Source organism: Myotis nattereri (genome assembly GCF_964212035.1).
Source record: "Myotis nattereri genome assembly, chromosome: 10".
Lineage (NCBI taxonomy): Eukaryota > Metazoa > Chordata > Mammalia > Chiroptera > Vespertilionidae > Myotis > Myotis nattereri.
In genome coordinates this window covers 46,414,216-46,486,151 of record NC_138085.1, presented here as the reverse complement: position 1 = coordinate 46,486,151, position 71,936 = coordinate 46,414,216, and the positions used below count along the sequence as shown (strand labels likewise).

The window sequence follows — 71,936 nt, the reverse complement described above, 5'->3', positions numbered from 1 at the left end:
CCTGTGAGTAAAACCCACGGGCGCTGCCCGCAGGTGTGCGGCTGAGAAACGGCTATAAGGAGCATTCCCCACTGAGCGAGTGGCTGGAAGGACAGAGTGCGGCCTCCTTGTGTGGCCTCTGTAGACCCAAGGGACTCATTCTCTGGCTCTCTTATCCGCGGCGTGAGCTTATCTTACCGCACAGGAAAATCAAAATCTGAGGCTGTAACAAGATACAGCAGTGATCGCGGTGCCTAACACACAGCAAATGCTCTTTAAATGGCAGTTTTGTGATGATGGGATTTGATGAGGTTTAAGGTCCCTGCCCACCCCAAGCCCAGTGGGGACTGCGGGGCTGTGAGCGGCGCTTCCTCCCGCGGCCACAGGGTGGCGCTGTGGCGCTGGCGGCCGCCCTGCGCGAAGCCAGCGTCTGCCCTGGGACCTACAGTCTGTTCACATCACTAAGCCCGACCCGGCAGCAGCCCGAACGCCGATCCAGGCATTCATCTGACGGACAATGGGAAAACAGGCCCCGGCCCGGTGCCCAGTCGGGATGAAAAAGTAAGGTCCGCACCAAGCGTTAATGAGGCCTGTGTGAAAGTCGTAGGAGCAGGGGGCTCCCCGGGAAGGCTGGGGTGCAGCAAGACAGTGTTTGTAAGTCCGCTTCGGGGTGACTGGGCCCCTCACCACACAGAGTCACACTGGGGCTCTTTTTTAAAAATACATTTTGGGGGAGAGGTCAATGGGGGAAAAAAGGAGACTCATGCAATACTTTAAATAATAAAGAATTTTTTAAAAAGAAATAAAAAATATTTTTTTCATTGATTTCAGAAGGGAGAGAGAGACAGACACATCAACGATGAGAGAGAATCATTGATTGGCTGCCTCCTGCCGCCAACCCAGCCACGTGCCCCTGACCAGGAATCAAACCGTGACCCCCCAGGTTCATAGGTTGACGATCGACCACTGAGCCACACTGGTTGGGCCAAACTGTGGCTCTTTGCCAGTCAAGAGAGAGAGAGAGAGAGAGAGAGAGAGAGAGAGAGAGAATGCAGTTAGATGAGCAGGGGTGGGACGGTACATAGATTAAATCTGTTAAAACACCCAGCAGTGCTGGGCTCCACCCCCAGAGTTCCCAGTAGGGAGTGGGGAGGTGGAGCGGGGGCTGATAATATGCTTTGCTAACAGTTCCCCCAGAGATGGGAGGCTCTGGCCCAGGACTGCCCTCTGAGCACCACCGCTTTGCTGTTGTTGTTAATCCTCACCCGAGGATATTTTCCCATTGAGTTTTAGAGCAAGTGGAAGCGAGGGAGAGTCAGAGAGAAATATCAAGGTGAGAGAAACACAGTGATTGGTTGCCTCCTGCATGCGCCCCAACTAGGGCCCGGGCTGGAACCTGCAACCAAGGTATGTGCCCTTGACCAAAATCGAACTCGGGACCTTTCGGTCCGCAGGCCAACACTCTACCCACTGAGCCAAACCAGCCAGGGCCACTGCTTTAAACTTCTGAAAAGTTCACCCAGAATCCCTCTCTTGGGGGTTCCCTGAGTGACTACTAACCCGGTTTTACCCACAGCCTCCCGCTCTGGCCAAGGCAGCTGGGGCCCCTCTCAACGCTTCCCACTTTGGCAGCAACGAACAGCTGAAACCCGCCGTGGCATCTTGGCAGCTGCACCTGTACTGATCCTGTTCTTGAAGCCTTTCAAGTGGCCACTCCCCCTGTGATCTCCCTGCATTGCCCAGGTACAGAACCTGGCGGCTTCCCAGGTACAGAACCTGGCGGCTTCCCTGACCGGCTACCCGAGACTCGTGTCCTGGAAAGAAACCCAGCCCCCTGGCCACTAGAGTCAGCCTTGTGTTTATCTTGAAAACCCAAGGCCTCAGAGGTCAGCACCTTTCATCTGGTTATTTAACAGCCACACAGATAACGGCTGAGTGGCGTGATCAGGGACTTGTGTCTCATCTCGCCCTTCCTTCCCACCATCCGTGGACAAATATTGATCAGGGCCCGCTATGTGCAGTGAGGAACAAAACCACACAGTGTTCTCGGGACATTCTACAGTCCAGCGCTGCTTGTCGGCTGGGTCAAGGGTACAGAAAGGAGGATAACCTTAGCGGAGCCCAGCACCATTCTTGCCAACATTTGTAAACCAGGCCAAGTCTTCTGGCCTAGTGCACCGTTTAACTCCTCTGGTAGCTGACCTGTTTGCTAGTCCTGGTGACTCAGTGAGGGCCCGGGAGGGTGACTGGGGTCAGCCTTGTGTTTATCTCAGAACCCCAAAGTCCCAGAGCTCAGAAGTAAACATGCTGAGGCAAAGGAGGTGGCCCAGCTGGGAGCCCGCAGCTGGGGTCCTGTCCCTACTCACCACTCCAGCTGCGTGGCCTGCGGACAAGTCACTTGCCTCTCTATGCTGTTTTCACTGTGACTTCATAACTTTGGTGGAAATAAGACCATAGTCACAGAATGGTTTGAAACTTAACTTCTGCAGTTTACTAAAAATTCTGCATGCAGAAGTGAGGGGAGGAGCCACCAACCCAAAGTGGTAACTACTTTGTTCTCAGTTTGTTATTTTTTTTAAATCCTCATCTGAGGCTATGTCTTTAATGATTTTTGGAGAAAGAAGAGGTGAGAGAGAGAGAAACATCGATTGGTTTCTCCCGTACATGCCCCCCACCGGCGATCGAACCTGCAACCTAGATCTGTGCTCTGAGTGGGAATCGAACTCGTCACCTTTCGGTGGTGTATGGGATGGTGCTCCAACCAACTGAGCCACCTGGCCAGGGCACTTTTTCTCACTTTTTAAGTTAGCATTTTATGGGTTCTTATTTACATGAGAAGTACCTCCAAGATCCCCCACATACACACCTCACACCAGCTCTCCTAGAGATGGTGTTAGGATTCACAGAGAAGGGCAATCTTGTACTTAGTAGAAAACAAACTCTTATTATATGTCTGAAAAACAATCCAAGTAGATATTTTTAAAGCAGGTCGAGTAATAATAAACAAGGTGAAATATACTCTTGAAAAGAGATTCTATATAAAACAAGGAGAATCTCAATGAACAAGGTAAAGTGAACATCTGAAAGAGGTCAGAGATGCATTATACATTTAATATTAAAAGGGGCCAGAACCATTAGGGAATTGCAAATTAAAACAACAAAGAGATACCACTACACATGTATCAGAATGGCTAAAAGCCACAACACTGACAAGTGCTAGCGAGGATGTGGAACAACAGAAACTCTCATTCATTGCTGGTGGGAGTGCAAAATGGTACGGCCACTGTGGAGGTAGGTTCGGTAATTTCTTACAAAACTAATAGCACTCTTACCATATAATCTAGCAATTACGCTCCCTTGATATCAAATGAGTTGGAAGTTATGTCCACACAGACACTGCACACAGATGTTTATAACAGCTGTATTCATAACTGCCAACACTTCAGTAGGTGAATGGATAAAGGCTGGTACGCCTAGACAATGGAATATTATTTAGCTCTCAAAAGAATTGAGCAATCAAACCATGAAAAGACATGGAGGAATGTTAAATGCACATTTCTAGGTGAAAGAAGCCAATCTGAAAACGATACATACTAACTGCTTCCAAATACATAACCATCTGGAAAAGGCAAAACTATGGAGACAGTAAAAAGATCAGTGGTTGCCAGGGGCCGGGGAGAGGTAGGGGTGAACAGGTGGAACACAGGATTTAAGGGCAGCGAGGCTGCTCTGTTGGATCCTACAATAATGGTGGAATCGTGTCATTACACATTTGTCCAAACCCATAGGATGTGAGCCCTACTGTACACTATGGACTTTGGATGGTGACGATGTGTCAATGCAGGTTCATGGACTGTGACACACGTACTACTTGGTGGGGGGTGTAGATAGTGGGGGAGGTTGGGGGGTACAAGGGCATATAGGAACTCTGTACCTTCTGCTCAACTTTGCTGCAAACCAAAACTGCTCTAAAAATAAAATCTATTTTAAGAGGGGAGATCATGGTATTTGTTCAGAGTTGTTAAAATTTTGAATATCTGGCATAAAGTTCTTTAAATTATGGGGGAGGGGCTTACTGATTTCCGTCATTATCCTGTCTTGAACTACTCTTATTAAAATACTATTGTAGCCCTAGTTGGTTTGGCTCAGTGGATAGAGCGTCGGCCTGTGGACTGAAGGGTCGGTCAAGGGCACATGTCCATGCTGGCCGCTGCAGGAGGCAGCTGATCAATGATTCTCCCTCACCATTAATATTTCTATCTCTCTCTCCCTCTCCCTTCCTCTCTGAAATCAATAAAAATATATATATTTTTTAAAAAATAAAATACTATTTTAATGCCTTATACAATGCTAGTGTATAAATGCATCATGATTTATTTATTTTCTGAATTTGGGGTCCTTGGTTTATTTCCTGAGTGTGTGGGGGTTTGTTGCTGTTATGAATAATACTGCATCTGTAGCTAATACTTACGGAGGGCTCACTCTCTGCCAGGCACTGCTGCAAGCACTTTGCAAGTGTTAACAAATATTCAATCTGGACAACAGCCCTACGACGTTTTACGATGCCCACGGGTATCGATGGGGAAATTGAGGCCCAGAGAAGTTGGCCGGCAGAGCCAGGCTTTGAACCATCCAGTTTGGTTCCAGCACCCGTGCTCAAATCCGGCGTGCGAGGCTCACATGGTGGCTCCTTCTATTCTGAAGAGGAATTCCCAGGAGAAAGGGACATGAGCATCCCTCTCGCAGCACTTACTGCACGTGTGCAAGCTGCTCTCCAGCGAGTGGCACGGTTCTCCGCCCTCTGCTGTGGGCACCCCAGCATGGCCCACACTGAGTACTGTGTTTGTCCCCATTTTCCAATCTGATGGGCTGAAACATGAGATTTCATTATGGTTTGAATGCTCATTTCTTTGATTTCTAGTGCACTGAAGCATTTTTCGCAGGTTTACTAGTATTCCCCGCCCCCCCCCCCATTAAGATTTTTAATGTTTTTCTTATAGAGTTGAATAATTCCTTATACATTAAGACTAGCAAGACTCTGCCTGTTATATTTATTGCAACTGTTTTTCTCAGTTTATGGACAGTTTTGTTTTATTCAAGGCAACGTTTCATGTTCAGTCACTTTTCGTTTTTGCAGAGTAAACTCTGTTTCCTCCTGCCACGCTTTCTTTCATTTCTCCCCAGAAAGCTTTGGGCCAAAAGGACCCGTTTTGCCCTGGAGTCAGGCTTGTAGAGCAGGTCCCATCCCTTCTTCCTTCTCCGAACCCACAGGTTTCCAAAACTCCACACGGAGCTAACAGGGAACCTCCCCAGGTTTCCGTGGCGACCCGAGCTCTGGCTGTGATGGTGAGCTCCAGGCCCCCTGGAAGCCAGGTGTTTGTGAGCTGGGAACCACCTATGTTCCAGAAGGGTTTGAACACAGAGAAGTTGAAGCAAAAAGCCATTTCCACCCTTTGAGGACCTGAGGCACGCAGGCCAACCACGGCCCACACTGCAAGAGGAGCTGGCAGAGGGCCTGTGGTCTTCGCGTTTCATCAAGGGACCTTTGCCTCCCACTCGTGCTGGAAGGCTTTCCCAAACCCAGGAAGGGAGTTCAGAGGCCGGGCAGCCAAAAGTTCCACAAACGTGGCTTAGAGTGGAAGGCAGCCAGTCGGTCTCAGGCTGTGCTCCCCTGCAGGGTGGGAAGGTGTTCCAGGGGCAACGGGGCCCCAGCCAGAGTCACGGGGCCCCAGGAGGCAGCAGTGGGGGCTCTCGGGAGAGGCTTTATCCCAGGGGTCCCTAATCACGGACAACTTTGGCCATGTCTGAGGACATCCCGGGTGGTCACAACTCGGGGTGGGGGTGCTACTGGCATCTGGTGGGTAGAGGCCAGGGATGCTGTTAACCACCCTGCCATGCATAGGAGAGCCTCACACCTCACCCCTCACCCCACACCTCTCACCCCTCGCCCCTCACCCCTCACCCCTCACCCCACACCTCTCACCTCTCACCCCTCGCCCCTCACCCCTCACCCCTCACCCCACACCCCACACCTCTCACCTCTCGCCCCTCGCCCCTCGCCCCTCACCCCTCACCCCCTCACCCCTCGCTCCTCACCCCTCACCCCTCACCCCTCACCCCTCACCCCTCACCCCCCAGTAAAGAATTATCTGAACCAAATGTCAACAGAGCAGAGGTTGTGAAACCTGCTCTATGCAGGGCCTTACAGGTCACGTCTGCGCACCGGGCATGTCTGCTCATGGAGGACAACAGCCTGGGCCCTGGGCCAGCGTCAGGGCCAGACTCGTCTCTTGCAGCCAGGACAGGAGAAAGGAGCAGGGTTTGGAAAGGGCGAAGTAGGACCCCATCCCAAGCAGCGAGAGCTCCTGGGCAGGTGATGACGATGAGACAGGGACAAGAGTGGGTGAGGATGTGCAAACTTGACTAAATGCTGACACAGGGAGATGCCAGCAATGGGGCGGATGGCCTAAGAGGCTGGGGTCGGCCAGGGCCAGAGGTGGTGGCCTTGACTTCCGCTCTGGGGAGGAGAGAGACGAGATGTTAAGACTCAGGGGGACTGCCAATCCCAATCAGACCTTGCAACCAACCACAACTCAGTCCTGAGTGTGGTCTCAGTTAGACTGGAATTTCCTTAACCATGCCACGGTGGGGGGCGGGGGACCAGGGAGCCACTTGAGGGCTCCAGGGGCAGGAGTTTGTGAAATCAGAAAACAAGACAGGTATTTATGTGTTTTCATCACACAAAAGGCAGAAATTGAAGCTCAGCCTAATCATCTTGGTTGGTGGAATATTGTTTAAAAAATTATGGCGAGCCCAACAGAGATGTAATACTCCCAGTTCTCCCTGGCTCCTGATAGGCGCCCAGATGGCGCTGATTTTCACGGCATACCTGACGTTTGTAAAATGCTTTTTCAAGAAACACATCAGGGCTCTTAGCATTTTTTAGCATCTCAGCAACCCTGGGAGGTAGGTGCTAGCATTCCCATTTCACAGGCAAGGAAACGGAGGCCTGGAAAGGCCAGGAGGCTCGCCCACAGCCTCGGGGCTGGGTAGTGACTGCCGTGGGCCACAGGGCCTCCTCCTCTCCTTCTATAGGGAACATGAGGTCAGTTCCAGGGGCTTTGAGAAGAGTCAGGCGCTGAGGCCTGGCACCTCCCCGTTGTTGGTTTACTCTGTGGTGACCACACTCTCCTCCCCCTGCCGCCCTCTCGTGCTCAGGTCTGACACCCTTTCCCCCTTGGGGAAAAGCAGTCTCTTAGTAGCCAACTACTTACCATTTGCCTCACGTAGTCAGGAGCTGCTGCCCTTTGTGAAAGACGGAAATAAACCAAGGAGGGTGGGGAGGGCGGGTAAGAGATCAACCGAAGGACTTGTATGCATGCATATAAGCATAACCAGTGGACACAAGACACTGGGGGGTAGGGGAGGCCGGGGGAATGTTAAGGGGGCGGGGGAAGGAGTCATATGTAATACTCTTTGTAATACTTTAAGCAATAAAACAAAATTTTAAAAAAACAAACAAACAAAACCCCAAGGAGGACTTTGCCTTAGACAAAGATTCAAGTGTGGAATCCGCTTCCATTTGAGGATTTGTAGACTATCCTAAAATTCATGTTACTAAATTGATGCTAATTGCTACTGGGAACATTTGTTTGTTTAACTTTTTTCTTTCTGAGAGATATATATTTTAATCCTCGGTTTATTATTACACTAATGTATAATTGTTGGGAATTACTAATAATCCATTCAGGACTGTCCAAGGGGCAATTATTTTAGCATTGGAAAACATTTATGTATGTCTTAAGGGTTTATTATTCTGGCATCACTATAAAATACCAAGAAATAGTTTCCAAACTGTAATTGTACATTTATTCATATTCATATTGATTTTGGAGTCAGATCCCATTGCGCTATTCCACTAGTTTGGGGAGTTCAACCAATAAGGTGACTTATTTCACCTTCAAGGCAGCTGATTTCCCTTTTTTGCAACCAGTGTTCCTAAAAGTTGAGAGTCTTAACCTGCAAAAGTAGTTTTTTAACAGCTTTGTTGAGACATAATTGACATGCAATAAACTGCATACAAAGGGTATAATTTGATCAGTTTCAACAAAGGTATACACCCATGAAACCACCACCACAATCAAGATAACATATGCATCAACCCCCCCGCCCCCCCCCCCCGCCCCCCGAGAGCTTTCTCACTCCTGTCCCTCTCCCCTCCCTCCTCATCTCCCAGACAACCACTCATTTGCCTTTTAGTTTGCCTTTTCCAGAATTTCACGTAACTGGAATCGTATAGTATGTACTCTTGGTCTGGCTTCTTTCATTCAGCATAATAATCCTGTGAATTATCCATGTTGCTGTGTTGTATTCATAGTTCATTCTTTTTTATCGCTGAGAATTCTATTCCGTGGCCTGGATCCACTTTGTCTCTCCGTCTATGTCCCTCTGTGTCCAGTTTGGGACCATTATAGCTAAAGCTGCTATTATAACTAAAGCTGTGTACACGTATGTCTTCTTTTTTCTTTTGGCTAAATACCCAGGAGTGGAATGTCTGGATCATATGGTAGGTATGTATTTAACATTTTAAGAACTTGCCATAAAATAAAAGAGAAACCACAGAACTATTTTTCCAAATATTTTACATTCCCACCAGCAGTGTATGAGCGTTCTAGCCCCTCCACATCCTTGCCAAATCTTTGTGAGCTGTTTTTAAAACTTTAGACATTCTACTGTGTGTGCAGCGTCTATCATTGTAGTTTAAATTCGCACTTTTCTAATGGCTAATGATGTTGAACAGATATCTTCTCATGAGCTTACTTATGTGTATCTTTCTTGATAAAATGTCTGTGTAAAGCTTTGCAAAAGTACACTTTTGGCCCTCACCGGTTTGGCTCAGTGGATAGAGCGTCAGTCAGCCTGCGGACTCAAGGGTCCCAGGTTCGATTCCGGTCAAGGGCATGTACCTTGGTTGTGGGCACATACCCAGTGGGGGGTGTGCAGGAGGCAGCTGATCGATGTTTCTCTCTCATCGATGTTTCTAACTCTCTATCCCTCTCCCTTCCTCTCTTTAAAAAATCAATAAAATATATATTTTTTAAAAAGTGCACTTTTGCACAGAGTTTTGGCACCCCATGCGATTGATTTATCAACAACCACAGTGCCGTGACCTTACTGCTCGGTACGCTGATTCAGCCCCTCTAAGTGTACAGTCCAAACTCAGTGTCAGTCAAAGCTAACACTTGTGGGTGCTGAAGACATGCCAAGCCCGTGCTAAGTGTTTTGTGCATATTCATTCCTGTGACCCTCACAGCCCACCCAAGGTCATACAGCCATTTCAGTGACAGGGCCAGGGCTTGAAGAGTTCTGTGGGGACGTGGTAGAGAGGAGGGTGAGGAAGCACCAGTGGGCAGCATTGCAAGTTCTTCTAAGGTTTCACTACAACCTTTACGTAGAGGGGGATAGATGTGGAGCCGGCCCAGAGTCCAAAGTGTCTCCTGGTGCGAAGGGCCTAAAGGCATGGTATTGACTGAGTTGGTTGAAGTGATGGATTGAGTGGTCTTCTCTGGATGGAGAAGCGGGTGAAGACAGAAGGGAGAGGAGCAATGAAGGTATTGGGGGTGGGGGACTCGGAAAGAGCCAGAGAGCGCTGAAAATATGGATGGTGTGGGGTAAAACGGGATGTAGGTACGTCAGAGGTGGTGATTTGCCTAATGCTGTGGGGTCCAGGGCACAAGGAGGCCGGATGGTAGGAATTAGGAAGTGAAGGGAGGCATTGCTGGATGGCTTGAGTCTCAAAAGAGATATTTATTTATTTATTGTCTTCTAGAGAAAAACACTGAAATTTAGATGTATTTAGACTGTGTTCTCTCTTTTTAAAAAATATGTATTTTTATTGATTTCAAAGACGAAGGGAGAGGGAGAGAGAGGTAGAAACATTAATGATGAGGGAGAATCATTGATCGGCTGCCTCCTGCACACCCCACACTGGGGATCAAGCAGCAACCCGGGCATGCGTCCTGACCGGGAATCGAACCGCGGCCTCCTGGTTCATAGGTCACACTCAACCGCTGAGCCACGCCGGTCAGGCTATGTTCTGTTTTTTTATTTATATGTTATTTTTACTCCATAAAATCCCACCCAGTTCTCTTTTCATTCTCATCTCTCTCCTCTCCTACGGAATTCATTCTGGAACACAGCTCAGAATGCTGTACTGCCGGTAATCTTCAGCACAAAAGAACGAACCTCGCAGGCCGGCAGGAACAAACATCTTCAATCCTAATTTCCGTTACTCCCTTCAGGTGCCCAACGTTCTGGCCAATCGACTGAAACAGAATTCCCTAAACACTCCCCACCCCAGGCTTTCCTATCTCAGGCATCTGTTCAAGATCTTTCCTTCCCTGAATTACCTCTCCCTCCCCAGCCTGCCCTCATCCCCTTCTCCCTTTCAGGTCCTTCCTCCTGCTCCAGAACGACTTCTGTGATCAGAAGTTTTCTGAGCTCCTCTAGTAACTAGAACAAGACAGCACTGACGGAATATCTGACACCAGCTGGCTCAAACAAACAAACAAGCAAAACGTAGTCCTGCGTAGATCCACGTTTAGACATGGTTGGATTCTAAGGACTGAACCAGGCCATCTAGATTCTGTATCTCTTCCTCCATCTCTCACCTCCAGTGGCCTCTCTCCTCAGGCAGGCTCTCCCCTCATGGCTAAAGATCAGCAGCTTTTTTGAGCTTCATTATTCCAGTGAGTGGGAAGAGAATGGGCGTCATTGTCCCAACATCCCTAGAAGTCCTGAGACGCCCTCTGATCGGACCACTTTATTCCATCACTGGCCAGAAGGATGTGCAGGGCCTGTGGCCGCACAGATGGTGGTAGCTGCATTCACATGGACCAGCTCTCGGACTATGGGAGTCCCCTCACGTTTCTGGGTGTCAGTGTATTCATGAGTCAGGTAAAAAGGTCAGGTTCCTGAGGTCCCTTTGGGTCTTACAGATCTGCCATGCCATTGTTCTGTGACTCTCTCAGTTGAAATAACCTTTCATTGGCTTGGCTATGTTTCCGTGAAGGGCTCATGCAAAGCCTCTTAAGCTCTTTTTGGTCTATGGTCGTCCTCTTCCAGAAAAACAAGTGGGTGCGAAGTCTTCTTTAAATAAAGCAGTAGAGAAGCCCAAGCAAATTAAGATGCGAAACTAGTACATTCTGAAAATTCTCAGTTCCATGCGGCCACGGGTTGTATTCTATTTGGGGCAACAAGCTACAATGTGGCCACAGTGTGCTGAGTGTTTGTTATGTGCTTGGTGCTCCGTGTTCTGGGTTTATTATCTGATCTGATTTCCCCTAACGGCCCCATGGAATAGATCATGCTGTACTTGTTGCTTCTTCCCATTTTATCAATGAAGACAAAATGAAGTCTGGAAAGATGATGGAAGTTCCCAAGGCCACACATGTATTGAATGGCAGGTCTGGATTCAAACCTGTTTGCTGGGGCCCAGATTTTTGCTCTGAATCAATATTCTGCAGCACCCATTAGTCACTGCTGGAGCCCGTTTGTTCTCAGCCAGAGCTCCCAATCCCAGGGAGGAATACTTTCATGTGTGCAAGAACATGGACGGTTTAGCAGTGGTTCTCAACCTCCTGGCCCTTTAAATACAGTTCCTCATGTTGTGACCCAACCATTTTCATTGCTACTTCATAACTGTAATGTTGCTACTGTTATGAATCGTCATGCAAATATCTGATATGCAGGATGGTCTTAGGCGACCCCTGTGAAAGGGTCGTTCGACCGCTAAAGGGGTCGCGACCCACAGGTTGAGAACCGCTGCTTTAGAGAACGATTCAAGTTCATAACAGTTTTATAACAAAAATATAGAAAATAAAATTCAATAAAATATTCTTGGCAAATGGGAATACTCAGATAAGAGGTGCTTCTTGATGAATCAGAATCTTGGGTGGGGAGTGATCTTCAGATTTTTATGGTTATCCAAAGAAGACATGAGGCTATTTTTGTTTTGTTTTGTGGTTTTTTGTTTGTTTTTGTTATTCCTCACCTGAGGATATTTTTTCCATTGCTTTTTGGAGAGAATGGAAGGGAAGAAGGAAGGGGGGGGGGGGTGGAGAGAGAGAGAGAGAGAGAGAGAGAGAGAGAGAGAGAGAGAGAGAAACATCGATGAAAGAGAGACACATCAACTGGTTGCTTCTCTGGTTGGGGGTGGGGAGGGATCCTGCAACAGAGGTAAGTGCCCTTGACCGGGAATCTAACCAGTGACCCTTGGGTCTGTGGATCGACACTCTAACCATTGAGCAACACCAGCCAGGGAGTTTTTTGGTGTTTTTTTTTAAAGATAAGAAGCACAGATCTATACAACTAGAGGCCTGGTGCACAGGTAGGGTCCCTAGGCCTGGCCAGTGATCAGTGCCGATCAGGGCCTTCCTTCCCCTGCTGCCAGCTGCCGACTGGGGCCTTCCTTCATTCTGTGCCGCCCCCTGGTGGTCAGCGCACATCATAGCGAGCGGTTGAACTCTAGGTCGGTTGAACTCCCGAGGGGACCATTTGCATATTAGCCTTTTATTATATAGGGTTATTGCCAGGGTTTGTTTCAATCACTGTGTGTGCTTTCCTTCAGTCTCTATTTCACTGCCCCTGGCTGTATGTACTCTACCATCCTTTCACAGGGAGATCTGGTTGACCAGAGGGGTCGGCTGGAGATTTTGGGGGAGCCTGGCCTCTGAGGCAGCAGTGGGTGAACTGTGATTCAGGCAGCTTTTCATCCAGCCTCACTTCCAGGTTCTGTGTTCAACCCTGAGGTGACAGGAAGCACACAGAGCAACTGTGATCAAAGAGCCCTTCCTTTGGGACAGGAACTTTTCATATGAGAGCATCGCATTAAGGAAGGAACACCATGCACGTCAATGGATGACTATTCCTGTGGCAAAGAGGAGCCAAAGGAGCCCACGGCCGGGGCGTGTGGCCGACCTCTTGGTGGTGATAGAGGCATGGCTTATATGCCTGTATTCTGTCTGGTCAGTGGGTGGCTCGCTGACCTTTTTATTCGCAGGTCTAGATTTTTCTTTTATTTTAATTAATCTATTTATTTTTCTGTAATTTTCTCCTGAGGATATGCTTTTTTTAAAATTTGACTTTTGTAGAGAGAGAAAGGGGGGCAGGGAGAGAAACACCGGTTTACTGCCTCCTGTATGTTCTCCGACTGGAGATCAAACCTGCAACTCAGGTATGTGCCCTGACTAGGAATGAACCTACAACTTTTTTGGTGCACACGATGACACTCCAACCAACTGAGCCACCCCCAGGGCTGCAGATCTACATTTTACTTTTTCTTTTCTTTTTTTAATATATTTTATTGATTTTTTTAAAGAGAGGAAGGAAGAGGGATAGAGAGTTAAAAACATCGATGAGAGAGAAACATCGATCAGCTGCTTCCTGCACACCCCCCACTGGGGATGTGCCCGCAACCAAGGTACATGCCCTTGACCAGAATCGAACCTGGAACCCTTCAGTCCACAGGCCGACACTCTATCCAAACCGGTCAGGGCAGATCTACATTTTTCTGTGTACAGATGGAGACTTTATTCTGGCCTTGGCTTGAACTGGTGCTTGCTACTGGTAAATCCCACCTGATTCTGCCTGTGAATTTGGTGGGACTCATTAGAGTGGTTCTCCAAAGGCCTTGTTTGGAACTAAGCCTCACACCTGACACTTCAACGTCTTTCCCAGTAGTTGAGTGTCATGGGTAAGTGCACTGGCTTCAGAGTCAAGACGAACTGGGTCCAACTCCCAAACCTATTCAGTAGAACCTTATGTAGATGATACAACTAGACTGAACCCTGGTTTCCTTGTCTCTAAAGTGGTAATAAAAAGGTCTACCTCATAGAATTGCTGTAGGATTGGTTACTATTGTATCTCTGGCACTTAGCAAGGAGCCTGGCACATGGGAATGATTTAACCAGGTCAGTGCTGAACACACCGGAGGTGCTGAAATGCTGCTGACTGGCCGGCCCCCTTGTTAGCAAGCTCTTCTAACTTGGGCTCAGGATCCATAGCAACTTAGAAGTCTTCCCTGTCAGTTGACAAGTCCTCAAGTATTTGGAGACAGTTCTCATGAACACCCTTAGTCATGTTCTTTGAACATAGCATCAATCAAGGCCACAGTGAGCTACCATATCACACCTACTAGGATGGCCATAATAAAAAAAAAAGTCAGAAATAGCAAGCGTTGGCAAGTATGTGCAGAAACTGGAACCCTCTCATACAGTGCTATGGGGATGTAAAATAGTGCAGTCGTTTTGGCAAACACCCAGGTGGATCCTCAATAAGGTATTATATGACCCAACGATTCAACTCCTAGGTGTACTCATGGCAGAATTATTTATAACAGCCAAGAAACAGGAACAATTTAAATAACATCATCATCCTCAAAGCACGGGTGTGCATGGAAGGCTTTTCCAGCTGTAGAATATGTAGATATTCGTGTAGCATGTATGGTCAGCTTATAACAAAAGGCAGCAATGACTTCTGCAGACATGGGTGACGGGGTGAGCAGCACTCTTCTGGGAGAAGCTGGCTGCCAGAAAGGGCAGTTCGGAGCCTCCCAGGAAGGGTCTGCAGAGAGCAGCCAGGTCCTGAGCTCTCCAGGCACCAGGAGGTGGATTCAGCGGCCCCTCAATGGGAAATCTGTGTGAGCACATTCAGAAGGTTCTGAAGCCAGGTTCTTGTATGGGCTAACGAGGAAGGCAGGTGAGCTGTTAGATGTGGGATGATGGCAGGAAGGGCACAGGCAACCGAGACACGTTAGCCACACTGAGGTTGGCTCTGAAAGTCAGTGGCAGCCACTCGATGAATAGGCCAGTCAGTGGCCAGTGAACTCCCCCCTCCGTGTATTGCAGAGCAATCAGGCAATGCTGGCTGCTGGCAGCTCTCAAAGTATGCTCCTTCCTCACCAGCATCAACTGGGAAAATGGGGGTGGGGACAAATCTGAGATCTAACAAGCCCTCCAGGTGATTCTGAGGCACACTAAAGCTTGAAAAACACTGTTCTCATGTCTTTCTCACTAAGGACCCTGGTTTTGTTTGCAGTGACAGGTGCATGGATTGTCTTGCAGCTGGAGTTACCACCTCACATAGTTCTGCCAACTGAAATGCAAATTAAGGTCATTGAGCGAGGTTTCTGAGAAAGGTCTGCTGGCCTGTGGCTTTTCTCCATTGTTCCTCTTCCTCTTCCTTCCTGGTCTGTGGACAAGATGCTGGAGGGTGTGCAGGCATCTTGGGAGCGTGAGCACGAGGACCACAGCTCAGGGTGGGGAGCAGAAAGATGGAAGGAGCCAGGGCTGCCTTGAACATGAGGGGCCGCTGCCCTTACCTGCATATCTCTTATGCAGACATGTGATGCCGGAAAACTGTAACCCCTCATGTTTGTGAGCCACTATTTTTCAGGTTCCTATACTTTGCAACTGAACCCGATCTCAACTTGGTGTACCTGGGGACAGGGAGTTCTGAAAACACCCTTGTTGGAGAAGACGTGTGAAACCTCTCTTGCTGAAACCAAGCATGTGGGCCATTGTATGGGTGAGGTGCCAAGGCGAAGAGCTAGATTTCTGGTTTTATTTCCCCAATACCTGCAGTTGGCGAGCTGAAGGCCCAGGAGGGCTGACGGTGTAGTTCCCACCCAAATCTGAAGGCTTGACAACCAGGAGGGTGGTGGTGTAAGTTCCAGTCTGAAAGCCAACAGCCTTGAGGCCCAGGAAGAGCTGATGTTTTTGTTGGAGTCCAAAGGCAAGAGAAGACCCATGTCCTAGCGCCACCAGTCACTCAGAGGGAGTTCCCGCTTACTTGTGGGAGGGTCACACAACTTCCATACAGGCCTTCATCTGATCGGATGAGGCCACCATATTAGGGAGAACAACTGTAACCGACAAACAATGGGTCCGGGCTGCCTGTCACTACTCGAGCCAATGAAGCAGAGACAGGGTTGAATCATATATGAGGGTTTATTCCAATATGCTGGCAGTATGGGAGAGCAGCAGGTCAGCCACAGAAATCTGCTCTGCACCCCACCATAAGCCAGCTGCTTATATAGTAAAGGTACAAAGAAAAAGTAGGCAGAAGGGCAGTTTATAGATATGCAAGAGAAGTAAGGATCTTCAAAGGGCTTAGTGATATGCAAGGACTGGGGTTACACGGGGAGACAGCCAAAGGAGTGCCAGATGGACAGTTGACAGGTGAGCAGGCTGGAGGTCTGCAAAGGCCTGCAGGTGTGCAAAAAAGGCTGGGTTTCTTCAAAGGGCTGGCGATTCTGGTTTCTGCAGGACAGTTGTTCATCTTTCCATGATAACAGGCAGCGCCAAATGGGGAGGAAGGACTGCATCTGCAGGTCAGCTCCAGCCAGGGTAGAATGTGCCTTCTTTAATCAGAATAAGACAATCATGGTTAACACGGCATGATTAATAGTTCTTACAATGCTAGCTGGATCCCCAAATTCTATGGCTGTCCCTTTCACAACCTGCTTTACTCAGTCAACCGATTCACATGTCAGCCTCATACAAAAAGACCCTCACAGACACACCCGGAATACCTTTTGACCACACATCTGAGTACCCCATGGCCCAGGCAAGTTGACATATAAAATTAATCATCACAGTGCCTCATGGGTTAGCAGTGATCCATGAATGGTTCTGCCCTTCCCCTACCAAAAACCTGGCCCTCATTCAGACCTTTCTGTCAGCAATAAAAGTATATTTTCAAAAGTGTCTGGCTCTGGCCGGGTGGCTCAGTTAGCTGCAGCGTTGTCCCATACACCAAAAGGTTACAGGTTGCTTGCCTGGTCGGGCTGATACAGGAAGCAACCGATTAGTGTTTCTCCCTCTCTCCCTCTTTCTCTAAAATCAATAAAAACGTCCTTAAACAAGGATTTTAAAAAGGAGTTCAGCTTTGAACCCAGCCAGGCCAGCGCTTAGCACTTGCAGCCGATGGCCCCTCCCATTTCTAACTTGAGGCCGTGCAGGGAAAGTGCTCCAGGCCCTCAGCTTCGAGGCAGGGAGCATGCAGCTTCCTCTGATTTCCAAGGCGCGGTTCTAAGCAGAGGCCCCTAGAATACAGGCTAGGTGGGACCTTCAGGAGATCCACCCCATCCCTGGCGCACAGGAGACTGAGCTGGAGGGCTGGGGTGATGTCAGCACCAACTTATGGTTTGCTCTTTCCCGTTCCCTAGCCCAAGCTTAAATGTGACAGTGAGGATCGCAAAAGCCATTTGAGCAGAGGCCTGGCACCACCCGACTGAGAACATGTTGCTATGAAGACAGTAATGGAAAGAAAGGATGCGGTTCATGGCCCAGCCCTGCCCATGCCCGGCTGGAGCCCTGCCTTGGTGATGTCAGTACCCTGGTCACACTGGCGAGCCTGGCAGCACTTGCTTGCTTTCTGGCTTAAGCCCCGCCATTCTGCCTGCTGCCATGCCGACTGGCTCCTGTGTGCCCACCACTCCCTGCCACCTGGGCAGTTTCTCTAGTGCTCCTGGCCGTACCAGACACTAGTCTGTGGTACCAAAGACCCAGAGGGGAGGCAGCGGGAGAAGCTGCATCCAGCCACTGTTTTTCAGAAGTGGAAACTGAGTCTCAGAGAGATGCTGTGACTTGCCCAAGATCTCAAGGCCCCCATCTGTGGTTTCTTCCTCCTTGTCTGACTATTGCCTTCTATCCAGCTCCCTTCTCTCCCTAGACATGGAGATACCCCCCACCGCCGTGCCCAAGGCCCCACACTCGTCCTGCCCACCATCCCTCCTGCTCAAGGCAGCAGCGACCTCCCCAATGCCCCTCAGCCTCCTCTCTGCCCCCTCTACTCCATTCTCCACCCTGAAGTCGGGTGAGCTACTGCCCTGTTACAAACTCCCGCTCACCCTGTGGGTGGGTCCCTAGCATGGCATCTGGTCCTCTGCAGCCCCGTCCCAACTACCGCAGCAGGTCCATTCCCGGAGCATCCCTTGCGCACACCTGATATTCCAGTCACACAGCTCACCTAACTTCAAGCTGCCGTGAAAATTAAATGCTGTCCTACTGTGCACAGCACCTGAGGCCTAGTAAGAGCCCAGGAAACATAAGCTGCCTTGGTAGCCAGGCACTGCCTCACCAGTATGGCTTCTAGAGCCCACAGCACGGGCTGAGGGGCTCTGCTCTGCTCTCCAAGCCAGGAAGCATGCCCTTCCCTGTGACCCTGGCCAGGCCCTCGACTCCCAGATCCAGGTCATACCCTCCAAGACAGAGGCAAATGAAGAACACCTGCTCTGTCCAGTATTTCTCAGGGATTTGGGGGCGGGGGGGGGGGGAGGTGGTAGAAAAAGTTAAGGCAATGCATATGGATGGTCACACAGTTCATTGTTTCTCATGCCCTGAGAGCAGGAGAGACACGTCTCCGTGGGCCCTCGAGCCACAGCTGCGTGTCTCAACTCAGGACCGGGGAAGGACGCCAGGAATGTTCACCCCGAGGCCCCAGGGGGGATCGGCAGTAGGTGCTCTTTGTGTTCTAACTACTTTACCACATGTAGGTACTTGTAGCTTCACAGGAGAAAGCTCAGGGGCCTAGCTTCATGAATGCATTGCACTGTATTACATCCAGAGGTGAGCAGTGAGCAGCCCATAGCCACGGGGGTGGCCTCTGTGAGCCTTCCTGATGCGGGCAGATTCCAGCCTGCACCAAGAACCCGGCAGCCATGGCTCATTAGGTTGTTCATCCATCCATTCAACCATCCATCCATCCATCCATCCATCCATCAGACATTTGGCTCTATCCCTGGTATGTTGCCAAATAAATTATAAACCGAATGTTTGTGTCCCCACAAATCCATATGTTGAAGTCCTAATCCCCAGAGTCACGGTATCTGGAGGTGGGACCTTTGCAAAGTGATTAGGTTAAGATAGGCCATGAGGGCGGAGCCCCCATGGTGGGATTCCTGCCCTGATAAGAAGAGGACGCAGTAGGATGGTGACCATCTGCAAACCCAGAGGAGGGACCCTCGCCAAACAGGGACTCTCTGGCACCTTGATATTGGACTTAACTACATGTTGTTTAAGCCACCCAGAATAAGGAAAATCAGAAAAGCAAACCAGCTCTCCCAAACTCGTTTTGATCCTTCCTTCCTTCCTTTCTCTTTCTTTCCCTCCTTTTTTATACCTGGAGGATGTATAGGGACTTGCTATAAGATGATAAATTAGAAATAAGGTAAACATTTACCTTTATTGCAGTTAATGAGTTTATGAAATACTTAAAACATATGGAAAATTATGAAGAATAACATAACAGTCGCCCAAATAACATCACTCTCTCTCCAATGGACATTAACCTTTTGCCATATTTACTTTGAGGTTTTTTGTTTGATTTTCTTTTTCCTCTGAAACAAGATGTTACAAACCCCGTTGAAGTTCCCCCCTGGACTCGGCGGCGCCTCCCTTCTCTAACAGCTCTCCCCACTAGTGTGTAGTGTTCGGGCAGGTCTGGGGCTTTTACGACCTCACTGTAGCCCCATAAACAATACATAGTTTTATTTTTTAATAGTTTGGGATTGTATATACATGATATCATACCACATACATCCTTCTGCAACTTGCTTTTTAATTTTATTAGATTTTTAAAAATTGTGTGTTTAATAGATACTGGTTGCAACAAGTCAAGCAACGCAGACGGGGCTAACGAAAAAGTGAATCATCCAACAGACGCTGCCCCGCTGGTGCCCTGGAGTGAGAGGAAGGGCGTCCGAGGCTGCAGAGGGACGTGTGCAACTTTCCTGGCTGTTAAGCCACAGCTGCAGGTTTCGTCACCCCCACCCCCTGCCCCCCTCTCACCACAGACCCTGTGGCCTGACAGGCCTCTGGGTCACTTGATAAGCAATGTCCCTTCCATTCAGTGTCCTTGGGCACCTGGGCTGTGGGAAGGGTCTGCCACTGTCCGAAGGGCAAGCCCTGTAATCTCTGTGATGAAGGGACCACAGGACCTTGGGGCAATCGTCCCCCAGGTTGCTCTGGCCGAGAGCTGAGGTGCGTGCGTCTGATCATGGAGAAGCTTTTGGGAGGCCGAGTGGCTTGAGCTGTGGCTGAGGGGGTGCACAGATGATTTGCTTGCTGACCGCTCCGTGAACCTGGAATGAGGACACAGAGTGCCAAGAAAGTTTCCAAGTTGGTTTTTTCTTAAACTTTTAAAAAGTGAATAGGACCAGACATGTTACGCTCAGAGTTGGACTGGAATTTTTTTTCTCTTGCCAAAACAAAGAGTCAATAATTAGAGCTTAAGTTTCTTTGAAAAAAGAAGTTTCGGGCCACTGCAAAGCAGTAAGAGAATGGGAAGCCTGATGGAGCTCCACTGGGAGGCTCAGCTTCTCCGCCCTCGGGGCTGCCATGGCCTGGAGAGAAGTGCAAACGCTGTTGGGGCTTGGAAATCAAGATTTGAGATGGAACCTAAGGATCCCTCCCGATATTAAACTCTATAGTTCTATGCTTCTCCCGCATTTACTCATTCAACATTTTTTTTTGTGTGTAAATACCTACGATACTTAACTACAGTAAAGGTAAAAGTTTACCTTATTTGTCATTTATCATCCTGTAGCAACTCCCTATTCATCCTCCAGGTTTAAAAAAGGAGGGACGCAAAGAGCTGGGACTGTCAGGACAAAACCAGGCAAAGCTGTGCCCTCATGGAGCTCAGGTTCCTTACAAGCAATCGCAAAACACAAAGACTCCCACTCTGTGCCAATACCCCCCTCCCCCAAGCCCCTCATGCTGCCGGACAGGACAGGCATTCCTAGCCCCGTTTTCCACACGGGCGGACCAGGGCCTCATAAATATGCGAGAGGAACGTCAGCGTGAACGTTGTGGCCTTTAAGGGAACACAAGCCGCACGTCCTGGAACCTCTCTCCAGCTCCTCGCAGTCTGGGGAGAAACTTGAATGTTCACATAGTCTGGGTTAATGCCAGGAAAAACCTTGTTTCCAGACCTGACTCAAGAATCAGGTGGTAAATTCTGAAAAGTGATACGGGGGTAAGAGAAGCACGGATTCCTGGCTCCTCTGGCAAACAACCGCTCCCTGCTCTGCTCCATTTTCCCAACGTGTTTGAATCCTCCTTTGGCATCCTAAAAGCTGGAAACGACTCTTCGTTCTTTCCTGCCTCTCATTTCCCCTGGCCTGGTGGTGGCCCCAATGAGGCCGGCCTACGGCCCCCATCGAAGCTGGGAACGGACACCTCCGCAGGCCCCACGGAGGCCCGGTGGCCATTCGGTCCCTTCCATGGATGCCGTCCAACAGCCAGCCAGGGTCTCCCTGAACTGCCAGCGGGCTTTCGCAGGGTGCTTAGTAACTTAGCCAGGGTTCTGGTTCCCAGCTCCGGGCTCCCGGCCAAGTTCTGCAAATCGTTTTCATGGGCCATGAAAGGGCTTTCAGTCTTGCAGCAGGAAGCAGGGGCTTCTCTCTGTGTTCCTTGCGGGGCCTTTCAGGCTGCTGCTCTGGCCCGTCCTGAATGTGGGTCTGCAGGGGCAGAAGGTGGCTCCCAACAGACTCCCCCGGCGGCCTCAAGTTGGCAGTACCGCCAGAATGGGTTACCCGAATCTAATCTGTTCCTAAAAATATGCTGGAGATTTAGGATAGCGGGTGTCTAGTTCATTAGTTAAAATGGGGAAATGATAATGCATTTCCAACCTAACCCCAAACCCCAACCGATATCCTCCCAATCACTAAAACACGCAAACACATAAGCAGTCCACCAGGGAGCTCTAAGTCATACACATCAGTGGTTCCCAGCGTGTGGTCCTGGCCCAGCAAACACCAGCATCTCGTGGGAACTGAAAATGCCAATTGTCAGACCCCGTCCTAAACCTGCTGAATCCGAAACTCTAGAGTGGGCTCCAGCAATCCGAGTTTTAGCAAAACCTCCAGGGGATTCTGATGCATGCTGAGGTCTAGGATCCACGGACATAAAGCACTTACCTAATTATTTAACATTTAATGAACCCCTTGGTGAGTATGTACCTTTGTATGTTAGACATAACACTGGATTGAATTTGTGGATACGAATTGCATTTTTCTTCTCTACGACAACAATATACGGTAATATAAAGAAATAATGAAGTTACATGTAAAGATACAAAATTAATGCATAGAATGCACAGGAATGAGTTGCACATGTGGTCGACGGGAGGTGCCTTCAGGTCTCTGATGTTTTCACCTCTCACAATAGATTGTATCACTTCTCAACTTTTCTTCTTCTAAGTGTCAGGCTTCTTGGGATCACCTACTTAATTCACAAGCTTTTCAACTTTCTTACACGACATCTTTACAATACGTATGAACTGTGAGCATGAGAGCTGAGATATGTCTATAGCTCACCCTCCATCCAGGATTCCAGAAACCTTTTTTTTTTTTTTTAATATTTGTATTGATTTCAAAGAGAGGAAGGAAGAGGGAGAGAGGGATAGACACATCAATGATGAGAGAGAATCATGCTCCCTACTGGGGATCAAGCAGGCAACCCAGGCATGTGCCCTGCCCGGGAATCGAACCATGACCTGGTTCATGGGTCGACACTCAACCACTGAGCCACACCGGCTGGGCCAGAAATCTCATTCTTGTTGAGCAACAACAATTCTGTAATGGAATGATTTTTGATTCACACGGTGACTCTGAGTAAAACTGTTGACAAGTCTTTATAGCAAAATCTAGAGAGTGAGAGTTCAGATGGTGAGGGACATCGAGCCATGGAGAAAAACAATGGGTCTCTCTTTGAGGAAACCTTCTCGAACCATTGAATGGATAGATGCTGGCCTCGATCCTGGGCCTGGCCGTGTCCAGCGGGCTCATTTCAGTAGCTAATGCCCACTCCCCGGAAGGATGAAAGAACTTATTTGTTCACAAAATTCTTCAGGCAGCTGTGCCTCCCTGGTCTCGTTTCAGATGCAAACATCACAAGGCTTCCTCCACAGGCCCACCACGAAATGTTGGGCAAAGGTTTTATCTTCACTTGGGCGCTTAAATGAAGAACCAGGAGCAGAAAGAAGTTAATTTGCTGAATCATGATGGAGGCCTATAGTGTATGGGGGAAGGGGGGAGACACAGACAATTATGACTGGGGACGCTGACTTCGTATTATAATTTAGAGGAGTTGTAGCAGAAACTCTGAAGACTCAACTCTTTATCCCCTGGGGAAGGGCGTACTCACCACGCAATGCCTCTTATTTATTATGTGTTAAAACAAATAACTATGGTTTAACACATAGTCATTGAGAATAATCATTATAAAGAATGCACTGCATTCTTTATCCAAAAAACTCCTGTGCTGACTACTTCCTGTAGGAAGCTGCATAGAGGTCCTCACCCGGACACTGCTGCTCTCAGGGGACCTCTGGGGTGAAGTACTCTGCGGGGGGCGGGGGGGGGGTGTCCCTTCCAACTCTGTGGTCTGTGATCTGGGTGAACGCCTCACTGTTCTTTCTGGGGTAGAAACACTGTGAGGGGCTGTGCACACTGGTGGCTTTGGCGGCTTCTCCTGATGACAAAATCAACGGTGCCTAGTTTTCAAGGTTCATCGAGGAACAAATGGTACCCACCTTTCCACCTATCCCCACGCCCAGGCCTTGTCCTAGAGGTAGGAGCTTCTCTTGCCTCAGTTCATAGGCTTCTGTTTTCCTAAAGCTCAAGCTCAGGTTGCAGAGGGGTGAGGCGAGGCTAAAGGCTGAAGGACAGATCTGACCTGCCCAGCGGGAGACAGGAGCTCTGGAGATGGAGGACCCTGGGGAAGAGGGGGCGCCACAGTAATGAGACTGTGTGTACCCCTGCAGAGCTCTGGGGCCTGGAGCCCTGTGAGAGGTTCCTTGTGAGCCCCAGAAGTCATGCAGTGTTTCTCTGAACCCACTCAGGACAGCAAGTGGTGGGACCAGCTCGTCAGCTGCATCCTGCAGCAAAATAATTTACAACATAATTTTGAACATAAATTTAAAGATATATTTCTACGGCATGTGATGGTTAATTTTGTGTTGACTTGGCTGGGCCACAGTAGATGTGTGGCCAAACATTATTCTGGATGTTTCTGTGAGGATATGGTTGGATGAGATGAGCACTATAATCTGTGGACTTTAAGGAAAGCAGATTGTCCTCCATAATGCAGATGAGCCTCATCTAATCAGTTGACGGTCTGAATAGAACAAATGACTGATCTTCCCTGAGCAAAAGAGTGTTCTGCCAGCAGACGGCCTTCCCACTTGAACTGCAGCATTGGCTTATTCCTGGGTCTCCAGCCTGACTGCCTTCAGATTTGAACTGCAGATTTTGGAGTGGCCTATCTCCATAGTCATATGCGCCAATTCCTTAAAATAAATACACACACACACACACACACACACACACACACACACACACACCCTATTAGTCCTGTTACTCGGGAGAACCCTGACTAATACACCATGTTATACTTTTTTTTGGTTCATTTTGTTCTTTTCCTTCACAGCTAAACTGAAAAGTCAACCACCATAATTGAAATATTTCCAAATTGAGGTGAGCTATTCCCAGCCTTCAGCATGGCTAACCGTTTCCATCGTTGCCTTAACTGAATCAAGCTTGAGTTCTTCCTTTTTTATCACTAGGATGAGCGTTTTCATTTTCCCACTTCACATTTGTTTTATAAAATGACCGCTGCACATACAATAAAATACTTAACTGTCCCCAAACGGCCATGCTGACGCCAAGGATGAAACTGCAGACCAGAGCCGTGGCTGGCAAACAAGTCTGCTGTGTGCTGGCTGGAAACCTTCGTTTTGTCAGCGGGGGCGTGAGAGTCTGGATCTGGGGAGTGTCAGTTAGAACGTAAAAAGAGGTCCAGGTGGTTTGAAAGCCCGACCATTAAAGCTGAGACTAACCTCAGCTATGCAGCCGTGACTGACGAATAGCAAGCACACACCTAACTCTAAAACCAAAACTGACAAGTGACTGAAGCAAGGCAACAAAGGACGGCAGTGCCTGGAGCCAGGACAGATCAGGCCTGATTTCAGGGCGTGGGAGTCTAGGCATGGCATTTGGCCTGGGACTTAAAGGCTGGGGAAATTTTTCATGCATAGATAGAGATTAGTGGGGCTTTAGGAAGTCAGAGAAATACTACCCTTTTATTTTCTGCCCCTGGGTCTTGAACTATTTGAGATGCAGACACAGGAGTCTGGCAGATGGAAATTAAAATACCGCTCTTGCCCTGGCAGGTGTGGCTCCGTTAGTTGCAGCGTCGACCTGTACACAAAAAGGTGGTGGTTTGATTCCTGGTCAGGGTACTTACCCAGGTGTGCGATCTATCCCCAGTCGGGGCCCATGCAGGAGGCAACTCATCAATTTCTTTCTCACATTGATGCTTCTCTCTCTCTCTCTCTCTCTCTCTCTCTCTCTCTCTCTCTCTCTCTCTCTCATTCTCTCCCTTCCTCTCCCTGAAATCAATATAAATAAATAAATAAATAAATAAATAAATAAAATATCACTCTTATCACCTATACAGCTGCTGAGATAACATAGGTAAGGTCTGTGACCAGGTGGTTTTATGAATGGAGGTTTAACCTCTGAATTAGACACACTCCCCAGTCCCAGGCCCAGTTGGGTGAATGCATTGTACTGAGATGTGGACAAGAACACAGGTCCATCCTGAAACAGGAAGGGGCTGGAGCCAGCATGCCCAGATCTTTCTCTCAGAGCCACCCACCAGCTATCAATTCTGAAAGGAAAATGGAAGGCGAGGAGAAGGTCCAGGCGTGTGGCGCTGGGTAGATGCTTTCACAGGAAACATGAGGAGTGGGGAACAGGGTCTCCATCATGGTACCCAGCTATTTGTTCTCTCTGATGTTGGGTTTCTCTCCTGAGTCAGCCAACAACCAGGGATGTGCCAATCTTCCTCAGGAAAGAAGAAACAGCAGACCAAGTAGATGCTCTTGCTCCTGCCCTCTGACACTGCATGATCCTCTGGCCATCATATAACAGGAGGGAACATTCCTGCCTCCACCCTCCCAGTTTGCCTGGCGGGTGGGGGCAGCCAGGTGGTGAGCAGCTTTGTGCCCATTGGCCACTTCAATGTAGACATTTAGGGAGGGAGAGCGCTGGCTCGAGGGGGAAGGACCTGGCAGTGGGGAAGCGTGTGGGATGGCTGCACGGTCAGTGTCACTCTGCTCAGGGACACCCAGATTCCTACCTCCTAGAAAACCTGGCCTTCTCACCTGGAATGCCTCATTGGCAGCAAGGCGACGTGCCCAGCCATCAACTCCCAGACTGAGCTTCTACTGTGTGTTGCCCAGCAATTATCAACAGCACAGTCCCCAACATGTAGGTGGTGACCAGTGGGCCCTGGGCAGCAGCAAGGTGTGGCCACCAGCCAGGGAGGCAGACTGGGAGCAAAATGGAGAACAGGGGCAGAGAGGATGAAGTGCTAGCCGGCTCTAGAGGTCTCCACGGTGTAGGGCTGGATGTGGCTCACGGGCTGAGTTTGCTGGTGTTGGTAATCTGGCAGGTAAATTCTGTAGTTAGCCGGGGTGGTGGAGAGTTTAGATCTGGAATCAGATGGGCAAGATTTGAATCCTGGCATTATTATCTATTCACTGTGTGATTTGGACAATTTATCTCTCCAAGACTCACTTTCCTCATCCATCATATGATGATCTTAAAGGTGTCCATCACATAGGATTGCTGAGAAAACGAAGTCATATAAACCTCGATGCCTTGAACATTGTAAGGCCCTAGTGAAAGGTAGTTATTACTATCAATAGCTTTGATATGTGGGTCATGTTGTAAAAATGACTACAGGTTTGCTGGTTTAGGGGAATTCCATGTCAACATGAAATAATTTATGTGGTAAGATAACTAAATAACAAAGAAAAATAGGTTGAGATGGACCTTTATCCAAATCTTATTATAATGGATAATAATTTGACAGTAGTTGAAAAAAATGAATGGTTTGATATTCATCAGAGGGGCTAAGAACCAAAATATCAGCAATAAAAATCTTATTGGCTAAATATACCATCAGTATTTTACAACTGCTAAGTAAAGAAATATAATGCCTAGTCAACATAAAACTCTGCTTAGAGTCACATTCCATCATCAGAGAAGTCTGATATTAATAATAACATTTTCTATGCAAGGAAGCGAATATGAAGCTTTTTCTCCATCCTCCACAAGCTCCCATGGGCAGGTTTCCACTTGCCTGGGCCAGGCAGCCACACAAGTGTCTGAAAGGCCCACGGGGCACAGAGCACTTGGGCTGACGCAAGCACTTGAGGGAGCCTGGGACCCCAATCTAGACTAAACCCACTGACATGCTGAGCCGCAAACCCAACCCCAACCCCACCAAGCTGCATTCGCCTCTCATTCAGAGAAGGGATGGGATGTGAGATGTCATTTGGACACTGAGTTTTTGTCTCCCTGTTTCACATGGAGGGACCCTTGTGATCACACCTGTATACTCCAGGGAAACCTCCCTATTTAAGGTGAGCTGATTAGCAACCTAATTGCATCTGCTACAATCACCCTCTGTCAAGGAAAGTAGCATGGTCACAGGTTCTGGGGATTTGAACTAAGACATATTTGGGAGCCAAATATGATAAGTATCTTAAAGTGAATTTTTTATTTTAAAACAACTAGGAAATATAGTGAGGGAAGAGTGGAGGGGGACAACAATGCAACGCGTATTGGGCCCCAGATGTTCTCATTCGTTGAGGCAGCTGTGACATATTTTTGATTTCCATCAGGCACATTTTAGAATGAACTTAAAATAACAGGGTGCCTGTAAACCATGATACCCTTTCTTATTTACTATTTTTATCTGATTTGGTACAGCTTAGGAAACCAGATAGTTTATTCTGGAAGTGTATCAAAAATGAGAATAACGAATATTTACACAATGCTCACTCGGTGCCAGGGGCTGGTCTAAGGGCTTTCATGTATTAGCTCCAGGCCGCCCAAAAGTCAGCAAAATGACCCACTGAGCGGAATTCTAAAAAGGCCCCAAATTAATCATGTAAGTGCTTATATAGCAATATGGAAAGCCATGTAGGTATATTAAGTGGAAAAAAAGTTGCAGAAGTATCTATAATGTAGGTTGACCAATGTTTCGGGTTTTTCAGAGACGACCACATCTTTTATATGTACATTTTTGCATATTAAAAATACATATGCATTTTAAAACTCAGTAAGAATATAAATGATGTGCATAGTTATCTATGAGAGGGAATTTGTGCTAGTTAAGATATAAATGTGATTTTTATTTTTTTACAAAGAGCTTGTATTAACAGGCATTACTTTTGCATCAAAAATGAAGTCATTCAGGACTGATTGCAGGAAAGGATTAACGTCACATGGGACCTGGATCAGTGTGGGTGGAGAGTAAGAGAATGACTGGGGCAGGGAAAATGCCGAAATAACAAAGCAGATACGAAAAGGATTCAGATTAGCCAGTGCATGTTCTCGCTTTTAGAGGAGTTTCCCAGGAATTGTACAATGTGCTACTATTTACCCATATCTGTCACTCAGAATAGGGTATTTCTATGAGTTAGGCTAGAATTTCCTAAATTGTTCTCTGTAGAAATTTAATATGTATTTCATGAAAATAATTGATGGTGATGCTATTTTTTCTAGCAAAATTTATTGTAGAAAAACATATATGTAAAAAATCAACTAAACAAATATTGATATTTTAAATATATAATAATTATATAATAACCTACCTAAATTTATTATGTAGTTATATACTTATATTAGTTGTGTTTATTAATTTTATTATATAATATGTAATTATAGTATAAGTATAACATATAATAGTATGTAATTAAAATATGTCAATTATGGAATTATATAATTAAAATATAATATTTCAATTATATAATAGAATCACATAATAATTATAGAAGTGTATTACATTATTATATTGTACTAGAGGACCGGCGCATGAAATTCATGCACGGGTAGGGTCCCTAGGCCTGGCTGGCAATCAGGGCCAATCAGGGCCTTCTGGCTGCTGGCCAGGGCCACTCTTCCCTGGCTACCGGCCTGGGCCTCCCTTTGATCCGCACCTCCCCCTGGTGGTCAGTGCACGTCATAGCCAGCGATTTGTCTTCCGGTCAAACTCCCAAAGGGACAATTTGCATATTAGGCTTTTATATAGAGAGATAATGATTACTTCTATAATAATCCAGAACAGCTGGGACAACCCCTGGAGGACACTGGCTCTGTGCTTTGAAGCAGGCAGAGCATTTACCAACTGACTTGTAAGCTGCTGGTGGCGGACCCTGAAATCACCTACACAGTCCCCGCTCTCCTGCTGGCCTTGCCAGAAGAACCCTAATGCTGTTCCGGGTGCTAAGGCCCAGCCTCAGGACTTGCTTTTTCTCAGCTCCTTTGCAGCTAGTAGTGGCCATGCAACGGAGTTCAGGTTAGAGAGACGTGCGGGGACGTGGTAAATGGGCTTTCAGGAAGATGTTTTCCTGGTGAAAGGGAAAGACGCAGCTACTTTGCACCTTTTGCCTTTTGCTTTGTCTTTCTTTGGCCTGAGATACATATTTGACATCTGGAGCTGCAGCAGCCCTCTGTGACCATGAGAACAAAAGTCACATGCTCAGGATGGTGACCCAAGGAGCCGGGCCAAGTTGGGGTCCTTGATGACATCATAGTGTCACTGTCCCAGCCCCAGTCTGCTCATCCCCAAATTCCTTGCTCTGGAGGAATAAAACCTATTTAGTTAAACTATTATTGTCAGACTAGGGCCCCTAGCCTATTGCATATTAGCCTTTTATTATATAGGATTCCTGTCACAAGCAGCTACATGCAATCCTGTTACCTAGCCATGTACATCAGCTATTGATTGGTTATCATAAATGTCATGCACCTTGTGTAATTTCAGCATATGTTATTATATTAAAGAGGGGTTTGTTCAATATTAAACACTAATATAACACATGTTTAACTTTGATCTGGGGCCAAAATAAGAAAGCTTTAAATGGAAAGAAGGGTCTTGGGATTCTAAATGGTATCTAGACCAAACATAAGTTTAGACGACTTTAAAGTGAAGATGAGCAACCTGAGCTTTAACTTTCTAAAATAAAAAACATACCTAGATGCATATTGCCCAGGGTGCAACAATGAACGCTATTTGGAGTAGCCAGATTTAAGAGGACACAAATATCATACTGCATAGAGCTCACATCCTTTGCCCCTTTGCTTTAATGTATCTGGGCCAGGTGTGACTTTTTAAAAATATATATATTTTTATTTATTTCAGAGAAGAAGGGAGAGGGAAAGAGAAATAGAAACATCAATGATGAGAGAGAATCATCGATCGGCTGCCTCCTACACGTCCCACACTGGGGATCGAGTCCACAGCCCAGGCATGTGCCCCAACCAGGAATGTAACTGTGACCTCCTGGTTCATAGGTCAGCGCTAAAGCACTGAGTCATGCCGGCCGGGCTGACTTTTCACAACACACTGCACCGAAAGCATAGACCGGAGGCTGTGTCTGATACACCTTTCAGCTACAACAAGGCTGTTTCCAATCGAGAAATGGGTGATTTAAAAAAAAAAAAAAAAAAAAAAAAAAAAAAAAAAAAAACACACCAAATATTTAAAACACAAATATATAAAAGACACAAAATATACTAAGGGTGTGTATTATCCATGTGATTTATCGCTGTTGATATTGACCTTGGCTCCCATGCAGATTTAAGCCTTCCTCATTTACTGCCCCGTGGAGTCCCTCTGCCTTTCATGTCAAGACAGCGATCTGGCTCCAGTTCATAGCAGACATGCCCACGTTAACTTGGATGTGGGCAGCCTAAACATGGAGAAGGTTCGAAAGAGAGACACATGACCTTCACACTGGCCCTGGGCGTGGGAGGACGGTGCAGCATAGAGAGGAGGCAGAATGGCCTGCCCACTCCTACAACATGCCAACTGGCGGAGAAGGCTTGCGGAGAGCCAAGGCCAGCTGCCAAGCAGGGCCAGCTGCCCAGTTTTCTTCCTGTTCACGGGTGATGCTCTTTCATGGTGCAGCTTGGATTTCCAGCCCCCTCTCTTCTGAAAGGGCCTTCCTGGGGGTGGTGGCTCTCCCCCAGCTCTGTCGGTGGCAGTAAGCGTCCAGGAAAGCCAGGCCAGAAGACGAGGGGGAGGAAAAAGAAAGCAAGGGGTTACATCTGGCAAGTTCACCAGGAAACATTTCACCTGCCTCTCTGTTACACTGCAAGGGTTTGCTGGATTCTTGTTTGCAATATTCAGATAAGAATTTAAATTCTTTTCCCTTGGATGGAATTAGGATTTGGAGTGTTGTTTCCCCTTTCGCCCACCTTTATTCTGACACATGAACTCGCTCAAGTAAGTAGACCACATAAAACAATAATAAAAGTATGTTATATAATTATTATTTAAATTCTCACCTGGGGATATTTTTTAAATTTAATTAATTTTGAGAGAGAGAGAGAGAGAGAGAGAGAGAGAGAGAGACATTGATCAGTTACCTCTGGTACATGCCCTGACTGGGGATCTAACCCACAACCTGGGTATGTGCCCTGACTGGGAATCAAACCCGCCACCTTTCAGTGTACGGGACGACACTCCAAACAACTGAGCCACACCAGCCAGAGCTATAATTATTATTTTTGTTACTATTAATTGAACATTCTACCATGGATCTGGAGCCATGCTAACTATTTTATATACACAGTACATTCAATCCTCAGCAATATCATAAAGTCATTAGCTTCCTTTTTTAGAAGATAAAATGAGGCACAGAAAGGTTAACTAACTTGCCCAAGACCAAATAGCTAATAAGTGTCTGGGAAGGGTATAAATATAGTCTGACTCCTCACTCCATATGCTGTACCCATTCCACAAACCACAGCTCCATCCTGCTACACCGTTCAACAAACAACCACCCCCTGCTGCCGCACCATCAACAAGCCACCACCCCATGCTGCACCATCAACAAGCCACCACCCCATGCTGCTGCTCCATCAACAAGCCACCACCCCAGCTGCCGCACCATCAACAAGCCACCACCCCCATGCTGCTGCACCATCAACAAGCCACCCCCCATGCTGCTGCTCCATCAACAAGCCACCCCCCATGCTGCTGCTCCATCAACAAGCCACCACCCCATGCTGCTGCTCCATCAACAAGCCACCACCCCATGCTGCTGCTCCATCAACAAGCCACCCCCCCATGCTGCTGCTCCATCAACAAGCCACCACCCCATGCTGCTGCTCCATCAACAAGCCACCACCCCATGCTGCTGCTCCATCAACAAGCCACCACCCCATGCTGCTGCTCCATCAACAAGCCACCCCCCCATGCTGCTGCTCCATCAACAAGCCACCCCCCCATGCTGCTGCTCCATCAACAAGCCACCACCCCAGCTGCCGCACCATCAACAAGCCACCACCCCCATGCTGCTGCACCATCAACAAGCCACCCCCCCATGCTGCCGCACCATCAACAAACAACCACCCCATCCTGCTGCACCATCAACAAGCCACCACCCCCTGCTGCTGCACCATCAACAAGCCACCACCCCATGCTGCTGCTCCATCAACAAGCCACCACCCCATGCGGCTGCTCCATCAACAAGCCACCCCCCATGCTGCTGCTCCATCAACAAGCCACCCCCCATGCTGCTGCTCCATCAACAAGCCACCACCCCATGCTGCTGCTCCATCAACAAGCCACCCCCCATGCTGCTGCTCCATCAACAAGCCACCATCCCAATGCTGCTGCTCCATCAACAAACAACCACCCCATCCTGCTGCACCATCAACAAGCCACCACCCCATGCTGCTGCTCCATCAACAAGCCACCACCCCATCCTGCTGCTCCATCAACAAGCCACCACCCCAGCTGCTGCTCCATCAACAAGCCACCACCCCATGCTGCTGCTCCATCAACAAGCCACCACCCCATGCTGCTGCTCCATCAACAAGCCACCACCCCATGCTGCTGCTCCATCAACAAGCCACCACCCCATGCTGCTGCTCCATCAACAAGCCACCCCCCCATGCTGCACCATCAACAAGCCACCCCCCCATGCTGCTGCTCCATCAACAAGCCACCACCCCAGCTGCTGCACCATCAACAAGCCACCCCCCCATGCTGCTGCTCCATCAACAAACAACCACCCCATGCTGCTGCTCCATCAACAAGCCACCCCCCCATGCTGCTGCTCCATCAACAAGCCACCACCCCCAGCTGCCGCACCATCAACAAGTCCCTATACTGTACACTAGTGCCTGCAAAGCTCCCAGCAGCTTGCAATGTGCTGGGAATGGGCAGATGAATAAAGCAGGGTCCTGGCCAGGAGGATCTCACTGTTGGTTCACTCATTCCCAGAAGTTCCCACATGCCCAGGGGCAGACTCGGGCGTCCGGAGAGTTGGCTGTCTGAAGGAGACCTCAAGTCAAGATAAAGAGCTTTAGCATGTGGTGACTTTGAGACCAAAAGAAATGGCATAGAACATGATCATGATCCAAAATAAATAACAATATTCGAAATGTTGAGCAAGGAGTTCAGTCCCAATCCATCAGAAAAGACCTATACCCAGCAAAATGGGTCATAGGCCAGTCAGAACAGTGGCAGCTATGAACAACTGGGAGGGGCTGGACATTAGCCCTGAGACACCCGCCCCCCAGATGGAGCAGCAAGTGCCTGAGGGGCCCCTGCAGGCCATCTTGAGCACCAGGAGGAGGAGGACAGTTGATTGGGTTTTCAGCATTCATGGGTGTCATTGTATGTGAAAAAACACACACCAGATGTTACTTGTGTTTTCATTAGTATTGTATTATAAACCTATTTTTTCCTAAAGCCTCTAAGCTTAACATACAGATTTTGTTTACTTACAAATCTAGTAATTTTTGTGTTTAGGTGAAAATACTTTCACTTCGTCTTTGATTTATGCTTACTAAGCCTATATATATATATATATGACAGACTCCCTAAACATTGAACACACTGATTAATTAAATTCCTTTAGAGATTTCAAACCACAGTCACAAATATAACATGGACTTCAAACACTGCACCGTGGACTTATAAATCTAAAAAGTAAAATATTCCTAATCACTCAAATCCCTTGGGCATGGACTTACCTTGGCCAAGAAAATGTGAGTGGAAGCCCTGGGCCACCTCAAGGTAGAAGCATTTTGTTGAGGGGGTGAGCCTCTCCAGCTCTTTTTCCCTCTTCACAGCAACAGTCCAGAGAGTGGAGCCTCTACTAGTCTGAATTCCAGAGAGAAAATGACATGGAACAGAGACCTACGTGTAAGAAATCAACTTTGGTTGTGTTAATCCAGTGAGATTTTTCAATTGTTTGCTACTGCAGCCTAGCCCTGTCCATCCTGACTAACATTTACTGCCTACACCTCTCTGCTGAACTCCAGACACAGGTCCCACATACTAACTCAACAGCTCCACTCGAGTATCTAGATAGACATTTCAAACCACACTGAATTTCTTATCTTCCCCCTCTAAAAGCCCTCCTGCACTTCCATCCTTCTAATCGTGTAGGGCAGAAACCTCAGCTTCATCCTGTCTCCTCTTTCTCTCACATCCTATACCCAATCAATGAGCAAATACCTTTGGCCCTATTTTCAAAATATATTCAGAATTGGACCATTCACCCCTTCCTGTGCCGCCACTCTGACCTAAGTCAACATCGTCTCTGACTTGGATAATTACAATAGCAGGTCTGGCTGCTTCTATTCTCATGTCCCCTTTACAGACTTATTCTTAACACAGAGATCATTTTACACCAGCCAAATCGTACCCTAAACCCTGCAGCAGCTATCTATCTCACTCACAATAAAAGCCAAAGTCTTTATAATGACCTATGAGATCCCTCATGATGTGGCTCTCTCGTCGCCTCTCTCACCACAGTTCCTATTATTTTCCCCTTTATTCATTTCACTCCAACCACACCGGCCTCCTTCCAGCCCTTAACCACACCAGGTACATTTCCAGGTGAGGGCTTCTGCTGTGGCTAATGGCTGTGCCTGGAATATTCTTTCCCCAGATAACCTCTTCATCTCCTGCAAGCTTCGCTCAAACCTCACTTTCACAACGAGGCCTACCAATTTAAAACGGCAAACTGCCCACCTCTGGATCTCCTCATTCTTTACTCTGTTCTACATTTTCTTTTTAGCACTTACCACCCTCTAACCTATTATATAATCTACTTCTTTGGTAGGCTTATTGGGCACTGACCTCTCCTACCTATAATGTAAACTTTGATATCTGCAAACTCTATTCAAAATTCATAATTGTCTTTTCTTGAATGTACTGCATTTTAGTTGCTTCTTGTGAGTATCATCATGTATACTCATGTTTTCCACTGAATATTTTTCTGTCTAAGATGCTCAAGTTGTTACAATCTGGCCACTGGGAGTCCCGAGATCTTTACAAACATTTTTTCTTTTTTTGCAATAAGATTTTCTAAACCATTTCTACTCTCTCTGCCCCAAACACAGAGCCATAAAGTTGTGCGCTAGGGACACAGGTGGAGGCAGCATCACTATCAGACCACTTTACTGACAGGCAGATGTGACATATCCTTAAAAGATTTCATTAGTCCGGGTCCAGTCAGGAAAACAGAAATCACGCAAGGAATTTCCATCGGAAGAGAGATAATACAGACAATTGATCATAAAAATGTTAGCTGGGGCTCTTTTCCTCCCTGGATCCTAAAAGAACAGCCACTGGGATGAAAGACACAGTAACTATCCAGAACAAAAAGGTCATGACCAACGGACAACATTAGCAAAACAAATGGCCATTGACGTCTTTCACACTGGGAAGGCAAGAGTACCTAAGACAGAAATTCAGGCCCGGCCAGCATGGCTCAGTGGTTAAGCATTGACCTATGAACCAGGAGGTCACGGTTAGATTCCCAGTCAGGGCACATGCCCAGGCTGCAGGCTCTGTCCCCAGTCGGGAGTATGCAGGAGGCAGCCGATCAATGATTCTCTCTTTCATCATTGATGTTTCTATCTCTCCTAATCCTTAAGGCTTTTTAATGCTCTGTTATATCACGATTTGCTTATCCTTTCATCTGTCAGTAGACTTTTGTGGTACTTCTACTTTTTTGGTTATTATAAATGATGCTGCTGTGAACATGGGTGTACATTTCTTTTCTCTTTTATAATCCTATAGCTTTTGATCTTCATTCTACAGGAGTGTTGTTTTTTCATTTTTTTCAAATTGATTTTTTTTTTTGAGAGAGAGAGAGAGAGAAAAACATCGATATGAGAGAGAAACATCGATCAGTTGCCTTCTGTACCAAACCTGCAACCTGGATATGTGCCCTGACCAGGAATCGAACCCACCACCTTTTGGTGTACAGAACGACACACCAATTAACTGAGCCACACTGGCCAGGGCAGGAGTGTTCTTAACTATGTCAGACCTAGCACCTTCTTTCATCCTTAAATGAAGTTCATAAATAATATAGCCTACCTAACACATACTTTCAGGAAAATCAATATAATAAAATAAGATATGCTTTATTGTGAGTAGGTATCTGTGAATGATCACATAAGGAATATAATGAAATAACCAAGTATTTGCACATTGTACATGGTGGCCTCAGCCACAGACGTAGACTGCCTCAGGAGCTCTGCATTGGTGATTCAAATACCACAGGTAGTGTTGCTTGGTGGCATGATTTCCTAGAATGGGTAACCAACAGTTAGTAAAGTTTGAAACAAAGCAATCTTTCTCCAATGTCCACAGCTATTCTAATCATAGACATACAGTGCATTTTTATTTTGGGGGGAAAAAATGATGTTTCTGTGTAAACAGAATTAGGTCTTGACTCAGATAATTTTACTTCACAGACTTGTTCATCTAATTGGCCAATTAGTGTGCTCCGAAGTCCACTGCCAAGTTTGTGCCAAGGCCATGCTTCCCACCGGTGGCTCCCAGCCAGTGGCTCCAGCGTAGTGGAGGTACTTTAGCAGACCTATTTGTGGGAGGCTCCAGACTCCTCTGAAAGCTGACTTTGGCTTGAGGTTCCCAGTAGCTTTAATGAACCTTCCTTAGGCTGCACAACAAGCTAGGATATTTCTCCCCAATCTTCCCACCCTCTCTCCTTCACTTGGGGTAAGATTTGCATTGCCTTCCAACAGCTCTGGGAGCTTGCATAGGTATTGCCCAAATAAAATCCTTGTACGTATTATCCCATCTTGGCATCTGCTTCTTAAAGGACTTGGACTAACACAGTAACAAAGAACCATAAAACCTCCATGGCACACAACAATGACCTTTTATTGCTCACATTTCAGAGAGAGGATATGGGGACGTGACTAGACAGTTCTGTTTATCTTTGCTGGGCTTGCTCCCATATCTGAGGCTGACTGGCTGAGAGTTGATGTAGGATGACCTCTGCTATGATGCCTGAGGACTCAGCGGTACTGCATGTCTCTCCTCCGCCAGCAGGTTAGCCCAGGCATGTCCTGAGGGCAGCGGCACAGGCACAGGATAAAAGCCCAATCCATGTATAAGCCTATTTAAAACCTCTGCTTGCCTAAGGTCAGCTATATCCACTGGCTAAAGAAGATCATGTGACTGAGCCCAGAATGAGTTGGAGGGCTCTAAAAAGAAACATGACAAAAGTCAGGATGCAAGGACAAATGAAGTAGGGGATTGTTTTCATAATCGGTCACAGTGTCTATGTATTTTTCTTAGTGAAGTACCACTCTTTCTCATTTTTTTAAAAAATTGTAACTTCTCTTAAATTTTTCTATAATCACAACATTGTAGAGTCATTTATTAATAGAGAGAAATAACTTTACAATTTAAGGAACCTGAAAAAGAACAACAAACAGCCCAAAATCAGTAGAAGGAAAAAAAATAAAGATTAGAGCAGAAATAAATAAAATAGAGTCTAAAATATATATATATAAGATCAATGAAACCAAGAGCTGGTTCTTTAAAAAGTTAAACGAGATGGACAAACCTTTAACCAGACGAACCAAGAAACAAAGAGAGCCCTAGTCAGTTTGCCTCAGTGGATAGAGCGCTGGCCTAGGGACTGAAGGGTTTGATTCTGGTCAAGGGCACATGCCCGGGTTAAGGGCTTGACCCCAGTAGGGGGTGTGCAGGAGGCAGCCTATCAATGATTCTCATCATTGACGTTTCTATCTCTGTCTCCCTTTCCCTTTCTCTCTGAAATATATATATATATATAAAAGAAACAAAGAGAGAGGACTCAAAATCAGAAATGAAAGAAAAGTAACAACTGACATCATAGAAATACAATTGATTACAAGGAAATATTATGAATAACTATATGCCAACAAATTGAACAATCTGGAAGAAATGGATAAGTTCCTCTTAACATACAATCTTCCAAAACTGGATCAAGAAGAATCAGAGAATCTGGACAGAAAAATTATAACTAATGAAATTAAAGCATTAATAAAATAAAAACTCCCAACAAACAAAAGTCCTGGACTGGATGGGTTCATAGGTAAATTTTACCAAACATTCAAAGAAGAATGAACACCTATCTTTCTCAAACTCTTCCAAAAAATTCAAGAGGAGGGAAGATTCCCAGGCACATTTTACAAGGCCAGCATTATCCTAATTCTAAAGCCAGACAAAGACACTACAGAGAAAGAGAATTACATGCCAATATCCCTGACGAACATAGATGCTAAAATCCTCAACAAAATATTAGCAAAACGATCCAGTTATACATTAAAAAGATCATACACCATGACCAAGTGGCATTTATTCTGGCAATGCAAGGTTTCTACAATATCCACAAGTCAATAGATGTGATACAAAACATAAAATGAAATATAAAAACCACATGATCATGTCAACAGATGCGGAAAAGGCATTTGATAAAATCCAGCACCCATTGTTTAAGGTGTTTGTATAATTTCATGCTTCTACATCTAGAACCTAGAGAGAACACTGTAAGTATGGTGGGAGGAGATGTCTAAATACAGGAATCACCCTGACCTGTGTGGTTCAGTTGGTTGGAGTGTCATCCTGTGAACTGAAAGGTTACTGGTTTGATTCGGGTCAGGGCATATACCCAGGTTGCAGTTTGATCCCGGGTCCTAATGTGTACGGGAGGCAGCCGATCAATGTTTCTCTCTCACACCCATGGTTGTTTTTTTTCTTTTTTCTTTCTCTCCCTCTCCTTTCCTCTCTCTCTAGAATCTATGAAAAACATATCCTCAGGTGAGGATTTAAAAAATAATAAATAAATACAGGGATCAATAATTTTTTGTACTAAATACCTACAAGCAGGAAGCATGTGTAATTATGAAAAGACAACAGAAATGAAATAGAAGACTGAAAGGAGGGGAATTTTAAATACAAACAAGGAGAGAAGAAGGCAGAAAATGAAACCCTGTACCAGTTGTTGGGGGGGCCAAGGGCAGACACCTGTTTCTTGGTTTGCCTCACGTGTAGGTGGAGCTGCTACTGGGCAGTTAGTCCCAGAAGGAGCCTGAGACCAGCTCCTCCTTTAAGGAGAGGTTTTGCTCATTCAATAACAGATACATTCAGCATGGCCCAAGGCACCTTCAACCACTGCTCTCCCACTCAGCACCACACTTAAGTCCAATGGAAGTGCCAATAATGCAGAGAGTGCCCACTCCCAGCTGAGGGTTAACCATTACCACAGTTCTGGGGGCACCGAACAGCACAAAAAGCTGGGCAGCAAGCAGAGTTGGAGCAAGGGGGATTAGGATAAGCTTTGAGAGAGAAGTGGTGTCGAAACCGGGATTGGATGCAGAGGCAAGAAAATGTGGAAGCAGCCCTAGCCAGTTTGGCTCAGTGGATGGAGCATCGGCCTGCAGACTGAAGGGTCCCATGTTTGATTCCAGTCAAAGGCACATGCCCGGGTTGTGGGCTCCATCTCCAGTAGAGGGGGTGGTGCAGGAGGCAGCCAATCAACGATTCTCTCTCATCATTGATGTTTCTATCTCTCTCTCCCTCTCCCTTCCTCTCGGAAATCAATAAAAATATATTTTAAAGAAATAAAATGTGGAAGCAGCACACAATCTCATTTTTTTTCTATTTATTTGTTTTTTTATTACACAGTCTCATTTTCATTGCAAACATAGAGGGCACTAGGCTGGAGAGTGAGCTGAGACCAGATCATGGCGGGTCTTGATTGCCAGGGTGAAAAGCATATTCATAATTCAGCGGGAGCCACTGGAAGCTTTTGAACGAGAAGTGACATGACAGAGCCTTGATTTTTAACTGGATATATGCCTGTACGAAATAAAGGCTGCATTTCCTAACGTCTCTTGCAGCGAGGTGTGGTCATGTGCCTAAATTCTGATTAATGAAATCTAAAGGAAATAGGACTGTGTAGCCAACTTTTAGGAAGTTTTCTTAAGGGAACAGAGAATTGCTCTTCCCCACCCCCGCCCCCTCTGTTGGATAGAAGCTGAAACTAATCCTAACATGTAAATTACTTATTAGAAAGATTGGCCCAAGGCAAGGCAAAATATAAGATGGTTGGAACAAGAGGAGCATTGGAGGTGGGAAGACTAATTAGGAAACAATTCCACGGTCAAGATAAGCAGTGAGGAATGAAAAACTGAGCCAAGTATGGTAGCAGTAGAAATGGACGGGGGTGGTGGATTTAATATATATTGTGAAAATAGTGCCTTTGTGAATTGGTAATTGAGGGGAAGAGACACCAGAGAAGGAAGAGTCAAAGGTCACTGTGAGATTTCAAAGAGAGGTGACTGGCGGTCAACAATGTTGGTAACAGAACAGGGAATTCAGAAAGAGGAGCAGGCTTGAGGAGGGCACAGAAATGGGAGTCAGAGGAGGAGCAGGCTTGAGGGAGCCAGCCATGAGTCAGTGTTTGACATGCTGAGTTGGAATGCCTTCGGGATGTCCAGGTGGAGATGTAAAGCAGGCAATTGGGAATTCATTTCTGGAGCTTGATACGAGAGTCCTTGTATAAAAACGGTAGTCAAAACAAAGGAAGTTGCTGGTTGGCAAAATAGAGGGTGTCTCTAGAATTGCCTCTCCTTCTGTGCACAGAGAGAAATAAATTGTGTAATGAAAAATCAGATAAAAATATGTACAACTCTTCACTTGACATGCGCCCCCCCTCCCTCTCTCAAAAATAACAACAACAAAAAAAAACACCACTACCACCACAACAAAAAACCCTACAATGAGACAGTAATGGAAATCCTCACTCTGTCAAAATTTGAATAGCTCCTGAAAGTTCCTTAGGAAGGCATTTTGTTTGACTTGTACAAATATCTGTCGTGACATGTTTTAAGATGACTCCCTTTTCAGCAAGAGATCTATAGCAAATTGCCTTCCTCTTTAACTCATGTAAGACTTCCCTTTCACAAGTCTTGAAAGAACAATTCTTTTCAAAAGCAGAATGAGAAAATACAAAAATCCAATAAATGTGAAAAGTAAAACTACTGCCTAGAGCTTTCTCCTGTACCTGCTGTGACCAGAGCAAATGTTAAATAAAAAGGAAATGAACCAAGTGTGAACAGTAAGGAACCAACTTCAAAGGCTGGCTAAACAGTCATCTGCACTGTTTCCGCGGGACGGCTTGGGGACGGAAGAGGTTAAAATCCAGTGGCTTGTGTGCCAGCGGGGGTGCGCTGGAAGTAGCGGTGTGGGAGCTCTGTTTTTTCCTACAAGAATTTTGCGTCTTTACCGCAGACAGCTGCAGGGGAACCCGAGGCGCGCTCCTCGGGGCGCGCAGTGGCGGGGCGGGGCGCTGGAGTTGATGGCACAGTGGACCCGGGTTTCACTGAGGGGTGTCAGAGCCCTGAATGCACGTGTGGAGGAGGCTTTTCTCATCCGCCCATCCATCCATCTTTTGTCTCAGGGCCAGGGCCTGCTCTGGGCATCCCGGCGTGCTTTACCGCACAGAACCCCACGGGACTTCATGGGAGGAGGAGGTTTGATGCAGGAGGATGCGGCGGTAAGACTACCGTGGGGCCCCCTCAAAAGAGACGGGCGAGTTATCGGATCCGGGCGGTGCGGGGCGAAAGCAATAACCCTGAAGGAAAGCCCTCCCCTCTCCCAATCAGGACAAGGAACGCAGCCCCATTCCCCCTTCTCCCGGGCCCTCGGGCTCGGAGCGCCCAGACCTCGGCCCGCCCGAGAGGCCCTGGCAGTGCCAACGGCCCGCGCCGTCCCTCAGACCGCGCCTCCCCACGGTAGCCTGGAGCCCGTCCCCACTAGAGCGATCGGGAGGCGGCTGGGGGCGCGGGGACTGACCGGCTCCATCTGCCCGGGGCAGCGCCCCCATCCGAGACGCCCCACCCACCGCGCCCAGCTGGGGGTGCGCACGGGTGCTGATTGGCCATAGCCGTGGAGGGGGCGGGGCTGCGGCCTTGGAGGGCGGCCCAGGCCCTTTTCTCTTTCCCATCGGTGCCCAAGTTGCATCATCTTCTGCCCGAGGTTGCTGTGCGAGGCTGGCCGTGGCGTGGTCCACTTAGCCGGGAGCTCCAGCCCGCTTCCAGCGCCTCTCCTGGCCCGCTCCACACCTGTTCCTGCGCCCAGCCCGCCTGTCTCCCGAGGGATGGCTCCCAGAACCAGACACAACTAGTGGATTGCGCCAGCTCCGCCTGAGCCATTCATTGAGAGTTCAGTCTTTTACTAGAGCCCAAGTCCCTCACCTTCTCCAGCTCCGAGCTGCGGGCAACGCCATGGAGAAGAGCAGTGAAACCAACGGCTACCTAGACAGCGCCCAGGCTGGGCCTGCAGCGGGGCCTGGAGCGCCCCGGCCCCGCGCAGGACGCGCGCGGCGCTGCCTCGGCTTTCTCCGGCACCACGCGCTGGTGCTGCTCACCGTGTCTGGGGTGGTGGCGGGCGCCGGCCTCGGCGCGGCGCTGCGCGGGCTGGGGCTTAGCCGCACGCAGGTCACCTATCTGGCCTTCCCCGGGGAGATGCTGCTCCGCATGCTGCGCATGATCATCCTGCCCCTGGTGGTCTGCAGTCTGGTGTCGGGCGCCGCCTCTCTGGACGCCAGCTCTCTTGGTCGCCTGGGCGGAATCGCCATCGCCTACTTCGGCCTCACCACTCTCGGCGCCTCTGCGCTCGCCGTCGCTTTGGCGTTCATCATCAAGCCTGGGTCTGGCGCGGAGACCCTTAAGTCCAGCGACCTTGGGCTGGAGGATTCGGGCTCCCCTCCGGTCCCCAAAGAAACAGTGGATTCCTTCCTCGACCTGGCCAGGTAACGACAATCCTTCCCCTCTCCCCTCCATGGAGACGCCAGCTCTTCAATTACCCTCCAGTTCATTCATAAACACACACCTTCATATACTCCTAAAGAGTTCATTCTTAATTGGTTGCTAATATTTTTAAATATCAAAGTAATGTCTGGAGCTTTGCATGCTAACAACCCTTTTCAAACATCAGTCTTGATGCACCGGACAGTCTGAAGGAGCAGGGCCACATTTTTTTTAGCAAGAGCCAGTCCTACCTTCAAGTGTGAGTGTGCATTAGGGCAGAGGCAGCAGCCTCGCCTGTACTTGACCTCTTACGCTCTCTGGCTATGTTCTAACCACTCCTGGATAGCTTCACCCTATTTTCTCCAACAAAGTCCCCGAAAGCTTCCGGGTGCATTGGTTAAATTTTGCCTGTTGAACCATCCTGGCCTGTAATCTATGGCCTTCTCTGCTTCAGCCCTTTGGCTGGGAGGAAGCTGGCAATTTTTTGAAGAGTTGGTCAGAAGACCCAAGGATAACAAGGCTGGGCTTAGTTGTGTGGGGCCCGTTGCCCAGACTAGCCTCTCCTGGGGGCTTGGAACAGATTGCCCTCCAACCCATAGTCAGGACCACTCAACAGTATTGTGAGTTTCAAGGGGCTTTATTTGTGGGAAGATGTGAGTTCCGGAGCAGAGGGAGAGAGTCACTTTCTGTGACGCTTCCAAGTTGCTGTTCAAACCCTGAGACATAGGGTAGTTTCTCTAGTTTACCCAAGTCAGCCTCTCCTGCTTTCTCCATTAGCTCAGAGTTCACAGACGGAAAATTGCAGCCTGGAGGCATTTACTGACCTGGCCAAATGCAGCTGAGTGAGGGGCTCAGCTGGCTCTGGCTCCAGGTTTCCGACTGGGAGCCTTGGAGAGGTCTGTTTAGTCTTAAGTCACTGAGGCAAAGTTCCTCATGGCTAAGACTGTGAAAAAACAGCAAACCCTGGGCAAAGTGACTGGGCTTCCTGCTGTTTCCATTTCTCCTTCTGGAAAATGTGACAACGGTCTGCCACTGAACAGACAGAGTGTTCATTTGAAACTACAGCAGTGACAACAACAACAAAAAAGTCCAAGGCATTACATTGAAAAATAAAAATCTCTGATGAGGCGGACCAGAAAGTTTATACCAAAATTTCTTCCCTAAAAGGCAGGTAGAGGTAGCCTATTAGGACTTTGATGGCATCACAGCCTTTGCTTAGTGTCTGGCAGCTTGATATTTGGAATCTTGAGAAATCCTTAAAGTTTGGGGACTTCACTTGGGTGTTGAAAACAGTCTAATGAGGTTGAGAGTGCCTTTGGCTCTTCAGTGTATCTGTCATCTGTCCCAGGAGAGAAAGCGGATATTGGGATGAAAGGATTCTTTTTTGCAAGGATCAGTGGTCCAGGGAGGGAGTTGTACCCCCATCGGAGGCTCAGTAGCATTCTCATCTCCAAGAGAAGGGCAGTGGCCAAAAACAGGGCGTGGGAGTGATCTGAGGGGTACCTTATTACCACCAGCCCCAGAAGAGATCTCTTAGTTTCTGATCGTGGCTTGCTAGTTTTAGACCCAAGCCCCTTTAGCTCCTGCTTCTGAAGTGAATGGTGACCCAGTATCATGGCATAACGGTCAGTGTAGGTGCAGACTTTTCAGTGACTTGGGATTGCAGATACAGGGAATGACTTAAAGAACCTTTGTCGTGGCTTGTTGGGGATAGGTAGTGTTTCATAATGCATCCAACAGCCAACCTCATTTGATCCAGCAGCTCACGGATAAACTGAGGAAATTGAGCTACAGAGAGATTAAGTGATTTGCTCAAGATCATGGAGTAGTTGATCAAAAGAGGGATTATAAGAACCAGGGGACTCTGGACTCCATAGTTCAGGGCTCTCTTTCGATACCCTCCCCTCCCCCAAGTCAACATGCGATAGTAATGAAACCACGCTGCCGGTCTAGTCCCACAGTCTCAGAAGTGTTTGCTCTGGGTCAAAAGAGGAACCAGGTAAGGGTTTGACAGGGTCGAGGCAGATGGCCACTTCCTCTAAGGAGGAGATGAGCCCCTTCGGTGTTGGTGGAGGAAAGCACGTGTGCAGCTGCTCAGACGTGGCTTTCACCGTGAGCAGCTTGTGAGAGGAAACAGTCCTGAGCCACATGAAAATACTTCCTGGGTCTGGGAAGACTCTGGGTAAAAATTTTAAAATTGCTTCCTTTAAGGAATCCTTACAGATGTCCATTTTAAGTGACTCTGGGCATGTTCCTTGGCAGAGGCAGGTCGCAGTCCTTCCTGCCTGTGGGCACGTGAATGAAATGAGAATTTACCAGTAAACACCTCAGTCATGCAGCAGGCCCTCCCCTGTTCACTGCCCACAACTTAAAACACCTGGAAGGAGTCGGAAAGGTCTCTGGTGACTTCGTGCAGTGCAGGCTTTGCCAAAGTCCATGACCTTTCCCGGTCGCGGAGTGGCCCCAAATCCCACGGGGTCTCTCTGCCACAATTTCTAATTTGATTTTTGAAGCTGTAAGTCCAAGTCAAAAAGAAATGAAACCAATCGATATTCATTATGCCTTTGAGAAAATCCAGAATGCCATTACCAAGGGGTTTGGTTTCCTACCACACAATGGATTAGAAATAAAGGAGCCGCGAGTGGGTGTGAGGTGCCTGCACTAGGAGCAGGCCCTTCGAGAGGTGAGAAAGGACAGTGGATAGTAGCTGTCAGGTGGCAGAGTGGCAGACCGTCCCTTCCTGAGCAGCCTGCAGCTTTTATGCCTGAGGTCCCAGAACAATACAGGACTTTCCAAGCTGGTTGTGACCCATCCAATTGAGCCATGATCTTTCATCCAACACGAAATGATTTTGGCACCAAAGACACAGAATTAGCTTATCAGGAACCCAGTCATTGTGAAAGTTCGTAGTCCCTAACAATGTTTATTTCGGAGTCCTAGGGCATGCCCATAACTTCCGGTGCCCTGGCTTCCTCATTTTCCTAATCATGATAGTACCTACCTCACAGGATTGCTTTGAGGATTAAATGAGTTATGTCTGGCCCAATGTATGTTTGCTCTTGTTATAAATGGAGCCATGTTACAGAGCGATTGGGGTTTATACAACTAATAGGTATGGCCCTGTTTTTACAGTTTGAAATAAATGAGAGTAAATGGGGGGCTGCCGGGGGGGAGAGGTGGGGAGAGAATGTTTGAGGGAACTCAAGATGCCTTGCCGCTAACGTAGTCTTTAGGTATATTGGGAACCACGTGGAGCCTGGAGAAAAAGAAGTGAGCAGTGACGGACTGCTTTGGACTAATAGAATCAACACTTTGGGAAATTTGGAAAATGGAGAAAAGTCAAAACTAAACACAGATTTCTGAAATGGGCAGAAATCCTCACATGTGCTCCATGATGTTCCAGTTTATTTTCTCCCTGCCTTACCTGTACAGTCTCCAAAATTGACCTCAGCTGTAGATGGAAAGCACGGAGGCAGCTGGCTTCTCAACCTTCATCTGGATCAGTGGTTCTCAACCTTGGCTGCACACAGTGATGGCGAATCTTTTGAGCGTGGCGTGTCAGCATTATGAAAAACCCTAACTGAACTCTGGTGCCGTGCCACATATAGAAATTTTTTGATATTTTCAACCATAGTAAAACAAAGACTTATATTTTTTTATATTTATTTTATATATTTAAATGCCATTTAACAAAGAAAAATCAACCAAAAAAATGAGTTCGTGTGTCACCTCTGACACGCGTGTCATAGGTTCACCATCACTGGCTGCACATTAGAATCACCTGGGAATCTTTTTAAAATCCTGATTTCTGGGCCTCATCCTCCGGAAATTCTTTTTCTTTGTTATGGGGTGGGGCCACAACATTAGTAACAAAGAAACAGAATTTCTGGAGGATGAGGCCCAGAAGTCAGGATTTTAAAAAGATTCCCAGGTGATTCTAATGTGCAGCCAAGGTTGAGAACCACTGACCTGGATGCTAAACTTTGTAGTTTTCAAATGGGAAACCAAAGACTTATCTGCAAAGGAGGCAGGTAGGACAGCTCCTGGGCTGAGGCTCTGTGCTCTGGCAGAAGAACCGCTCTGGGCCTTGTCTTTTGCGGAAGTATAGCAGGCGCTCCGTGTACCTGGTAAGCACCACTGAGATTCTGCCTGTTGCCCTTTATTCTAGGAGTTATGTTTTTTCTTGTGCTCATTTTATCAACAATGGACTGAGCTCTGAGTCTTTCCCTTCACCAAGGGAGACATGAGGGACTTAATTTCCTCCCTCAAGGACTAGTGTGAATAGGATGCCTCTCAAGCTGCAAAGAACACATTTCTCAGTAGGTGCAAAGATGCAAAGAATCCTGTTGGGGACTGTGATCTAATATTAGCCCCTAGATCACAGTCAAGAGAGTGAATAGTGCATAATTTCTTTTAAATGTTGGCCATGCAGGTTGTTTAATCTATGCCCACGTATCTCTATTGGCAAGATGAAGACTCTTAGCAAATCTAACAAGGATCCAAATCCATGGAGGTTTCTCAGCCAAACTACTCACTAAAATAGGAGCTTGTAATTAAAAAAAAAGGTTTTAACTTGACACCATTCCTTCTACTCAGGAGACTACCCGACTAGTTCAAGTCCTGAAAAGAACATGCGCGCAGAGAGACAGTGTGGGTAGTGATTGAGAGCAGACACTGAAGTCAATTCCCTGGGTTTGAATCCAGCTCTACCACTTACTAGCTGTGTGGACAAGTGCCTCAGTTTCCTTATCTGTAAAATAAGGCAAATAATAGTATCTACTACCTAGACTTGTTATGAGGATAAATATCTGAGTGTCTTGCTAATATGCTAGTGTACCTTAGCCTCTCAGGCTACTTGATATAGAGAATGAGTGCTGTTCTTAGCTTTCTTTCCTAAAATGTCTCCCACCCCAGAGGCCCAGCATTAACCTTTCCAGCTGGAACTTAAAACTGGATGTGGGCCTTAAAAAGAGGGTGGACTACTCCCCCACCCCCCACTGTCACAATAGTGTGAGCCCATCACCGAAGCCCTTCCTCTGCTCCCAGCCTTGGGGGGGTGGGGGTGTGGGGGGGTACCAGGATCAGACGGAGCACATCCTGTTAACTGGCTCTAACAATAAACACCAGGGGTAATAAGTATCAGATGTATATAGCGTGAGCCATATCCTGTTCTAAGGAGCCTTTGAAATTTTCATAAATAGGGAAAGAATTTTGTAACTTAAAGGGAATACTCTGGAACAAAAAGTACACCCAAGCAAAAGTAAATTGTTTTACATTCTTCTCATATAGAACAGGGAAATGCATACCACCCTTGACAATAGGATCAGAAGAACAAATAGTAACAGATGTGTAAAGAAGGAACACTGAAGTTTTGCATCCTGTGAGCTGCATGAGTCTGAACAGTACCACTAACTAAAGTTCTACCGTGGCCAGATCAACTTCGGCTCATACCAGCTTTTCTAAGTAATGTATCTAGAGATTCCCACAGCTCCGGAAAGCATGCCCGTTCATTCTTTCCCAGTTTGGTCTGATTTGTGTCTCTGGATTTAGTAGTATGGTCTTGGCATTTTTGCAAATGTTCTTAATTTCGACCCACTATAAGAAATATTTATTTTTAACCAATATATATTCTGGTTAGTTTTATTAAAGAAAACTTTTGCACGATTTACTTTTCACCAGTCTGTCCTAGCATGTTTCTAATGATGTCAGAATCACCTGGATCACTGACAGCCAGTGTGCATACTCTGTAGAATTTTCCACATGCTGTGCCCAATTCAGTATTGTTGCCACTATAGTAATGGGCACCAGTCTGGGCCAACATGGCATTGTATGCTATTTCAGATTTCCAAGGCTGGACAGGTGCTGGCAAAGATGATCAGTTTCGCTTTGCCTTCTCCAACCACCTTCAGAATTTGCTTCTCCCCCAGAATGCACTTTCCACTTTTCATAACAAGGTAGATCCTAGAGGTGATCAATTCCAGTAACATTTTATGTCTTCTTTGCAGCCACCATCTTCCCGCCTTTGGTGCAGTACAGCCCCCAATCAAAAGCAACCTCTGAGGTGACTGGGGAGTGAGTGACAAGGAAGAAATACATTTAAGATTATGGCATCCACACATATGCACCCCGACCCCACCCTGAAACACCTGTTTCATAAAACAGCATTGTAAATGTGATACGTGCTGGTTTTTTGCATTCTATCTCATGTCTTACATCTTTTATAAAATGTGTCTTACATCTTTTATAAAATGCTGGTGAGAGCCCATACATTTGATTTCACGGACTACTGATGTTTGAGAAACTTTGGTTAATGTGTATCTGGTCTTATGTAATTCATGTAAACGTCTCAGGATCAAATAACAGAAAGAGGGAATATTTGAGAATTTAAACAAGATGAAGATCTCAGTAGTTAGAAGCACCCAAACAGCCAGCGAGGCTGAGTGCGGTGCAGCAGTGAGCATTGGCCTCTGATTTCCGGACTCTGATCTCTGTACTCCAGACCTGCACTGTCCAATCTGATAGACACTAGTCCCAAGAGGCTACTTAAATTTAAATATGTCATTTAAATTTTCAATGTAAACAAAATTTAAAATTCAGATCCTCAAGAGCACTAGCCATATTTCAAGTGCTCAGTAGCCACATGACTACCATATTAGCACAAATATAGAAAGTTCTGTTGGACAGTGCTGGTCTCGGAGCTGCGGTGTCACATGTGCTAACAGTGTGGGGGAGCGGAGAGGAGGGTTGAACGTGGTCACCGCTAAAATTCCTTCCAGCTCCTTATTTTAAAAGCCCGCGAAGTTATCGTGTGAATGTGAGGAGTTGGAGGAAAATGCCTAAGACAGAGCTCTGGGAAGCAAAACTGCTTGGATGATGAGCACCTTGGAATCAGGAGAGCTCAGGAGTAAGAAAAATCCCGAGCTCACAGCAGCGTATGTGTTTGAAAGGAGAGGGGTAAGAAGAGCGCAGACATAAGAAAGTTGTAGAACTGACACTACCCGACCCTAACACTTTACAGTGATAAAGCTACTGTAATCGCGACTGTGATTTTGTTGAAAGAATAGGCAAATAGATCAATGGAACAGAATAGAAAGCCAGAGATAGACTCTCATAAATATGGTCAGCTGATCTTTCACAAAGGCGTAAAGGTGATACAATGGCACAAAGATAATCTTTTCAACAGATGGTGCCAGAACAGCTGGACGTCCACGTGCAAAAAAATGAATCTGGACACAGACCCAGCACCCTTCACAAAAATTAACTCGGAATGGATCACAGACCTAAATGTAAAATGCAAAACTGTAAAACTCCCAGGAGATAGCACAGGAGAAAACCTAGGTGGCTTCCAGTATGGCAATGACTTTTAGATACAATAGCAAAGACACAATCTGTCAGATACTTGGCTTGACTAAATCACAGCCTCAGCTCTTTGCCCCTTGGTATGGGCAGGAGGGGACTGCTGCTCCTCTTCTTGGTCTGTGGCAACCAGAGGGACCAAGGGAAAGGAATAGGATTGTGTGGGTGCATGAGCTTCAGCTCACTGCCCCCAGGCAATCCCTTCCCGGGGATTACTATCTGAGAGCTGAGCTGTATAATCTAAAGAAAGTTCAGTCATTCCATTGAATGTAAATTTTTTTGGTTGTAAAATCTCCTTTGCAGTTAGCACTATATGTTGTTGTTGTTGTTGTTGTTTAACTTTTAAAGCATTTTGACTGATTTACATACAATGAAACACACCTCTTTTACATGTGCATTTCAGTGAGTTTGTACAAATAGAGAACTCCCTTAACCATCACCACAATCCAGACACTGAACATTTCTGTCACCCATGACCCCTCTCAGCAATGCCCACTCTCCGCCCCTGGCCGGAGAAAGTTTTGCTTTCTGTCGCTACAGATTACTTTTGCTTTTACTAGAGTTTCATAATAATAGAATCATTCAGCATGTGCTTTTCTTTGTCTGGCTATGTTTGCCCAGCACAATGTTGTTGAGATTATCCAGTTGCGTATATTAGTAGTTGGTTTCTTTTTATTGCCAGGTAGGATTTCATTGTGCAGGTTTATCATAATCAGTACATTCATCTGTTGGTGAACATTTGGGTTTGGGGCTACTATGTTTAAGATTATTAACCAGGGGTCCTCAAACTTTTTAAACAGGGGGCCAGTTCACTGTCCCTCAGACCGTTGGAGGGCCGGACTATAATTTAAAAAAAAAAAAAAACGATGAACAAATTCCTATGCACACTGCACATATCTTATTTTGAAGTAAAAAAACAAAATGGGAACAAATACAATATTTGTATTTGCATGTGGCCTGCGGGCCGTAGTTTGAGGACCCCTGTTAATATTAACCATACAGGCCCTTTTTGCAGACATATTTTCATTTCTCTTGTAAATATCCAGAAATGGAATTGCTGGGTCATATGGTAAGTGTATGTTTAACTTTGTAAGAAACTGCAAGGGTATATTGTTTTCTTCTAAGGAAATTGATTTTTTGGGGTGTGGGGGTGTGGCGGGACAGGAGTTGTTGTTTTGCCTCTAGTATTGTCTGTACCTCTCTGTTCCCATTGGATTTTGTAGACTAGATACTGTAGACTGTCTGAAAACAGGTCAGTGTGACAATGGCTGGTCTAGAAGTTCTGGGTGAGGGTCATGGTCTATGTGGGTGAGACAGTATTGGGTTATTGCTCACGCTAAGGAGACCAGGCAGGCTAACTAGCAAGGTTTAAACAAATAGCATGTACTCTTTGGAAGAGAGTGTATTTCAAGGTTGTTGGGAGGCTGTACTTGTACCAACTGAGGAAACTGCTAATCCTTAAGGATGCAAGGTACACCCAGCAGGAGTTGTATCCCAAAGAGACTGATGGAGAGCTTCTAACCCAGCTCGTTCTTAACTTCCTTGCCCTCTTAGGGAGAGAACCTAGTAGCCAGCTCAGTCCTGGAACTATTGAGGGTTGTCATGCGGTGCGGGTAGAATAGGAAATCCTTGCCTCAGGACCGACTTCTGCTTCTAAGTATTATAGCATATGGAAATGAGATACCAAACCTACCCCATAAGTTTGAAATATGTAAGAAAGGTGCTTGGTAATGGAAATAACAGGCAAATGTAAGTTGCTATTCATCTATACACTAAGAAATAGTACACGTTGCTAGTCTTTTCTACCTTTTTTTTTTTTTAAGTAAATATGCTTGTGATAGAACTCAAATTTCTGATCACCATTTCGTAATGGTTAATTTAACTGATGATCACATTTTGTCTGCTTCAATGCAGGTGTGCACGAGCCGGTATTCTCTAAATATGTTCAAAGCAATTCTGGTTTCACAGACAAGTAGATTTGGAAAATGCTGTGTTGCAGTCTCTACATACTGGTTGTCTTGCGGAAGCCAACTTTAGTGTAATGAAATTTTCTATCTTATTAACCCTGTTGGCTAGTACATGAGTTATCTAATGCACAAATTAATAAGTTGCCCACAATTTAGCAGCTTAAAATCACACACATGCACTATCTCACAGTATCCGTGCGGTAAGAATCCTGGCATGGCTTAGCTGAGTCTTCTGCGCCGGCCTCTTACAGAGCTGCAATCAGGTGTTGGCCACAGCTAAGGTCTCCTCCGAAGGCTTGACTGGGGAAGTGTTCGCTTCTGAGGTCGCACAGCAGTTGGCAGAATTTGGGTCCTTGAAGTTCAGTCTGGGAGCCTCAGCTCCTAGTCGGCTGTTGGCCAGAGGTCACCCTCAGTTTCTTACCAGATGGGCCTGTCCAACATGGCAGCTTGTTTCATCAAACATGCAAGCCCAGAAGGCAGTAAAGAGACTCTTCTCGCACGTTGGGAGCCACAATTTTATGTAACCAAATCACGAAGTGGCATCCATCACCTTTACTCCATTCTTTTGGGTAAAAGAAAGTCATAGGCCCCCACCCACACTCAAGGAGAAGGTATTACACAAAGGTGTGGCTTCCAGGGACCACCTGTTTGCAGAGTTGGGTTGCAATCAGACCGGCCTCCCTCTGAAACCAAACACATTGCAAATAGTTGCCTGGAGATTCCAGTGTTAGGTAAACAACTCAACCACAGACGTAAAAATTAGTGCGTAAATTTGGCTCATATTGTAAGGATGATCCAGAGTTGTTTACGCTCCTAGACTTATTCTTATAGGAAGTGGGTAGAACAGATGGACTGTCAGTGGGATTTTCTCACATATTAAGAACAGAATCTTGCAAGAGCCTGACCCAAAGGAGGCCCTCAGTAAAACTGTTTGCACGAATAGACTTTGGTTTCAAAACACAGCTTAGCTCAGCTCTATTGCCCTGCTTTTGTAACAATATTTTATATCCTTCATCTTGAAATGAAATTCATAAACAGAATTTACCTATTTGCATTATTCAAAACATTGATAGGACTTAACTGTAATATAAAAGTAAAAAGAGTAATTTATAATAAAAATAATGGTTTTTAACATGTAAGTGCTCTAAAACGAAGTGCTTGCTTCTGAATTTAGATTCACTGTTAATGACATAGCTATAAATACAGACTGAAACTTGATACCATGTGTGCAGTTAAGGACTCAGATCTTACCTTTTGCCTTGGGCAATGTGATTTTTCCAGAAAGATCAACAGTTCTTGGAAACATTCTGAACAAAACAAAAGAATAATTATCCCACATTTTATACAATAGTTGCACTCCTAGAAAATTCAGAATAGATTCAAATTAGGCAAAAACTGCCTTGTTTGGGGGTTAGTTTAGGCTCAGGTAATTATAAGGTTTCATCTGCAGGTATAGGATATTGGAAGGCATGAGGGTGAGGGCCTTGGCACCATTTATTGTACAGGACTTTGCTGTACTTAGCAGAGTGAACGGCTGGCACCCGGCACTTTCCCACACACTCCCCCAATCTCAGGAATGCCCTCCAATTATCTCCGCAATAAAAACACTCCCGTGGACTTCACTGTGGAGCAGCACCACTCCCCACTGAAAACCTCTGCAACAGGGCTTCCCCGCTTGGGGAAAGGAAAGGGATGCAGTTCCTCTGGTTTGGTTGAGCATAAATATCCAATAGTACCCCAAAGGAGAGGAAATAAACATTGGGGCACTCAAGTTTCTATGGTGGCCCGGCAGCGAGGCATAGGTGGGCGTTTGGACAAGCAGAAGACCGTAGTCATTGCTGGAGGTGGAGAGAGAGGAGGAGTACTGTATGTGAGGCTGTCAGGAATGGGCAATCTTAAAGCACATACTTTGCTGAATTTTAAGAATACTGATGAAATGCTTCCTTTTCCAACAGAAACCTGTTTCCCTCAAATCTTGTGGTTGCAACTTTTAAAACGGTAAGGTTTGATGCTTTGTTAAAACTATGAACCTTTGATGGGGGTGGAGGTTGTATAAAAATATTGCTGTAGAATTAGGTAAGGTGTTAACAAAACTTGGTAACATTGGTCTAAGTTTTATAGATGGGCCCCTGGGATAAAACAAACAAAGCAAAACTCAACGTTTTTCTAAAATATCCCACTGGTTCCAACATCTTTTCATATCACCTGAGAAATACCCTCCGATCACATTTTGGGGCTCTCTTAAATAGTTTAGAATATTTTTCAAGTATAATGGTATCTTTTTTCGGGTTATAAGGGAAGTATATGCTCATTGCAAAAAGAGTAAAAGTAAAGTACAAAAAAGTGGAAGAAAATAAAATAATCACCCATATTCACCACCTAGAGCTACCCATGAACATTTTGATATACATCCTTCAGATCTGTTTTTCTCTATGCATGCCCACATGTTTAAAAAATAATCATACTAAATATGTTGTTTGTAAACTCTCTTATATAATTTTATTTTTAAGATTTTTCTTTTAATTTATTGGTTTTAGGACGGAGAGAAACTTCAGTTTGTTGTTCCACTTATTTATGCATTCATTGGTTATTCTTGTATGTGCCCTGACCTGGAATCAGACCCACAACCTTGGTGTAGTATCAGAATGATGCTCTAACCAACTGAGCTACCGGCCATACAACATATTTAGTATGATTATTTTTTAAACATGTGGGCATGCATAGAGAAAAACAGATCTGAAGGATGTATATTAAAATGTTCATGGGTAGTTCTAGGTGGTGAATATGGATGATTATTTTATTTTCTTCCACTTTTTTGTAAACTCTAAACTTTTTTTCACTCTAAACTCTTTCTCAAAGCCATATATTGTGAAGATTTTCTCACGTCAATAAATAACCCCCCTGCACATGTTATTGGTTGTATTCCACTGTATGAGTGTACCATGATTTTACTCCATCGGTCTCTTATTGATGGACATTCAGCTTGTTTTCAGTTTTTCCCTAATTTTAGCATTACTCTAAGTAACATCCCTGTGGCCATGCTTTACACAGAGAAGAAATATAAAGGTCTAGATTAGATGGACTAACCTGATTGCCCTTAATAAAGACTTTTCTGTTTCTAATTATAGCCTCTCTCTTTAAAAAACACAAAACAAATCTGCATATAAGCACAGCTGTGGCTTCTGTATACAACATGAGGTAGGAGAAAGAGAAAAGGCATATGGGATTTCGGTGCCTGTCACATGTGGGCTGAGTGTTGTTTTTCCTGCCATCCTGATCACAGGACCACTGAACACCTCAGCGTGTCTGAAAGCTCCGTCAGTCAAAGCTGAGAGAGACCAGAGCTCCTCAGTGGCGGGCACAGAGCCGGCCTCCGGGTCCGGGGCCTCCTAACGCGCTGCTCTTGACAGTGCAGAAGCCAGCTGTCCTCAGAACAGACCAGGAAGGGTGTTCCATAACAGATTCCACTCGATCGTGCCTGCTGCCACTGGGAGACACCTGTGCAGAAATATGTGCAGTCTGCTGTAGGCCAAAGCTGGAGAGGTGTTTCACTTCAGAGAAGTGGGTCTCGCAGGGGGCTCAGCCAGGAACACCAGCTCGCCTGACATCCTTTGCTTTGGAGAGTGGAGGCTCTGGCCCATTAGAAATAGATTCTGAAAAACAGTCATGTTCAAACAAATTCTGGAACCAAGTGGAGCATAAATAAATGAATACACATAAATGGACACATTGAAAAGTGAACTTGGGCATTATGGAATTAATACCAAGGTTCTCTAAATACTGTGAACTCTCAGCTGTTTGAAATATCAAGCTCTCAGCATGCAATTGGGCAGACCTACCAACCATTGTCCAAGGGCATAAGGACATTCTCCCTGGTTTCCTATCTAACCAGAGGCCTCTGGTAGTACATGCTGCCTTGGTCTTAAGGTCAGGCCAACCAATTGAGCAATGCCCCCAACACTTGACGTGAATAATGACAGACTAGCTAGAGGCCCAGCTATTCAGCCCCATCTTCCCCTGTGCACTGACAGTGATTTTTCTTTCTCTCACTTACAGTATGCAACTGATTATAAAATGGACCCCCACAACGTGAGCAATGGAAACATAACCCTTGAAAAGGTAAAGCTCTTTGTAAGATCACTTGTGATGAATACTTATAAAGTAAAGAATGCTTCTTAATTGCAGGAGCCCACACAATGCATCTTTTTTCAAGCAGGGCTGAAAACTTTGGGGTTTGGGTGGGCTGTTCAAAGCACATGGTCTTGGTTTGTTTCTTTGGTTATTTACCAACATGGCCGAAGTCTAGCGTCTGTAGCTTTGCAATCTTTAGTGGATCTACTTCATCAAATTGGAACTAACGTCCCCTCTCCTAAAATATCTATATATATAAAAGCCTAATATGCTAAGTGTCTGATCAATTGGTAGACCGCCAGGGGCAGATGCTTCAACCAGTAGGTTAGCTTGCTGCTGGGGTCTGGTCGATCGGGAATGGGCAAGACGAGCTGGACATGCCCTGGAGCCCTCCTGCGGTCCCTCCCCAGCCAGCCAACCTCCCACGGTCCCTCCCGGCCGGCCGGCCCCCATCGGCCCCAATGATCACCGGCCAGGACAAGGGACCCTACCGATGCATGAATTTGTGCACCAGGCCTCTAGTATTTTATAACACCCTTCTGCTATCCTGAAATATCATTAATAGGTGATTTACCCTACCCCTACACATAGAACTTGTTCTAGGGGCTTAACTTACTCTAGCCATTATTCATTCACGCATATATTTTTGAGTACCTATTGTTTCCCAGACACTGAGCAGGAAGGGACAAGGGACCTCAAAGATTATTCAGTCCAGCCCCAGAACTGTCTGGGAAGAAGGGGGTACTTTGCCTTTTTCCACACATCTACCTCCTCAGGGCTGAGGGACTCCGAGTACTACCCACCGTTCTGTGATTGAAGGAAAAGTTCCACTTAAAAAAGAAAGTTGAAAGCTACGAATTAAATCCAATTCACGTCATCTTGCAGATGAAGAACCTGAAGCTCAGAGAAGTTATTTAATGCCAGAGCTGGGACTAGAAGTCAGACTAGAACTCTGGTAAAAATGCTCTTTGTGCACGCCATGTTTCCTGTTCAGAATTTCATAATGTGTTTGATGGAGTAAAATGCCTGCCTAACATATACTTGCAGCCGTGAGATTCAGCATTACTGGAAAAATAAAGAGTGCATTTTACCTATACATTTAAAGTCAGTGATTTAGGAACGAATATCCTGAAGAGATCCATGTCAATCCTGAAAAATCTTGGGACTTTCGTCAGCTCAAAGGCCATCCTAACAGCCTAGCAGCAAAAAGAATTATTGACATTTAGGAGGTGAAGGTATAGGCATCAATTCTTGATCTGAAGGAACTTTTCAGCAACAAGCTCTTTTAAAAGCCACCCTTTGAAGTGATTGTTTGTCCAACCTCTACCTGAATATATCCAGTAACAGGGAGCTCACTGCTTTCTGCTTCAATCCATGCCGTCTTTGAACAGCTTTTAGAGTTAGCAACTAGGTGAAATTTTTGTTGACTTTCTGTATCCTTACACTCCATCTCCCCCTTGACTTTCCTACCCCTTGATTTGCAAAATCACTTAAGGTTAAAGAAAATACAAACCTTTTCTCATTCTGGGTATAGTGTTTCAGCCTGGTGGAGACACAAAGCAAATGCATCTTTACAGTCATATGTTGTAAACTTGGACCCTGTGTCCACTCTGATCCTGCAGATCCCATTTGGCACCGAGATCGAAGGGATGAACATTCTGGGATTGGTCCTTTTTGCCCTCGTGTTAGGAGTGGCCCTAAAGAAACTAGGCTCTGAAGGAGAAGAGCTCATCCGTTTCTTCAATGCCTTCAACGAGGCGACGATGGTGCTGGTGTCGTGGATTATGTGGTGAGTCTTGCTGCCCTCCCCCCTGCTGCCAACCCTCCCTCTTATCTCTGCTCCAGCCAGAAAAGAACCTGCCTCTGCTGCTCTAGGTCACCTCTGGGTCACCACCTGGCCCAGGGCTCTGTATGTGGTTGATGCACCCCCAGGTGGGTCCTGGTGTGATAGAGGTGGAGGCAGTTTCCCCTCCTGTCCAGGACCTCAGAGAGTCAGGCATGTCCCATAGTTACCAGTTACTTCTTCAGCACCCACAGTGGCCCCTTATGCTTCTACTAGAGGCCCGGTGCATGGATTCATGCACCAGTGGGGTCCCTCAGCATGGCCTGCAGGGATCGGGCCGAAATCAGCTCTCCAACATCCCCCGAGGGGTCCCTGATTATGAGAGGGTGGTTCTCAGGTGATGCACCCCAGAACCAGGCTCTCTCCTCTCTGGTTCCTCTAGGGTGTGTCACCCTAGAACTGCAGCTGCCAAGTCACCACAGCTGCCAAGTCACCGCAGCTCAGCAGCTCCTGCGTTGAGCATCTGCCCCCTGGTGGTCAGTGTGCATCATAGCTACAGTTCAAACGATCGGATGGTTGCTTAGGCTTTTATATATATAGATCATCAGTCATCTACTTATGGGTTCACACCATCATCCCATATTATATGTGATGCCCATATCATCTTGTGGAGCAATGAATTCCATAAGTTTGCTATCTGCTCTGTGAAATAAGGCTTATTTATCTTAAACTGATAGACCTAAAGCTTCAGAGGGGCCCTTTACTATCGTATTTCACTACATGGAGGACAGATTCATGCATATGTAAACTTGGAATAGTCTTTTTTTTTTTTAACCTAAATGTTTCTGTAGGTAGTATCGATGAAAGTGTAATTGTTTAATACAAAATCATTAGATTGATTTTTGGCTAAAAGGTAAAATTTTGACCTGATCCCTCAGAAATTATACTAATTCCAGTGGCCATCCCTCGTCAGCTTCGTCCTGCTGTTTCACTCAAGCCAAATTTCTGTGGATTTTAGCGTCTATCCATTCATTGTCAGGAAACTAGTTTATCTTTTCATGCACAAAGCATTTTCCTAACTGTCAATCCTTAAATATCCCAGAACTTCTCTCTCTCAGTGGCATTGAGGTGGCACCTGAACTGACCAAATTCCAGGAGAGAAGCCTGGAATTTGGTAGGAAAGTTTGGAATTGGGTGGGAGGCCAAGTCCAAAGCCCCCACTGGTGGTGTTTCTTTTGCTCAACCACATTTTCTTGCTCAACCACCATTCCAGAGGCTGACTCTTATCATTGCAAACATGACACTTTGTTCGTATGACTGTTGTTCTGGGGAGAGAAATAGTTCCAGGAAGGAAAAAGTGTTGTCATCACAGGTCAGTTCCTTTCCTGGGTTTTTTTGTTTGTTTGTTTTCTGTTGTTTATTTTGTCTAAAATCTTCCCAAAATTTGGATTAAAAGAAAAGACATGGTCACTGATAGTGACTAGTAACCACTACACAGAGGTAGAGCTCCTGCCAGGTCCTGCCGCCAGCCTTCACTTTTTTTCCCTAATGAAGTATGACTTATGGAAAAGTACTTAAAACATGTGCACAACTTAATGAATTATCCCTTAATGAATTATCACTTAATGAATTATCACTTAATGAATTATCCCTATCACAAAGCAAACACTCATCCAGATCAAGAAACAGAACTTGCCAGCACTTTCAGAGGTCGCTCTTGTCCCCCTCCAACCGCTGCCCCCTCTGTCCACCTGAAGAAGGGACCTGAACTGACTTCTAACCCTGTAGACCGGAAAGGTCACAGTTTGATTCCAGTCAGGGCACACGCCCAGGTTGCAGGCTCGATCCCCAGTAGGGGGCATCTCGGAGGCAGCCAATTGATGTTTGGTTCTTACATCGATGTTTCTCTCCTTCTCCCTCTCTGTCTAAAAATCAATTTTTGAAAATATGTTCAAAATAAATAAAATTTATCAAAAAAAAGCCAATGGTTATAAAATTCTTCCTCAACTTAGATTTAATTCAAAACAACTGACTCTGGTTCTTTGCAGCTCCCCTGGCTTGCTCCTTCCCGTCCTTCCTCTCGTCCTGCCATTGAAAAATACCTTCACGCTCCAGGAGTGTCCCCAGAGGGCCATTGTTAATGACTTTCTCCCACGGAATCATGTTTCCCAAATCACAAAGAATGTTAAGCCTCACAAAAATCCCAGCTTCGTCTCAGTTCTACGAAATCGGTGCTAGTCTTTTGTGTCTCTAAGTTTTCAGAAACAAGCCTGAGCAAAGCCGAAAGTCAGACTCCATTCCCAGAGGCTTTGATCTCGAGCAGTTCCTTGTCTTTCCACTTGGGAGTCCCTGTGGTCGGTGACAGCCATCTGTTCAGAGCATCATATCCCAGGGGAAAGAAGCCTGGGTTCTGATCCTGACTCCGTTACCCCCGGAGATGTGTCATGTCAATTTTACTCAGTTTCACGGCCTGTAAAATGGGCCCATCCCTTTCATTCTCAGACTCCTCCTAGGGGGAGACGAAGGCCGCCTAGTTGAACGTCCCTGTGTTGAGTGGGAAGGGCCTGCGTCTCCCGGCCCCTACGTCACATCGCTCTTACTGACAAGTACCTTGTGCTCATGCCCTAGGTATGTTCCTGTGGGCATCATGTTCCTGGTTGGGAGCAAGATTGTGGAAATGAAGGACATCGTCGTGCTGGTGACCAGCCTTGGGAAATATATCTTGACGTCCATGTTGGGCCATTTTATTCATGGAGGAATTGTTCTGCCGCTTATTTACTTCGTTTTCACACGAAAAAACCCATTCAAGTTCCTCCTGGGCCTCCTCACACCATTTGCGACAGCATTTGCCACCTGCTCCAGGTGAGTGGGTTTTGGGAGCCCTTGATGGCTCTGAGCTGTGTTGGTATGAAACCAGGTGAGCCCAGTGGTAGGTGCACAGCTGGCATCTTAAACCCAATTTAGAGTTTTCAAAGAATGAAATACGTTAAGATACTCGTTAAGATACAGAATCATGTTTTCCACATCACATGCTGTGTTATCAGCCCCCACAGCTCTTAGGAAATGGATTTCTGGGATTGCCAAAATGAGGAATTGCCTTGTTTCTTCTTCTTCTGGCTCCTTGACAGTCAACCTGATCGTTATTTAGGCCATCGGAGCTGTGGGTCCTCACCCTAATTAGTAAGCCCTTTGCCTGAGTAAAAGAAAGTAGCCACTTAACTCAAAATGCATTGCAGGGAAGTTGCTAGAATGTTACCCGTCCAGCTCTCCCTCTGGATGCATGACTAGAAAATACACCAAGGCATCATGGTGAGGGATACCTGCTCAGCTCTCTAGGATTATCTAATTTAGCGTAAAAGATGATGTACCTGTCGTTATCAGAAATCTTTCAAAAAAAAAAAGTGGGGGGCTTTCTAAATACATGAAAGAAAACTTTCCAAGGATGGCAGCACGCTGTTTCTCTCTCCTGCTTAGCTTTTGCCTCCCTACCGCATGCTTCCTCCCATCCTGAAGGGCCAGTCATATGACCAGGCAGTGCTGGTACAAAGGATTAGGGAGGCGAGGTTCTCTGGCTTCGACAGAAACAAACCTGCTCCTCAGCTGCGCCCGCCACCCTCCCCGGAGGCCGCTGGAGAGAACAGGTTTCGTTTATCCAGTTATCTGTGAACACAGTTACTCTTTCCAAATGTTCAGAGCCATTTCTGCTTCTTGGCCTAAAAGAAAAAAAGAAGTCATCATGGTTTTTTGCCTTGTACTTTTTTTTGGGGGGGAGGGGGGTCAGGAGAGGAGGTGCACATACAGAGTCAACAGTTCTTTGTTCTCTTGCGAACCTTTTGTACCACAAGGTCAAGTGTGGTTCTTGAGAAATTTGGAACAGGTGCATCCAGGTAAGTAACACCGCAGGTCAATGGGAGTCGGGTTCTGAATGCTCCGGAAGTTGACAAAAACCCACGTTGTGACAGAAACTTTGACGCCGTTGTGATGTTCCTTGTATTCCGGGGGAGAAAGCCAGAAACGAGGGTGGTGCTCGTGGTTCCGGTCCAGGGCCGGAGCGAGCGGCCTGCTGCCCTTGGAAGCACGGTTCTCAGGGTCAGTGGTGTCTCCATTTCCAGCTCAGCAACCCTTCCCTCCATGATGAAGTGTATCGAAGAGAACAACGGTGTAGACAAGCGGATCAGCAGGTTCATTCTCCCCATCGGGGCCACCGTGAACATGGACGGCGCGGCCATCTTCCAGTGTGTGGCCACCGTGTTCATCGCCCAGCTCAACAACATCGAGCTGAAGGCAGGGCAGATCTTCACGATTCTGTGAGTTCACGCCTCCCTCCGAACTCTGGGCCTGGCTCAGAACCTGAGGGATTTCTTGTGATTTCCTTTGAAAAATCCTGCTAAGTACCCATCTGGCCAGGACACGGCGTCTCATTTATGAAATGAGCACAGTGTGAATCCATTACTTGGAGAGAGTGCATTGTCTCTCGCAGGCTCATCGGGCAGAATCCAGGGCAGCCGTGGGCAAACTACGGCCCGCGGGCCGGATCCGGCCCGTTTGAAATGAATAAAACTATTGAAAAAAAAGACCGTACCCTCTTATGTAATGATGTTTACTTTGAATTTATATTAGTTCACACAAACACTCCATCCATGCTTTTGTTCCGGCCCTCCGGTCCAGTTTAAGACCCATTGTGGCCCTCGAGTCAAAAAGTTTGCCCACCCCTGATCTAGGGTCATGTGGTTTTCCGTTGCCGCGCCATGGCTGCCATGTTCTGCATTTCTCTGTGCCCCCTCCATGCTCTGTGTTCATGGTGACCCTGCTGTGCCATCCCTAGAGTGACAGCCACGGCGTCCAGTGTTGGAGCGGCAGGCGTGCCGGCCGGAGGGGTCCTCACCATCGCCATTATCCTGGAGGCCATTGGGCTGCCCACTCGTGATCTCTCTCTGATCCTGGCTGTGGACTGGATTGTGTAAGTAGCAAGTCCTACCTAAGGGCAGCGAACAAAGGAAAGTCTGTCTTGAGCTCCCTAGGGGCTTGGCACTCCGCTCGACCTGAGGCGTGTGGAGAAACTTCAAACATGCTCCCTGCCTTGTGAAGGAGCCCACAGTTGAGCTGGCAAGACAAAACTTAGAGCTAGGAAAAGTTAACAACATGAGTCAGAGGCTCATGAATGACCATGAAATATTATTACCAAGAACTTGCTTAGAGCATCCGGGAAAGCATGGGTTGCAGGCCCCGAGGGAGGGGGAGGGGGGAGGGGGAGAGGGGGGAGGGCACTAAAATCTGTGGAAGGTGTTGGTTCGGTAGGAGTCATGGCCATGGGTGCAGTGAGCCTTTGGGAAGATAGTCCTTGGCCAGAAATGCCCAGAGAGTGGTTTCTGTGAGGAGAGGGAAGATGAACCCTGTTAATGGGAATGCCTTGGGCTCGGGGAGGAGGTGTAGGAAGGAGGTGTGATTCGGACGGCCATCGGCAGAGCTCCTGTAGACACAGAACAGTTTCTGAGTGCTGATTCCTTGAGTTGAGGGATACCTTTTTCAGGTAGGGGCGATACCTATTTTATAGGGAACGTTAGCTGAAGTACTAGTGTTGGACAGTAGAGCATGTGGATAAGAAAATGAGCCTTAGAGTCCAGGAACCTGGGTATCTATTACTTTTATAAGAAAAAAAATTACGAGAAAGTTCACCTAGAGTAAAGTGAAGCCTTATGCCCTTAGGAGCATGCACTCTGGATAAGAGCAGGGGCCCCGGAGGGTCACAGCTTGCCCGTGGCCTTGGCCCCTGTGACGGGGCTGCCCCCAGGCGGCTGCCGCCGGTGGCATTGGCTGGACCGCCTACCTTTCCTTTCCCACCAGGGACCGGACCACCACCGTGGTGAATGTGGAGGGGGACGCCCTGGGTGCGGGCATTCTCCACCACCTGAATCAGAAGGCGATGAAGAAAGGGGCGCAGGAACTGAGCGAGGTGAAAGTGGAAGCCATCCCCAACTGCAAGTCAGAGGAGGAGACGTCACCGCTGGTGACACACCAGAACCCGGCGGGCGGCCCTGCTGCCAGCGCCGTGGAACTGGAATCCAAGGAGTCGGTTCTGTGATGGGGCTGGGCTTCCAGCTTGCCTGCCATCGGTCGTGCCCACCCTGTCAGTCCAGCCACCGGACACCGGGCGCCGCCCACCGCCCTCACCGACTTTAGCCTCCGGGCAATGCGTTGGCCCAATCACCGGTTTGAGGATCACTTCTCAGCACAGGCAGTGGGCTTCCCAGCCAGAACTGGTTCCTGGGGACTAGGACACTGACATTCAGCTTGATCCCCGTCTAGATGCAACCATGTGCGCGCACCAGGGTCCGTCTGAAACACACCATCGAGCTGCCAGGCTCGGGGAAACAACAGGCTCGGTCAAAGCTTGGGAACATGCAGATGTGCCCTTCACTGCACCCAGTCACTGCGGTGGGTGCTTTCCAGGCAAACTTAGGGGGTTTGCAGTCATCGGTCACATTGCCTTGCGAGCCTTCGTGATTGGAAAATTCCCAAATTCTTCGCCTTGAATGGAATTCGCTGAGCTGGGACTCCGGGTGTTAGAGTTTTTGCTTACAATTAGGTACAGCTGGCTTCTGGTTCAAGGGTTGTTGGTGGACTGGCGGTGCTGCACATTGTCAAGTTAGAAATACTCCAGATGGTGGTAGGGCTGCTGGCTTCTCTGGTCAAAGGCATTGAGTAAACTGTAAGTGCTGAGATCAAAGAAAGGAGCAGGAAAGGGAAGCATCTTAACCAGACAGGATGCACACACACACACACACACACACACACACACACACACACATTCTCATTCTCCTCCCAGCCCTGGGGAAGTTTGCAGCTTCGTGACCTGGGCCTCTGACAACACTATAGCTTCCTCGCCATCCACTCTGCTGCAGGATCCTGGTTGGTTTCTCAATCTACTATTTTTTGTTGTTGTTAATCCTCCTGAGGGTCTACCCCCCTTCCCCCCTCCCCCCACCCCACCCCACTGATTTTTTAGAGAGAGTGGAAGGGACGGGGAGGGAGACAGAGACACATCAATTGGTTGCCTCCCACACACACCCCAACCAGGGCCAGGGATCAAGCCTGCAACTGAGGTACGTGCCCTTGACCGGAATCAAACCCGGGCCCTTTCAGTCTATGGGCTGACATTCTTACCACTGAGCCAAAACGGCCAGAGATATTTTTATTTTTATTTTTTTTACCTAAGTGATACCTCTCTCCAAAGCCCTTGGTCTCCTGGTGAAGACACCGTTTATGAGTGGGGCTTTGCTTTCTGTGCATTAGCCACTTCCTCCCGCTCGTTCTCTGTGTACCTCCTCCGCAGCCTCAGAGGCAGCCTCTCCTAGGTCCTCCAAGATTTCATGAACTAGCCACCGCCCCTGCCATTGCATTTCCAGGTACTGGCTTCCCTGTGACTGCCAGGCCCAGGCCCCGTTTCTGCCACCCCTCCGCAGGCCGTCAAAGCTCCCAGACTTTCACCCTCAGCCATTCCCTTGCTTTCCCTGTTGCTGTGGTTTCGCTGTCACCCTGCAGAAGGGAAACACACCTTTGTGATGTGTGTTCCATTGCGATGAGTCTGGGTGGATGGTACAGAGATGGCCAAACTCCTCTGTTATAAAATCAGAGGCCTGAGCCTAAGCCAAAGGGGTGAGGAGGAGCCATGAGGCACAGAGCTGACCCAGCTCCCTGAAACCTTTAAACCAGTGAAGCCACGCCCCTTTCCTGTGACACCTGGAGTGACCAGGAACTGAGCTGAGGCGTCTCAAAACCTTTACCCCCTGGCCAGAGCTTGCTGATACCCTTCTGTTTTCAGAGGGGGAGACAATCACATTGATTACAAACGGCAAATGGACATTCGCTGCTTCTAAGGCTTTAGCGTATTTCGTCTTTCCCTCTTCCACAGATTTATGGCTGTATGTGCACACACATATGTGTGTGTGTGTGTGTGTGTGTGTGTGTGTTGTTTGAGCTCCAATCTAAGCAAGTTTGAGTGTGGATAGAGGTGACCTAACTGCAAGCTGAATGGCTCTGGCATCCTGATTTTCCTGTTTCTAAGGGTGAATTTCACAAAACGAGGACGTTAGAGCTGCGCAGTGAGACCCGGTGACTGCACGTTGTCTGTGCTGTGCCTGGAAACGCAGCACAGAGAGCGCGAGCTCGGCCTGAAGCAGGGTTCTTCCCGGCGGTGATCACCCCCTCCCCTGGGAGGGAGTAGGTGCTGTTTTTCTGTCTGTTTCTCCGTGCACAAGAGCAATCAGACCAGGAGTGACCTGGCTGGGAAAAGTCCCACTTTCTCATTGTCTGAAGATGTCTCCCCCACGACTCTCTTGTAAGTCGTCGTAAATACTGTTCCGGTACCGTTCATCTCTGTTTTGTAGGTGTGACATTTGCCTTAAACATAGCAGTCTTCAACAATGAATACAGTGTTTCTACGAGGGTCTGCGTTCCTTTCTTCCTTTCTTGTGTTTTGGACTGGCATATACCGATGGAGCTCTTACTAGGCAAGGACCTGTGGGTGACTGAGGTGACTTATTTTCTAGCTGTTGGCCAGCAGGACCCCTGAGGCAGGTAGGCCCGCTCAGGTGAGCAAAGCCAGCTGCTTCTGGGCGTCTCCCATTCAACACTAGCAGGGCTCTTGCGAAAAGCGAGCAGTTTTGCCACCTACCTCCATAAAGTTAAGTTTTGTTAGGACAACTAGGTCAACGGGCCTGCATTACTCAGCAAGTCCCTGCATCCGGCAGTGCCCGAGCCTCTGCCATCATCACCACCACACCCAGCCCATTCTTTTATGTATAATCCCGTTTTAAGTGACACCACATTCCAGCACAATTAGGGAATTTAGAAACCTCTCATAATGAGATTATCCTACAAGCTCACGCTTGAGGCTAGTTTCCACTCCCTCAGGCTCCTGACGAAACAAGTCCTCATTCTGGCCTGGACATTCCCAGCTCTTCATACTGCACAGACAATATGATTTTAATTTCTGGGCGAGGCCCAAAGGGACGAAGAGGGAGTTTGCCCAGATCAAGGGCCTGATGGGGCTTGTTGCTAATGAAATTTAGGTTCCCACCATGGCGTGCAGCTGCCCTGATTCTGTTCTGGAGAGTGTTTGGAGGCTGAGAGGAGTACTCGCTGGTTCAGCTTTCACACGGCCATATCAAGAGGAGCAATTCTGTAAGCTGCCTCTTTCAGGTGTGCAGTGACCTGCGGGGTCACCTGAGCCTGTTCAGAGAAACTTCCGATGGCATCTGTAAATGGCATAGTGGCCAGTGGTTCTCAACCTTCCTAATGCCGCAACCCTTTAATACAGTTCCTCATGTTGTGGTGACCCCCAATTTCATTGTTACAAACTGAACATAATTAAAGCATAGTGATTAATCACAAAAACAATATGTAATTATATATGTGTTTTCCGATGGTCTTCGGCGACCCCTGTGAAAGGGTCGGGACCCACAGGTTGAGAACCGCTGGATAAACCATGTAGCAAGGAGGAGCGTGCACAGCCTGGGGTCCAGTCCCAGCTTTGCTGCTTGCTTGCTTGTGACCCTGGGCACCATAACCTCTCTGTGCCTTAGTCTCCTCATCTTTAAAATGGGAATAATAATTGTACCAATGGCATAGGCTATTATGAAGAGGGAAAGAGTTAATATATGTAAAGTGTTCCACAAGGCGCCTGGTACGTGGAACATAGTCTGTCAGCCTTGACTCTCAAATCAGACACCGAGTGGCAGGAAAGTTTCCCAACCAGCCTGCGTCCCTTTGCGTTCGGGCCCAAGTGGCGTGCTCATGAAGAGACAGAAGATCTATTTCAATCCTGGACTCCCCTGCTGACCCATCCCTGTGTAGTATGGGAGTGGGCCCATTTTGAACGTGTGTTCTAAAAATATTTGGACGACTGCTTAGAAGGAACTGGGCCTTATAAACAATTGTCAGGATGCACTGGAATGCCCTTATTCACAAAAGCAGCCCTCCGCTCGAGCCTTCCTCTCTTCAGCTCTATCCTCCCAAGTTGCAATCCAGGAAGCAGCAGCTCCCAGCAATACCCTGCCTTCTGGAGAGGAATGTGCTCTCCTGGCCCAAATTTGACCCTATTTATCACACTCAGGATGGGGGTGGGGTGGGGGGTGGACGAAGGCAGGCTGGGATGTGGGGGTTCTGGTCTGCCTCCCAATCTCAGGACCCTCCACCTGCAGGCCCCTTTACTCACTCAGTGAGTGAGACTGCACAGGGAGAGGGACGCTCTTAATTCATTTGAAAGCAACCTTCCGCCTCTTAAAGGAAAACAGCCACGAGTCCTCACTGGTTTTTCATCTTTTCAGAGTAGAGCTGAGAATCCTAAAATGTATCAAATCAGAGTCTCAAACCTGATTTTTGTTGTTGTTTTTGAAATAATATATCAGTGTTGGGCGGGATTTTAGCCAAATTAGGATTATTTGGAGCAAGACCCGAGACTGAGCTGAGAGCTTGGGGGCTCTCAGGGTGGTTTGTAACAGATGCACTTACCTCAGGTCTGAGGGCACAGCGGTCCCAGGCTCCGCCTTCAGGGAGAAAGACAATCATGCCTGAAGCTCAGAGGGTTCCTTCTTTGAGAGGACAGTTTCAGGGGTGCCCTGAAGTCAGCAAAGAGCGTCTCTTCACTTTTTTTAGATTATAACTTTATTGAGATCTAATCCACATACCATAAAATTCACCCTTTTAAATTGTATAATTCAATGGCTTCTAGTATATCCAGAGTTGTGCAACCACCACCACAATCTACTTCCAGAGGAGTTTCATCACCCCCAGAAGAATCCCGGGGCCTCTGGTAACCACTAATCTACTCCGCTTGTATGGATTCGCCTATTCTGGACATCTCACATATATACAGTATCTAACTGTTTCCTTTTATAAGTGCATTCCAGATACAGAGAATTGATGTTCAAAAAGTAATCACCGCCCACCTTCACTACACGCGTTCTCCCACACACACAAAAGGAGATCCTATAAAATCCTCTTGATCACCAAATACAGACTCAATCATTCTAGCTAGCCTACTGAACCCCCCCCTCCCCCCCCTTCCCCCCTCCCGCAAAAGGATTTCTGATTATAGGGCTAACAAGAACACTTTAACATTTGAAGAGCCTCCTCCCCAAACATGTATAAGCAGTGAAGGTCTATGTATCTAGACCACATGCTAAGTTGAAATGTGGTCTGGATCCAGGCGACTTTTTCTGCTGACATCCCTGCTAACCGCACTGCGCACTTCCACGCGGCACCGTCCACGCCGTGCTCTGCGTAAGGGATGCCCCTGGAGTTGCGCGGCGCACAGCCCTCACCGCTGCACGCGGCAGCCCTGAACTCCGGAGGCGGGCTCCAGGTAAGAGACTTGACTCACACTCACACATGTCTGCCCTGTAAATTAATTTCTTCTTTTTAATAGGTGGAGGCTAATGAGTCTCAGAGGCAATAGGATTGATTTGAGGTCAAGAGGAACCTCCTTCTTCAGCGTCACTGCTCACGTTGGTTTTCCTGGTGTTCGTGTGCCCGTCACAAGGCATCTGGGTTTGCTGCCAGGCGCTTTGTAGCATCAGTGAAACTGTTCTCTCTCTAGTCCGCAGAGCAGCCTGGGCTGGGCGGTGGGATGGCTCACAGGCCCTCCTTGCCTCCAGCCAAGCCCCTCGAAGAGAACCAATCTCGTGACCAAAGGGCAGCCCCGGGATCTTGTGAGGGGAGGTGAACTACATCCCGTCCCTCCAGAAACACGAGAGCAACCAGGGCCATGATGGAAGAGGCCAGGCCAGAGTGCAATGCTGTAGGTGCAATGAGACTGGTCTACAGGGTGAGAAGTCAGGTCAGTGCCCTCTTCAGGTGGACAGAGGGGGCAGTGGTCGGGAGGGGGACAAGAGGGACCGCTGGAAGTGCTGGCAAGTTCTGTTTCTTGATCTGGATGAGTGTTTGCTTCGTGATAATTCATTATGTTGTGCATATGTTTTATGTACTTTTCCACAGGTGATACTTCATTCGGGAAAAAAAGGTGAGGGCTAGGGGGCAGGACCTGGCAGAGATCTAACTCTCTGTAGTGGTTACTAGTCACTTTGGTTGACCATGTCTTTTCTTAGGTGTCCCCCTCGCCTCTAGCCAAGCCCCTCTAAGAGAACCAATTGGAAATTGGAAATTCTCTCAGCTAATTTCATCTTGGTCATCTAGAGCAGGGGCCAGCCAATCATAACCCACCACTTGTTTTCGACACTGCTCCAGAAGACAGCATTGTGAGCCAAGCCAGGGTGGCCCCCTCCCCCTGTATCAGGGCTGACTTACCCATTAAGCATAGTACATACAGGGCTTATGACCCCCAATACTTTTAGGGACCCACAAAGATATTTTAAAATCAGAAGGATAGAATCCAGTCTGGATTATATTGGTCCATAGATCAACAGTTATGAAATATGATCTTTAATATGTTTTAATGGAGGAAGGGCCCATGAAGGCAAAAGCACCAAGACCCCACGAAAGTCACATGCAGCCCCGGCCCTGTTCTGCCTCCCACTCCCAGCGCCGGCCTCCCTGGGGAAGGGTCACATCTCACCCCTGCCAGGGCCCGTGCTGGTCACCACAAACATGTTGGGGACTTTGCTATTGGCAACGTCTGGGGACCAAGGCATGGAGTCCCAGCTCAGGAGTCAGCAACTGGGAGAGTTGCTCCGCTCTGGCCAGTGGCCCCAGCTGAGATGACTGGACTTGTGCTCCAGGGTCTAGATGACACTGGCAGAGTGAAACTGACTGGTAACCAACTGTCCTTCCCCCACTGTCCATCAAGCCCACCCCCATCAGGCCAGTGGCTCTTTGTCTCCATCTGATGGCAACGGGTCATCACCTTTGTCCACCACTGGGGATGGCACCCCCGCCCACCCACCCACCCACCCCCCGCCCTCCCCCCCGGCGAATGGGCGGTGGGGCAGGGCAGAGTTTTCTCTTCTGCCACATAAGAACCTACGTCATATCATCGAGTTGACCTCTTGTCCCAGAAAGCCCAAATAACATATGATCTGGTCCGTTATGGAAAAAGTTGGCCAAAGCCTGCTCTAAAGAAAATATGTCCCCACTCTCCTGATCCATTTGCCACTGGTATTGTTTGATGGAAACGGGAAAGCCGTGTAACCTGTGCTGCACTGTTCAGCCCAGAAAGAGGGCTCAGCCAGCTCAATCCTGGGACAGCAGCCGCCTGAGGTTTGCAGGTTGGCTGGTTGGCATTTTTACTAGCTGGAGGACAACATAAGACCTTATCTGAGGGACACTCCAAATGGCCCTCAGCGATCCTTGACTGCTAGTGTTTGGAGGGGTTCAGAACAAGCCACCCTAAGATGGGCCTCCGTGATATGCAGATTACTTTTAGATAAAGGCAATTTTAGCTTCAGGCTTAAAAGAAACTTTGGCTCCTCTCTGTAACTACTTTCTACAAGACAAGGCAAACTTCTATTTACTAAATGTCTGCTGAATCAACTAT

The 71,936-nt window shown here is 47.2% G+C and overlaps 1 protein-coding gene and 1 pseudogene across 2 annotated transcripts; one reads left to right on the top strand and one right to left on the bottom strand.

Moving 5' to 3' along the window:
• Positions 1-42,637: 42,637 nt before the first annotated feature.
• Positions 42,638-66,312, top strand: SLC1A4 (solute carrier family 1 member 4). The gene is made up of 8 exons (XM_081101123.1): positions 42,638-43,209; positions 54,486-54,528; positions 56,587-56,649; positions 58,239-58,450; positions 61,073-61,306; positions 62,557-62,751; positions 63,270-63,404; positions 64,289-66,312. The coding sequence occupies exons 1-8, from the start codon at positions 42,683-42,685 to the stop codon at positions 64,524-64,526; spliced, it is 1,647 nt and encodes a 548-aa protein (XP_080957249.1). The 5' UTR covers positions 42,638-42,682; the 3' UTR covers positions 64,527-66,312.
• LOC308526100 (large ribosomal subunit protein eL30-like) lies at positions 48,752-49,219 on the bottom strand (annotated as a pseudogene). Its single transcript has one exon. The product of its transcript is annotated as a large ribosomal subunit protein eL30-like (transcript).
• Positions 66,313-71,936: the final 5,624 nt, after the last annotated feature.

Excerpts from the sequence above, each read along its gene's own strand:
- SLC1A4 (XM_081101123.1), top strand. The coding sequence starts at position 42,683 with ATGGAGAAGAGCAGTGAAACCAACGGCTACCTAGACAGCGCCCAGGCT. Across the intron at positions 43,210-54,485 it reads TCCTTCCTCGACCTGGCCAG|AAACCTGTTTCCCTCAAATC; the intron begins GTAACGACAATC and ends CTTTTCCAACAG. Across the intron at positions 63,405-64,288 it reads CTGGCTGTGGACTGGATTGT|GGACCGGACCACCACCGTGG; the intron begins GTAAGTAGCAAG and ends CTTTCCCACCAG.